The 72,089-nt window shown below is 41.5% G+C and overlaps 2 protein-coding genes across 2 annotated transcripts in view; one reads left to right on the top strand and one right to left on the bottom strand.

Annotated features, from left to right (window-relative positions):
- Positions 1 to 5,288, bottom strand: part of GINS1 (GINS complex subunit 1) — a 14,906-nt gene extending 9,618 nt beyond the window's left edge. The window contains exons 1-4 of the mRNA XM_042462210.1: positions 5,135 to 5,288; positions 2,715 to 2,779; positions 888 to 983; positions 84 to 174 (exon numbers count right to left, since the gene is read on the bottom strand). Coding sequence (XP_042318144.1) covers positions 84 to 174; positions 888 to 983; positions 2,715 to 2,779; positions 5,135 to 5,245 — 363 coding nt within the window. The 5' untranslated portion in view covers positions 5,246 to 5,288. The remainder of the gene's footprint in view (positions 1 to 83; positions 175 to 887; positions 984 to 2,714; positions 2,780 to 5,134) is intronic.
- A 7,005-nt stretch (positions 5,289 to 12,293) lies between these two features.
- ABHD12 (abhydrolase domain containing 12, lysophospholipase) lies at positions 12,294 to 66,585 on the top strand. Its single transcript, XM_042478690.1, has 13 exons — positions 12,294 to 12,600; positions 36,263 to 36,387; positions 38,467 to 38,572; positions 46,521 to 46,640; positions 49,017 to 49,047; positions 49,783 to 49,828; positions 51,804 to 51,933; positions 54,261 to 54,298; positions 55,136 to 55,215; positions 56,455 to 56,537; positions 59,682 to 59,760; positions 61,202 to 61,329; positions 65,024 to 66,585. Exons 1-13 carry the CDS (start codon positions 12,416 to 12,418, stop codon positions 65,061 to 65,063), a joined length of 1,191 nt encoding a protein of 396 aa, XP_042334624.1. The 5' UTR covers positions 12,294 to 12,415; the 3' UTR covers positions 65,064 to 66,585.
- The last annotated feature ends 5,504 nt before the right edge of the window (positions 66,586 to 72,089 follow it).

The following is a 72,089-nucleotide window of genomic DNA, read 5'->3' as shown; positions in this document are numbered from 1 at the left end:
ACCTGCCCCTTGCTTTTTGGCAGTGACAAAGAAGTTAGAGGTTAGCAAGTAAATAATTTACAGTTAATATCTGACTAGCTTACTTCATCAGCTGACATGTGAAATCTGACAGCATTTGGCAAGACACTCCCGTATTCCCATCTAAGTGCCCGGATGCGAAGTAAGCGGTCATATCTGATAGGGAAAAAAACAAACCCCACAACTTATCAAAAGCATTCATAATTGGAAACAGAGGTAATTTAAACTCCTAATGCATAATGAAATGTTCCTATCAGGATCTTAGGTAACTTTATCATTAATTCCTTAATTAATTCTGGAGAGAGGAAGGAACTGCAGGCTGAAAAAGGAGAAAGAACATAAATTGACAGATTTGTCCAACCCTAGACAGCTCAGCAGCCATTTTTTAATTTTTTAAAAGTACAGTCACAACTGTTTGAAATACTTGGAGCATCCCTGATTTAGGAAGATAGTGCTATAGGCTTGCAGCTCCTTGCCTAATGTTTTCAAATAGCTCCTTCAGGTCAAGAGTAAATGCACAGTAGGATGGTAAAGCAGTCTAATTCCAGATGTCAAACTGCTTATTGGATTGTGGATTAGACTATTACATACATAACTGAATTGTATGAGGTATGCAAAGACATCACTGATAGATTACTGTGATGTAGATAAGCCAATCAAACCCATTTGCTTCATTTGATGAAAATTGTATCAGTTTACAGGACATGATTTGCTAAACTGTGTGAATACGCACAAGCATCCACAACAACTGTGCAAATCTGGTTACCGTGGGGGAAAAAACGACTTTGAAACAGGTGAGTCCCAGAAGTGAAGGAATCAGATCCCAAAAGAATCAAGAATGACATCACAGACACTTATTAGAAACTTACAGATATGCAAGAATACATCGTCGATTTCTCAGCAAAGAGCAATGGCGAAATTTGATTGTTGGAATCAATTCACTATGTCCTGATTTAGCTTCATTTCTAATAACAGAAGCACAAGCTATATTACATACTCTCTGAAAGTGGAATACATTAGCATACTTTATGATGGGGAAAACATTTCAATTCGTTTTATTTTATAAACTTTAGCCAGCACAGAAATTCCCTCTTTTACCAATTTTCCTGTGAATTGTGCTGGACACAGGAGAACATCTTTCCTTCCAAGTTCTAATATCTTCCCAAGGTAGAGTTAGTTTTTTTTTCAAGCTCCTGTCTTCACTACAAAGTGCAACAAAGCTCTATGTCATTTGCCACATGCATAGATGAAGAGGAAACATTTATTTTTATTTCAAAAGAGTAGAGGAAGATGCAGCCAGGTTTAATTGTTTTCTCCTTTCCAATAGTTGGCATGCGTTGAAAACACACTGCAGAAATCATACAGTTTGAGACCACTTTAACTGCCCTGGCTCAGTGCTAGGGAATCCTGGGAATTGTATTTCATCGTGGCACGAGAGCTCTCCGACAAAGGCTAAATGTCTCACAAAACTACAGTTCCAAGAATTCCCTAACACTGAGCCAGGGCAGTTAAAGCGGTCTCAAACTGGATTATTTCTGCAGTGTGTTTTGGACCATAAAGAGGACTTTGAGAAGGATCTTGCCTCACCTTGAACTGGGGCTCAAGTAAGAAGCTGCCTGAAGCCACTCATAACTTCTGCCTCTCTTTAAAGCCCAGGGTAAAGTAAAAGTAGGAGGAAGATCTTACTTTATGATGAAGCAGCATCTAGGTCCCATTGCTCCACATCATGATTTAAGCTATAGCCAATCATTTGTAAATGAAAGACTAATGCTACCCTTCCCTCAGATTTCTGGCATATACCAGCAGATAAAGGGGAAGAGAACAGTTAATAATAGTGGAGGACAATAGCATCTAATTATCTATCAAACTAAGACTGTTTTTGTCTCATCTTGCTATAGCAATCCACTGGTTCTTGGCAGACACAATGTTATTATATACTGAACTTGTGAATTTCTTCCCCATTTAACTTTCACAGAATCAAAACCTCAGTCAGACAAGCTAGTGTTGCATTTGAAGTGTTTCTGATGGGTTGAGAATCCCATAATTTGTACCCAAAACAGAATGTCCTAATTTTTTTAAAAAAAAAGGAGGTACAAAAAGCAATGGAACGGCTGACAATTACTTGAACACTTGGGATTTATTTTATCAGAGCATTATTAAAATGTTCAACATTATATTATTTTAAAGTTCAGTATGTTTATTTTCTGTGTACTTTCTAGCTTAACAATCAAATTAATTCTGGCTTATTTTCCAGAATAAACCTTTATTCTTTAGAATTAGTTTTATCCTAAGCCATTCTTAAAGTTTTAACTACCCAGTGAGCTGTCAAGCCAAGATCCTATACACTTTTAGGGCATCATAAATACGCCCCATCATAGTCATACTGTGTCCCACAAATGTACAATTAATTTTACATTGGGCACCAAGACTCATCCATTGTACCATAGTTAATAGTTCCCCATTCATCCAACCAAAAGTGAGAGAGAAGACTGTGCTTGTGGAACAACTGACTGCACTAAGGAGTCCAAGTAAGCAAGAGAAACTGTTGGATTCCTTCTAGTGGTTAAGCCCAATAAAATTCCTTTTTCACAGTATAAAAAACATGCTTTTATTTCTCACCTTTGCTTTCTATTTTTAATTTTTTTATCCTTTATAAATAGGTTGTTAATTCTCTTACTGAAAGAGCCTTGACTTACACATCACTCTGGTTCTGTTCATATAATGCTTTCATCTCTTCAAGGACTTGTCTGATTCCATCCTCCTGAAAAGTAAAAAGGCACCAGTTTCATCAAGTATTTTCGACAGTATCTAATTTTTTAAAATGCTTCAATTAATTAAAATTCAAGTTTCATTTTCTTTCTTTTTTTTTTTTTATAAAAAGTATCCATTCCCCACATAAAAGGAAGCCACAGGCTAAGTCCACAACTGAATGTACATTGTTCTCTATGTGTGCTGTATGCTTTCAAGTTAGCTTAAGGTGAAGCTATCATTGTGTTTTCTTGGCAAGATTAGTTCAGAGGAGTTCTGCCATTGCCTTCTCCTGAGGCTGAGAGAGTGTGACTTGCCCAAGGTCACCCATTGGGTTTCATGGCCAAGCAGAGAATCAAGCCCTGTTCTCCTGAGCCATAATTCAATACTCAAACTACTACATCAAGCGGGCGCCTACTCCAGTCAAAATCACAACTCTTTCAAAAAAAAAAAAATTCCAACCATTCAGAATTGGTTTCCATCAAAATTGCAATGCTTTTGCCTCTATTTATTACTTTCCTTTTGTTTTCCTTGCCCACACTATAATTCAATTTGTTTGTAGAAGGGAAACAGATATCCAACAGAACTGGAAGGATCGTGGAAAATATTCTCTAACTGGGGCCAACCAGATGACAGACCTTTCTACAGACGCAGAGAAGAATAGCACAATTGCTCCTTCTGGGCTCATGAGCACAATAGTTTTGAATGCCGCTGGTGGAATATGCATCCAGTTCAAAGTACGCAAATGCTTCCTTTGGTCGTCCCTCCAATGGCCCATATAGGTTTCTCCTACAAAAAGAAACTTAGCGTGTGTAGACAAGCTCAAGACTAAATCCCACTTAATTTAACAGAAGGCCTAAATAGCCTAATGGTATTAGATACTATCTGATCTAGGAAGCTAAGGAGATTCACCCCTGGTTAGTACTTGGATGGGAGACGGCCAATTAATAGCAAGTGCACTGCTGAGTATTCATTGCCTAAGAAAACCTTATGAAATTATGAGATCACCATAAGTTGAAGTGAAGGCACATATAGAAGTCAACAGACCTTATATCAGATCTTAGAACAGATCCAATACAGGGAGAGGCGGGATACAAATAAATATGGGGTGGCCCCATATTTGTGCACTGTCTTGGCAACACTGCTTACAGCAGCTTTGGGACTCAGTCTCAAAGTGTTAGCCTCAAAGGTGCTACAAGATCTACTGAGTCTACAGACTAACACAGCTATATCTTTGATTCTCATGGTTTAGTTTGTGTGTGTTTTAATTATATATATATATATATATATATATGGTTTAGCCTGGTTTTTAATTTGTTTTTTCTGATTGCTTATCTGTCTTTTAACTTTTCTGCCTTGTGAATTTTGTAACAATTTTTTACTTTTAAATCGTTGTAAGCTGCTTTGAGTCCCAATCAGGGGAAAAGGCCAGATATAAATAAATAAATAAATAATAACAATAACGACAGCTGCCTGTCCAAGGTGCCTTTGGCAACATTGCCTCTGCCTGCCAGAGCAACCCAATGCCTGGGCCACTTGTCTGTAACATTGCCAGAATAACAATGGCAGGGTGCCTGTGTCTGTCACGGCTGTGGCGCTGTGTGCCTTGCGCTCATAGCCAGCTCAGGGCGACCCTTTCATGGGGCTTTCGCTGCAAGTTTGTCCAGAGAAGGTGCAGCTTAGCCTGCATTCACTCAACGGGTTTCCATGGCCTAGCATCGTTTTCCCAGTGATTCTTGTCTTCTCATGATGTGTCCAAAGTACGCCAGCCTCAGTTTTGTCATCTTGGCTTCCAGGGAGGTTTCTGGCTTGATCTGCTCCAGGACCCCATTCTCCAGCACTGCATCTCAAATTAGCCTCCAGAACCAGCGCGTTGGACTGGTTTTAGTACTGAGATATATACATACATATATATATATACACACACACATACATACATATATATATACACACACACACACACATACACACAGAGCTGCAAGAGCCAGACTGGCATTGTATTCTGAGTACTGGACTATGTCTCTGGGGACCAGGCTTTCAATCCCAGCTTGGCCATGGAACCCAATGGGTGACCCTGGGCAAGAAGTCACACTCTCTCAGCCTCAGGGGAAGGCAATGGCAAACCTTCTCTGCATCAGTCTTGCCAAGGAAGCCCCATCAAAGGGTGGCCATGAGTCAGAAAGCGACCTGAAGGCAACACAACAACAACAACAAAGGCCAGCCTGATCAGTGGAGTCTTCTCGGTTTCCAGGGAGAGAGAGCAGCTGAGGCCTGCTTTATTCCAGGATCCAACTATTTGTCGCCTTTGTTGTGGTGCCAACAACAACAAAAACTACAACTCCCATAATTCCAGAGCACTGGGCCTCACGTTGTAGGAAGGCAGCTGCCCGTCGCTGGCGCGGTGAAGTTCGCGGATGAGCTCGGCCGCCTTCTCGCAGAACATGGCGCCCCCGCCCTCGCCCTCCCTCCCTCTCTTCATGCGCCAACGAAGAAGGCGCGAAACCCGCGCCTCCGGGCCGCTCAGCCAATAGGAAGGCAGAGGGGAGGAGAAAAGGCAAGCCAGGGTCGCTCCCTGTTATCGCTTGTCTACGGAAGGAGAAAAGGGACAAAACTGAGTCGTGCTTTTTATTTTTTGTAACGCTAGGCGGCCGAATTGCTGGACATTTCCAAGCTATGGCGACCCAGAGAGGCCAAGATTTCTTGGCAAGATGGCTTTGCCGTCTGGTTGTTAGGAAGTTTGGCTGGATATGATGAGAAAGGGATGGGATGATGCTGACAAGGAAAGGCACCTGGCTTCCATATCACCATGGAATCATAGGGTTGGAAGGGACCCAAGGACCATCTAGTCCAGCTCCATTCTGCCATGCAGGAACTCTCAATCCAAGCATCCCCATTGACAGATGGCCATCCAGCCTCTGTTTGAAGACCTCCAGGGAAAGAGACTCCACTACACTCTGAGGGAGTGTGTTCCACTGTTGAACAGCCCTTACTGTCAAGAGGTTCCTCCTAAGGTGGAATCTCTTTTCCTGCAGCTTGCATCCATTGTTCTGGGTCCTGTTCTCTGGAGCAGCAGAAAACAAGCTTGCTCCCTCCTCAACGTGACATGCCTTCAAGTATTTAAACAGGGCTATCATATCACTTCATTAGCCTGGAGAAGAGAAGGTGAAGAGGTGCTATGTTCACCCTGTTTAAGTGTCTGAGAGGGTGTCACATGGAGGATGGAGCACACTTGTTTTGCTGCTGCAGAGGATCACCCTATCATTCTATGGCGATATGGAAGTCAGATGCCTATCCTTGTCATACCCAGTTCCCTAAGTCACTCCTTGTAGGGCATGATGGTAATTAACCCATTTGTACACACATATGCGAAGCATTTCCTTTGGGATATGTTGCCTTCCACTTGTTTTGCAGTGCTGTTTATTTTGTGTGCTTTTTTTGTGCTCCTTTTGCAAAATAGTGTGAAAAGGTAAAGGTATTCCCCATTGACAAGTTGTGTCTGACCATAGAAGGTGGTGCTCACCTCCGTTACTAAACTGAAGAGCCTGCGTTGTCAGAGACTATTCTGTGATCATGTAGCCAGCATGATTGCACAGAATGCTGTTTACCTTCCCACCGAAGTGGTACCTATTTATCTACTTGTATTTGCATGGTTTTGAACTGCTAGGTTGGCAGAAGCTGGGACTAATTATGAGAGCTCACCCCATCAAGTGGCACTTGGCCCTCAATCTGCCAATGTGCCGATCTTGCAATCAACAGAGTCAGCGTCTTAATTGCTTGAGCCACTGTAGAACCATAGAATTGGAAGAGACCTCAAGGGCCATGCAGGAATACACAACCAAACAGATATATAATAGTAAAGTATATAAAGAATACTGTTCCTCTCCACTTGTTTTTACCTTTGCTGTAGTTTGCCTTCAAGTCGTTTCTGATGTATGGTCGGTCCATAAGGCAACCCTATCATGGGGTTTTCTTGGAAAGATTTTTTAGAGGAGGTTTTGCCTTTGCCTTCCTCTGAGGCTGAGAGAATGTGACTTGCCCAAGGTCACCAATGGGTTTCTATGGGTCAGCAGGGATTTGAATCAAGGTTTCCTGGGTGATAGTCCAAGACTCAAACCGCTACACCAGGATGGCTCTCTGTCTTTACCTACCTAACAGAGGCATTCCTTTGAAAGGCAGTATCCAGACTAGAGACCAGCTGGGTGACATTCCATGTAACTGGTTACAGGTCTTTCAAATACAGTAGTTAATTTCACACCACACACACAGGTTAAAACCACAGCTCTGAAGGAATTCACCCTGCTTGAATCCTTATTTTTGTTGTGTGCCTTCAACTAATTTTTGACTTAAGATGACCTGTTGGCTTTCATGAAGTTTTCTTGGGAAGATTTCTTCATTGGGGGTTTGCTATTGCCTTCATCTGAAGCTCAGAGTCTGTCACTTGCCCCAGGGGCCAGACACACATATTTTGCACAGAGAGATTCGCATCTATGAATCAAAATCAATTCACCATTCCTACTATGTTTTAAGGCAGCGATTCTCTTTGTGGCATTTAAATCTGGTCTGAAGTTCCCATTTGTTACTGTTCTGGATCAACAATGGAGGCGCCTCCATTTCCTGAACTGTGGCTGCGCAATCTGAACCAATCTGATAGCTTACTCACACTATCAGAGATGTGGATCATTGTGGTTCTTAAAAAAAAGATGCACCAGTTTAAATGGGCTTTTCAGTTGCCCCCCTGCAAAGTGCACTGAGTACAATTGGAGCAAGTCTGAATGATAGGGAAATAACCCAGTTTCCAAACTGGATTATTTCATAGCGTGAATGAGGCCCAAGTTCACTCAGTGACTTTACATGGCTGAGTGGAGATTCAAACCCTGGTCTCCCAGAGACCTAGGCCCCCTTTCTGCCCCACATTGTTGCCACGGTGACAATATGACGGTGGCAGCGATGTGCTCCAAAAAGGATCTGTGAAATGCGGCTCTTTTCTGCACCACTGCCAAGGCACCATTAGCGTCCTGGAGCAGCACGGCGCACAAGGCATGTAATCGGTGAGCACATCATCTGAACGTGCATGCTATCTGAACGCGCATGCACCCAAAATAGTTCCAGGAGAGCGAGGAGCATGCGAATGCTCCATGCTCTGGAGCCCTAATTTTAGCCCCAGGTTGCCACAAAGCGGCAGTCTGTATGAGGCCCTAGTCCAACATACAAACGACTAGACCACACTGGCTCTTTTTGAGTATTTAATAGCAAACCCCATGGGGTAAAATGTCTGATCTTCAAATTATGACAACTTAATTGAATCTGTCTTTCATTGTTTTGAGGAAGTCACATCTTTAATGGAGAAAAAAATGGGAACCAGCTATTGATGAACAGAAGAGTATGTATATAAATCAATCCATAGGTCATACTACACACCGATACTGGAAGCATTTCTTCCTTTCTTTTTTTTTGGAGATGCTACTCGTGGGAATATATGTCCATATGTGGTAGTACTGTACTGCACAACTACATATCAGTCCTGGAATATAGCCTTTGGAGAAATTATAATGGGACCGATCAGTATCCCTCTACTCTAGGTCTACTCCATATTTTTATTGAAGAAAATAAAGAACTATCTCATAAAACAAATTGGATTTCTTTGCTTATCACTGAGACTGGAAATAGCTAAGGCCTGGAAAGAAACAAAAGCTTGCATTCGATTGGATTGGCTAAAGATCTTATGGAAAATACTCCCTATGGAAAAGCTAATAGCTCATATTAAAGTTCAAAGAATATTCAGACAATAGATACATTTTGTTAAATACAGTATGGTGGCTTTTTTATTACATAGTAAAACAATAACAAGAATGTATATGTTTCTTTAACAACACATAGTAATCTATGGAACAATATACTGATGTATTTTTAAATATTTCAAACACGTTAAACTTTTGCATCTATTATTTGTTGTTGTTTAACTTTTTAAAATACTTGATGAGTTTTTAATAAGATTTTATACTATACTCACTGTCTCTCTTTCTATAGGTAATATAAAGGTTAATTTTACATACACACAATGTGTGATTTGTGTCTTCCCGCATGGCAGAAGGTTGGACTGGATGTCCTTTGTGGTTTCTTCCAACTCTATGATTTTAAGCAGACAGACATATACATACTGTTTATTAAAGTTTTTCTTACAAAAACTCTTCCCATAATACATTTGTGGTTACCACTTTTACAAGGGAGTGCTTTTACAAATGAAGAGAATGTAGTGGAAACATGTGGACGGATTATGTGACTCATGCAATAGGAATTCTTTTGTTGTATTCTTTTTGTCTTTTAATCTATTTATAAACATAAAAGTTGAGCAGTGCACAAACACAAAGGCAGTGCCTACATCTACCTGCAGTTTAGGTGGAGATTTGTAAACAAAGCTTGGAAAGTTAGTTTTAAGAAGAATGAATACAATGACACTCTGAAGTTGTCAATACAGTACTATTGTTCAGCCACCCATACCTTCACAAGTCATATGTATTAATTATTTTTTCCAGATTTGGCTGCTCAATATGTAAACGTCGAGGCCTGATTTATGTTATATTAGTACTTAGGAATGTGCCTGTAGCTCTTTAACCTTAGCGTGAAGTAGTATTGATTTCACTTCAGTTAGGATTGAAGTTTCATTTTTTAAGCTATGTTTAATCAGTTACAGGCCTCCTTTTGTGGAATATGTACATGTGTGTGTCTTTAAGCCGCCTGTTGATTTATGACTACCCCATGAATTTCATAGGGTTTGCATAGTAAAGGGATATTCAGAGGTATGGTGCCATTGCCTCCTTCTACAGGTGTGTGTTGTTACAGTTGAAACTACATATGTAGATTATAGTTGCTCACTCACACTGAGAATTCCTGCAGATAACTAGTGAGGACTAATATGATAAATTGTAAAAGCACCTGATGATTTTGTTTGTCTAGGCATGTAGTCATCTACAAGGTTCAGGCTCCATTTTGGATAAACACACTCTAGAAATAGCTGTTTTTCATAAAAGGTAAAGGTTGCATAATTTGACCTCTGAGAACAGCTCCGTTCATGCATCTGAGGATGTAGCCTGAAGTCTACGGAAGCTCATGCTACTAGCTTCTTTCTTTCATTTAGTCGCAAAGGTGCTACAAGAAGTCTTTGTATATTATCCCATGGAGACTGCTAGTAAGATACTACAGGTTCTCCTGCCATTAATGCCCCTTTACCACATGCTTCTCCTTAATGTTACATTTAAGGTCAGGTTACTTTGGGGGGAGAGAAGCAGGCTAGCTCCAACTGCCTGCCTGAAAGAAGAAAAAGCCCTCCTTCCAACCACCATCTTGAGGGGGAGAGAGGCCTGTTATGTTTTATTTTGACTTTGTATTGTACTTCTTGTTGTACACCGCTTTGATACCCAAGTCCTTTTTTGCAATCCACAATCTCCTGACCTAGAGCATCCCTGACAACTCCATTTTATTTTTTGGATTTCCAGACCTTGTAAAATCTGGAGAAGCAGCATTATTAGATCAGGACAAACAGCATGCCTTTTCAGGCCGGAGGATTAGAGAGAGTTAAATTCTGTCAACCAGGCTTTCAAAAGGAGTGACATCAGAGATCCCGCTAAATCTCTTGCTAACTAACTGGATCTGTGTCTTTCTGTGTGCACTAAACCAACCAAATACACTTAGTATTTGGAGGAGGGAACAAGCACACAGAGATACCCACGACTGCAGACTTGACGGCTTTAAAAAATCTCTGTGTAAGCTGTGCTCAGAGCCTTTTCTGCTGAAAAGTGTGGTTAGAATCAAGAAGCAACCCTTGAGGATAACATCTGAAATCAGATGTCAGGTGAAAGGGCATTTAATGACAGAGAACACCTTGAGAACTTTCCTTTCAATCTCTTTGAGATAACTTGCTGCTGTCAGAGGTTATATTAGGTGACCTTTGCCTCTCATTCAAGTTTTATGAGGAGCAGCTGCCTGCAGTGTTCTCAAAGAATGGCCCAAATCCCATGACTAAATGGGAATATTGGGGATCTGCAGTCCAGGTGAAGCTGGGAAAGACATTGCAAATTAACAGCAGAGATTTCCACTGTATACTTTTAAGGTGTCTAAGGGCCAAAACACACTGCCAAAATAATCCAGTTTGAGACCGCTTTAACTGCCCTGGCTGAATGATAGGGAATTCTACTAACTGTAGTTTTGTGAGGCATTTAGCCTTCCCTGTCAGAGAGCTCTGGAGCCACAATACACTACAATTCCCAGGATTCCCTAGCACTGAGCCAGGGCAAAGTGGTCCCAGACTGGATTATTTCTCTACTGTGGTTTGGCCCTTAATCGTGTAACTCTGGAGATGTGGCATCATAAGATCGGCATGAATGTGAGTTGCTGCTGGCAAGAAAGGAAATAAAATATTGTATGTCCATGCTCAATGCCCAGGGTGACTGAGGTCCTCCTTTTCCAAAACATGTCCTACTTTTCAGCCTGTCCTCCATTTTGAGGATGGCTAAAGAGATTTAGTGGGATCTCTGATGTCACTCCTTTTGAAAGCCTGGTTGATAGAATTCAACTCTCTGCATCTGCATTGCAGAAGTAATCCAGTATCACACTACAGTAACTGCCATGGCTGAAGGCTATGGAATTCTGGGAAATGCAGTTTTTTGTGGCACCAGAGTTCTCTGACAAAGAAAGTTAAACGTCTCACAAAACCAGACTTCCCAGAATTCCATAGCACTAAGACATGGTAGTTAAAGTGGTGTCAAACTGGATCATTTCTGCAATGCAGATGCTGCCCAGGAAGCATCAATTCATATTTATAATAGTGTTTTCAGCTTTTTTTATTTACGTCCTGCATTTTTATTAAATGTCCAACATTTTGTGGTGCACGGTCCTCTTTTGCGGTTATGAGATCTGGGCTGCATCCGCACTGCAGAAATAAACTGGCTTGACATCGCTTTATGGCGCAATGCTATGGAATTTTGGGAAAGTACAGTTTGTTGCAGCCCTAGAATAAATAATCCGGTTTGACGCCACTTTATGGCTCGATGCTATGGAATTCTGGGAAAGTGTAGTTCGTTGTGTCACCAGGACATTGAGCCGTGGCAGTTAAAGAGGTGTCAAATCGGATTATTTCTGCCCAAGGATGCTGCCTAGATCACGCTGTCAAACTACACTTTCCAGAGTTCCATAGCTTTGAGCCAGGGCAGCCAAAGCGGTGTCAAACCGGATTATTTATGCCCTGCGGATGCTGCTGCTTAGGTGACCCAAAAGGAAAAAGAAAAAAAATACGCTTCAGGTACAGGAGAGTTTTTGTGGGATTATGAAGAGTTTTGCTTTGTTTTTTGAGGGGGGGAGAAAAAAGATTAAAAAGGGGGGCTTGTTTTGTTTATTTTTTCCCCTCAGCGAAGGCGCGGCGGCCATTTTGGTTGTGGGCACGCGGGGCGGAGCCAACGGGTTTTTTCTTCTCGTTCTCCACCTCCGACAAAGAGGAGTCACGTCACGTGACTTTGGGCCGCCCCTTGATTGGCGGGGCCGCTCCTCTTTGGGTGGCAGGGCTGGGGCTTGGGAAGATGTAGCGGCGTTTTGGGCACGGAGGCGTCGTCGTCTTCATCATCATCTTCCCTGGAGCGCGTTGGGAGCCGCCGCCGGCATGAGAAAGCGGAACGAGTCTGTCACGTTGGAGCATGAGCGCTTGGCCTCTTCCTCCTCCGCAGCTGCCTCGGCGCCTCCGCAGCTGGAGAAGGGCTTCAGCTTGAGGACCAACCTGCGTCTGCCTGGCAACAGCGGCGGCGGCGGCGGCGGCGGCGACTCTGGAATGAATCGAACGTTCGGCAGGTGAGGCGCTCCTTCCGCCGCGCGCAGCCCCCCGTCGCCATGGCAACCAACGGCCGTTCTAACCCGGGGCCCCTTTTCACCGTTTCTATAGCAACGCGCGGCCTAGTCGCTTTTTAGACCCGTTTTCTTCCAATCCAGTTTGGAGACCGCTTTGACTGCCCTGTGCTGCTAGGGAATTCTGGGAACTGTAGTTTTGTGAAGCAGTTAGTTTTTCTCTTGTCGAAGAGCTTTGGCCCAGAGCTCTTCGACAAGAGAAAAACTAACTGCCTCACAAAACTACAGTTCCCAGGATTCCCTAGCAGCACTGAGCCAGGCCTGTCAGAACGGTCTCAAGAGGCTGCGTCCTCACTGGAGAAATAACCCAGTTTGACACCGCTTTCACCCCTGTGGTTCCATGCTATGGAATTCTGGGGTTTGTAGTTTGCTTGTAATAATACTAATAATAGAAACTTGAGCGTTGGACTATAATGACTCTGGAGACCTGGGTTCGAATCCTGGCAAAGCCTTGGAAACCCCATTGAGTGACCTTGGGCAAGAAGTCGCTCTTTCTCAGCCTCGGGATGGCAATGGCAAACCTCCTCTGAAGACATCTTGCCAAGAAAACCCCATGACAGGCTCGCTTTAGGGTTGCTGTAAATCGGAAATGATTCGATGGCACACGACAACAACTGCTGTCTATAACGCCCTCAATAAGTTGCATCAGGTTTATCGCCTACTTCCATTTTGGAGCAATACAAAAGCAAGCCACAGGCAAATTCCCTTGATTTTTGACTAATCCTGTGAGATTTTTATCTAACAGTGGGTGACTCTCTGTAAATCTCACTCTTTCAGTCTCAGGGAAGGTCATGGCAACCCCCCTCTGAAGAAACTGGCCAAGAAAACCCAATGGTAGGTTCACCTTAGGGGAGCCATACTTGAAGATGCACAAGAACAACAGCAGCATCCCACCAGCCGATCGCTATGGCAACCCGTCTCTCTGGAGATCCGCAGCATCGCCTCAGTGAAATGCCCTTGGTGCTCAGCTCCTCGCTCTAAGCCATCTTTCCCGCCTCCCTTTTGATCGATCTGGGACCAGCCTGGCTGGATTGGGTTTAAGAGGGAGAGGCCATGTAACCCTGCCAGAAAGGGCTGCTAGTTCCTTAGGAGATTGGTCAATGGCCTCCCTCTCCTCCTCTTGCTGCATTGCCTTCGCGGACTGTGGCTCCCGGCTGAAAAAGGGGTGTGCGAGGTGTAGAAAGGGGTATGTAAAAATCCCACAGAGAGTAATGCCAGGGAAGGTGGAGGGATGTAGAAAGAGAGGTCCAAAGCACACTTCAGAAACAATCCAGTTTGAGATTGCTTTAACCCCCCCAGGCTCAGTGCTAGGGAACCCTGGGAATGGTAGATTATTGTGGTACCAGAGCTTTCTGACAGAGCTCCCAAACACACTGCAGAAATCATCCAGTTTGAGACCACTTTGGCTGCCCTGGATCAGTGCTAGAAAGTTCTGGGAAGTGTAGTGTTTGTGAGACATTTAGCCTTCTCTGGTCCAAAACACACTGAAGAAATAACCTGTGCTACCTCTACCAGTGCCACTCTGTCACCTTGCTTTTCACCTGATTGGAATGACTGATATGCTTGCCTCATATTGATAACCATGGATTTACCATTTTGAAAAGAGGATTTGTTTTCATCTTTCCGCTCCATGCAAGTTACAGTATAATCCTTGCAAGGTGACTTATGTTTGTTACCGGTGCCACTGCTGCCGGTGCCATCCGGTTACCTTGCTCTTCATCTGATTGGAATTACAGTGCTGTTTGCTTTATATTGACTGCCATGGATTTACCATTTTGAGAAGATGATCCCCCCCCATTTTATTACTCCGTACTATTTACAATAATATCCTTGCAAGGATATCTGTTTTGGGCTCATAAATAACACTTATTGTTCTCCACTATTATGATGAACAGATATTTTATTGCCCATTGATAATTGTTTAATTATACGTGTATTTGTAAGAGTCTAACTAAATTTTGTGCAGTATCTTACTGTTTCTTGGTATCTGTACTTAGTGATTTATAGTGCACCCACACTTTGTTTTTTCTTCTCTTCTTGGTTTGGACGAACTTAGCCTTTTCTGTCAGAGTTCTGGTACCGCAAAAACTATAGTTCCCAGGATTCTCTTTCGCTGAGACAGGGCTGTCAAAGCAGTCCCAAACTGGATTGCTTCTGCAGTGTGTTTGGACCAGAGAAGGCTAAATGTTTCACAAAACTACAGTTCCCGGGGTTCCCTAGCATTGAGCCAGGGCAGTCAAAACGGTCTCAAACTGGATTATTTCTGCAATGTGTTTTGGACCAAATGCTAGAAAGATAGACTCTATTAAGGAACTCACAGGCATGAATTTACAGGACCTAAGAGAAGCAGTGGAAGACTTGGAGATGTCTTATCTGTTGGGTCGCCATGGGTCTATCGACTCGATAGCACTTAACAACAACAACAAATCCAAGTCATTTCAGTTTTGCAAGATTGTTAAAGAGTGGGCCCTTGGTATCTACTGCAGTTTGGTTAGAGGACTCCCCACCAAGGATACCAAAATCCATGGATGTTCAAATCCCGTTATATACAATGGCAGAGTAAAACAGTGTCCCTTGCATAAAATAGCAAAATCAAAGTTTGCTTAGAATCAGAGAGTTGGAAGAGACCGCAAGGGCCATCCAATCCAACCCCCTGCCATGCAGGAAATCTCAATCAAAGCATCCCTGACAGATGGCCATCCAGCCTCTGCTTAAAGACCTCCAAGGAAGGAGACTCCACTACACTCCAAGGGAGTGTATTCCACTGTCAAACAGCCCTTACTGTCAAGAGGTTCCTCCTAATGTTGAGGTGGAATCTCTTTTCTTGGAGCTTGCATCCATTGTTCCAGGCCCTGTTCTCTGGAGCAGCAGAAAACAAGCTTGCTCCATCCTCAGTATGACATCTCTTCAAGTATTTAAACAGGGCTATCATATCCCCTCTTAACCTTTCTTCTGCAGGCTAAACATCCCCAGGTCCCTCTCTTTCCTCATAGGGCATGGCTTCCAGACCTTTCACCATTTTAGTCGCCCTCCTTCGGACATGCTCCAGTTTCTCCACATCCTTTTTGAATTGTGGTGCCCAGAACCGGACACAATATTCCGGGTGGGGCTTGACCAAAGCAGAATACATTGGCACTATTACTTCTCTTGATCTAGACACTATACTTCTGTCGATTCTGCCTAAATTCGCATTGGCCTTTTTAGCTGTCGCATCGCACTGTTGACTCATGTTCAACTTGTGGTCTACTTGGACTCACTTTTGGAATATTTTCAAGCCGTGGATGGTGGAATCTATAGATGAAGAATCAGTACACATGGAGGGCTGACTGTACAGTATATGCCAGATCTCTTCTGGCAGGCTTGTCCAAATAATTTTAAATTGTGAATTAAGATGTTGAATTTTAAATGTGGACTGGTTTAAAATGTGTGCATCTTATTTGTCCTTTTAAACTGTTGCATATTTTAATTAATGTGCTTTAGCTGATGTTGTTAATTTTTTGATTTGTTGTTGTTCTCTGCCTCAATAATAATAATAATAATAAATTTATTTGTTTGCTGCCTCTCCCTATTATAGGTTCGATAGGGAGAGGCAGGTAAGAAATAAATGGTGCTGTACAGACCAGCGCTTTGCGCCGGCCTGCACACGTACTAGGGTTGCCTCGGGGTGTCCTTTCCAGATGCCCCGCAACCCTAGTATGTTGTAATGGCAGTGCCCTTTCTACATGGATGCCGCCATTATGTCACGGCCACGCTGCCTCCAAATGTAAAGGCTGCGCCAGCGACACAAACAAAGGAAGGAGCTCCGTTTCAGAGCTCCTTCCAGTGCCACTGAAAGGGCGCCACAGGTCTTGGCGCTATTGAAGGGTGCCTGTGGCGCCCTTTCAGCAGCGCTGGAAGGAGCTCCTTCCTTTGTTTGTGTCGCTGGCGCAGCCTTTACACAGCTGTGCCAGCAACACAAAGGAGAAAGGGGCCAAGCGGCCTCTTTCTCTTTCCCCCCGCTGCTGTCGGGGTGTCCTTGGGGCATGAAGCCCCAAGGACACCCCTTTCCAGGCCGCGGGGAATTGACCTTTTGCCGCTTCCCCATGGCCTGGAAAAGTGGCGGATCGGGCCTCAGGGATGCCCCTGTGGCAGCTGAGGCCCCGATCCGTCGGGAAAAGGGGTGGGTTCAGGCTGCCCCAAAGGGGCAGTCTGTACACCGACAAATATTATTGTTGTTAAAGGCTCCAAAAGTTCAGCTATATTTCAGAGGAAGGAAGTGGCGAAACCACCTTTGAGTAATTTCTTGCCTAAAAAAATCCTATGAAATAAATGGGGCTGCTGTAGGCGAGTTGAAGGCTCATACACACACACATACATATATTTGAGACAGGAGGGTGGTGGACAGTGACCTGGAGTTAAGGTCATGTGTGTCACTAAAACATGGCTTTATGGTGTTTTAGATAAAAATCTTAATGGGATTAGTTGAAATGGAAGGGAATTTGCCTTTAGCTTGCTTTTACATTGCTACAAAATGGGAGTAGATTATAAACCTGAAGCAATTTATTGGGTTTTTGTACATTTTATTGTTGTTGTGTTCCTCCAATTTGTGGCAACCCTAAGGTGAGCCTATTGCAGGGTTTTCCTGGCAAGATTTGTTCAGAAGAAGTTTACCATTTTCTTTCCCTGCAGCTGAGAGCATGTGACTTGTCCAAGGTCAGGATCTCCTGACTCAGCTGGGAATTGAACCCTCATCGCCAGAATCACAGTCCAGCACTCAAACCACTGCGCCACACTGACTCCCATATGTTTCTCAAATTTTGAGGGTCCTCCTGCCACAACGAACAAATTTTTTATGATGGAAGCGAAGTTGAACTGCAATTCCCTTAATCCCTAGCCAACATGCTCCATTTTATGAAATGTTAGGAGTCATCATCCAGCAAAATTTGGAGACTTGCACTTTACCTACCTCTTTTTAATCTAAAACTAGAGTGTGTGCAAGGTATGAATGAAATTGCATAGGTGATACAAGATGCCCCCTTGAATTTTATCCTACTTTAATCACAATTCTAAGAGTAGTTTTAGTGGCACTTTATTTTGAGAAATGTGTTTCTGAAACCAAAATTATCAGTAATGTCAAGTCTTTCTGTATATCAAATCCTTTCATAGCACCATATCAGCAAGATCTTTTCTCATGGCATTAACTCCTCTGCTGGTAGCTAACTGATATTATTTATAAGCTTTTGGTAACTTTCTCTCCTGGTCTATGGTCCTGGCTTGTTTACCTATTAAAATATTGCAGCATAACAATGCTTTACAAGTGCTGTTAACACTTAAATTAACTTGATAGAGGGTGTATCTGCACTACCCTGGTATATCTGTACCAGCTGAATTGCCATTGTTCCATCCTATGGCATCCTGACATTTGCAGTTGGGCGAGGCACTTAGAAGATACCAAAGTATCCTGAGACAAGAGAGATTGGGGTTTAATCAGTTTAATTTTATTTTGATACTTTGGGAATTGTAGCTCAGGAGGGTAGACTAGAACTCTGTAACTGAAAATTTTAAGTATCTCACCAAAAAACAGATCCCAGGATTCCATACTATTCAACCATGATATTTAAAGAAGTAGCAAACTGTCTAATAAAGGGGTTTGTGACCTCACAAAGGACTGAGACATCTTGGATTATAGGACACACCTTTTTGTTTTGTTAATAGAGTTTAAAATGCTTTGTCTCCCATTACCACAAGGCCAGAAAGAAGAGTGGCCTGCCTACATAGATATCCCTTCATACTCAGGCCCAGGGTACTTGGAGGACCGCCTCTCCCCATATAATCTGCCCCGCACACTCAGATCGGGTGAGAGACATCTATTAAGAGTTCCAGATGCTCGTTATGTTTCAACTCGGAGAGCTTTTTCGATCTCAGCCCCACAGCTCTGGAACTCCCTCCCCAATGAGCTCCGTATTAAAAGAACTGGCAAATGTAATATCAGAGCCATTGGCAATAATCTTTGAAAACTCCTGGAGAACAGAAGTCTCAGCAGACTGGAGGAGGGCAAACGTTGTCCCCATCTTCAAAAAGGGGAAGAAAGAGGATCCCAACAATTATCGTCCAGTTAGTCTGACATCAGTATTAGGAAAGATTCTAGAGCAGCTCATTAAACAGAGAGTCTGTGAACATCTAGAAGGCAATGCCATAATCACAAAAAGTCAACATGGGTTTCAGAGAAACAAGTCATGCCAGACAAATCTAATCTCTTTCTTTGATAAAAATTACCAGCTTGGTAGATGAAGGGAATGCTATGGATATAGTATATCTTGATTTCAGTAAGGCCTTTGACAAAGTTCCCCATGACATTCTTGCAAACAAGCTTGTAAAATGTGGGCTAGACAAGACAACTGTTACATGGATTTGTAATTGGTTGACTGGACGAACCCAAAGGGTGCTCAACAACGGCACCTTTTCCTCCTGGAGAGAAGTGACCAGTGGGGTCCCACAGGGCGCTGTCCTCGGCCCAGTACTGTTCAGCATCTTTATCAATGACTTGGAGGAAAAAATTGGGGGAATATTTATCAAATTTGCAGATGACACCAAATTAGGAGGAATAGCTAATACTCCAGAGGACAGGATCAAAATTCAAAATGACCTGAAGAGACTAGAAAGCTGGGCCTCAGCTAACAAAATTAACTTCAACAGGGAGAAATGTAAGGTACTGCACTTAGGGCGGAAAAATGAAATGCACAGATATAGGATGGGGGACACCTGGCTTAAGGAGACAACATGTGAAAGGGATCTAGGAGTCCAAGTAGACCACAAGTTGAACATGAGTCAACAGTGCGATGCGGCAGCTAACAAGGCCAATGCGATTTTAGGCTGCATCAATAGAAGTATCGTATCTAGATCCAGGGAAGTAATAGTGCCACTATATTCTGCTCTGGTCAGGCCCCACCTGGAATATTGTGTCCAGTTCTGGGCACCACAATTCAAAAAGGACATTGAGAAACTGGAGCGTGTCCAAAGGAGGGTGACTAAAATGGTGAAGGGTCTGGAAACCAAGCCCTATGAGGAACGACTCAGGGAGCTGGGTATGTTTAGCCTGGAGAAAAGAAGGTTAAGCGGTGATATGATGGCCCTATTTAAATACTTGAAGGGATGTCATATTGAGGAGGGAGTAAGCTTGTTTTCTGCTGCTCCAGAGACTAGGACCTGGAGCAATGGATGCAAGCTGCAGGAAAAGAGATTCCACCTCAACATTAGGAGGAATTTCCTGACAGTAAGGGCTGTTCGTCAGTGGAACACACTCCCTCGGAGTCCTTGGAGGTCTTCAAACGGAGGCTAGATGGCCATCTGTCGGGGATGCATTGATCTGGAGTTCCTGCATGGCAGGGGGTTGGACTGGATGGCCCTTGCGGTCTCTTCCAACTCTATGATTCTATGTACTTCCTCCTCCCTTGATATGTACTTTTAAGAAGGATTTAAAGACCTTCTTATTCCGCCAGGCTTTCCCCCTCGTGAGCCTTGTCTGGAAAGGCATGGTTCCCATCCCTGCTGTGGATTCTGGAAGTTGCACTTCACATAAGTCATTCTTAAGTCCAAGAGATGAGGAGAGTATGCTCCTTCATGCAGACACCGTCCAACACACAGAGGGTAGCAAAATGGGGACAGAGTGGGCCCATCCTTACTGTCTAATCACATGGGGAGCTGGAATTCCCAAACAGAGCTTGGGTACCCAATTTAGTTTTCTGCTATGGTTGTTTAAAAGTTGTTGTTTTTTTGTTGCTAGTAGCTTTTTTAATTTTAATTTTTTAAAATAAATAAATAAATACTTTACTTTAAAATTAATCTAACCAGTTTTAATAGTGTCCTTCTGACTATATTTTGCTGCAAAGCATTCAGAACTTTTCCTGATACAAAAGGGTATACAGTGGTCACTCCACATTCGCTAGGGTTAAGGACACCCGTGAATGTGGAAAAACCACAAATTAAAAAACAAACACTATTCTTTTTACCAGAGAGAATACCTCTCTAGGAATTTCCAGGTCCTCCAGTGCAACTCTATGGTCAACATCTGCCAGAAGTTGATCATAGAGAAGTGTTTTCTCTAGGAACTTCTAGGTTCTCCAGCATAACTCTATGGTCAACGTTTTGCAAAGTTGTGCTGGACATTCCTAGATGGAATATATTAATCAAAACCACAAATAATCAAAAATGCAAATGTGAAGGGCTAGCAGTGTTATGTTGTATTCCATTCTACACAGCCATTTGTATGGGGAGCTGTTTGGTTGTCTATTGTTGTTATTTGCTAGGGGTACTGGGGTTTGTGATGTTTTTAACTGTCTTTTATCTCTTGTTGTGCACCGCTGTGATCCTTGGAATAGTGGTATATAAATATTATTATTATTATTATTATTATTATTATTATTATTATTATTATTATCACCACCACCTACCTCTTGACTTTGAAAGCTTGCGACATATATTTTATGCGTTTTGGTTGCCCAATAAAGGCATCACTGCTTTGTGGATTTTGGATATTATAGTACATAGAACTGTGTAATTTATATACACACAGTGATGGGCTGGTTCAACTTCTAATGGATCAATTTCCAGTCCTAATAGACATTTAAATTGTTTTGCTTTCAAAGACTGGCAATAATTCAAGCTTGGATGTTTGCATATCCAAATGTGCCTCTGTTTGTAATGTTAGGCATATGGTAACAGGGGAACACATGTAAAAGGAATAATCTCTGTCAGAAAGTTAACCTTTGCCTTGAGTTCCAATTTTGGGGGAAAGGGGTATAGATGATGAGCCTAGTTGCATAGGGCAGCAGTTATAACATGTTTTAAAATTGATTATTAATAATTGTTCACCAATACTTACCTTGCAGTTCATACATTTTTCTGTTTCTGGTGTTAGTGAAAATAATGTTGTTGTTGTAAGAGGATTATTTCTGTCCTGTTATCTAGATATTGCTGGATAACTGAATATTGCACCTGGAGTCTTCAGCAGGTAGATCAAGTCCATTACCATTGTGCTTTGGCCATTAGATGAACTATGGGAGACATTTCAAATGGATGTTTAAATTGAAATAAGATCACTTTATCTCCATTGAGGTTCTGTATCTTTATTATTCAGTCAGTCCAGTGCTAGCCTGTTTTATTTATTTGTCTCATTATTTCACTGTTTAAAGGTCCTGCTCTCATTATAAATAATGAGCTGCTTTTATATGTAACCATATACTGTAGTTTAGGAATACAAGAGTCAGATTTAGCAAGCCTTGGGCTTACATAGACAGTATTCTCCCCCTTTATTCTGATACAGCCATGAAATGTCTGCCTGTCTTTTTGTTCAACTGCACCTTGCTGTGTCATCCAAACCTAGATAATTATAATTAACCTTGACTGTGGTTAATTGAGAGAGCCAGCATTGTGTAGTGGTTCGTGTTTGGGACTATACTCTGAGAGACCAGGGTTTGAAGTCACAAACACTGAGCCTCGGAGAAAGGCAGTGGCAAACCTCTGAATAATTCTTGCCAAGAAAGCCCTGTGATAGGTTTGTCTTAAGGTATTCTTAAGGTTGAAAATTACTAGGAAAGCACCCAACAGCAATGGTTGGTTGGAACAAACCAGCTTCAAATAAGCTGTTTCAGCTAGACATAATATTAACTACAGTGTAGGGGTTGAACTAAATGCTAATGCAAGGTTAATCAAAAACAGAAACAGGCTCTTTTGATCTCTAAGCTGTGCCTGAAGAAATGGAAACAGTAGTTCATGAGCCTAAGGCTAATGGACTGAAGATGAGTCTGACAGCACGCTTGATTTGATGTTATGTCTAAATGCAGCCTTTGAATACAAGTTGATTTAAGTTTGCCTTATTTTCCTGTTTGGCTTAGCCTTCAATAGAATACTCTGCTTACTTCAGTGTCTGACTGTAAAGTCAGAGGAGATCACATACACGCATAATTTCTTGCCCTTTTGGCAAGTGCTCTATGATGACAACACCTTTTAAAACAGCTTCTTCTTTTATTAGAGCCAGTTCTTTTATTTTTAAATAAACAACAACTATTATTTCAAAAACTAAACATTTTAATTATTTTAGAGAGCCAGCATGGTATAGTGGATTGAATGTTGGACTAGGACTCTGGGAGACCAGCGTTTGAATTACCACTCAGCCACAGAAATCTACTGGATGATTGTGGGCTAGGTACACTCTCTCAACCTCAGAGGAAGGCAGTGGAAGCCTCCTTTGAACAAATCTTTCCATGAAAACCCTATGATAGGTTCACTTTAGGGCTGCCATAAGTTAGAAATGACTTGAAAGACACACCACCACTGAATTATTATTTTAACCAGTTTTGTTGCTAGAAAAACAAATGCATCATGTGTTTGCCTAGGGCAGAATTGTTGTTATTTGTTTATACATGACCAACTATGTGTATTGTGTTTTAAAGAAAACAGGTATGGCAGGTCCGGATAAGCTTGCAAGCTAAAGCAGATAAAGGAAAACAGAGGGTGCTGAAAGTAGAGGCATAGATAAATAGAAGAATTATGTGATTATGTTGGTTTCACATCCTTTGGCATATCTGTGATAAGGAAATGATTCTCAGCTTTGGCCCTCCATATGTTTTGAACTTCAACTCCCAAATCTTTAACCACTGGCCATGCTCACTGGGATGTCTTGGAGCTGAAATCCAAAATATCTGAAAGACAGAACATTGATAAACACTCTTGAAAGTTATTGGAACTAGTACAGTATAACGATCCAGGTGCTTTCTGGGATAGGTGAATATTGAAGAAAACTTGAAGGATATAAGGGAAGTGGTCACACATTCTGAAAGGTAATTCCAGTTGTAATGATATGTTCAGTCTTGGACATAGCTTGAGACAATTAAGCATCAAGGCAAGATTATGAGAGGTAGTCAAAGTTTACAGGATTGAACAGAGAGTGAAAAACTGAGGTAGACATAAACAGGTGAATGTTGACGGACAGTATGTATGTACTGAAAACTGAAAGGAGCCCTGGTAGGACAGTGGTTAAATGTTGGTACTGCAGCCACAACATTGTAATTCAATACTGGAAGGCTCCTTGACACAACCTTTTGTAGGTTGGAAAAATGAGTACCCAGATTGTTTGGGGCACTCAGGGAGTGCTAGTTCACGGATAAGCAGTATAGAAAGGTACTTGCTATTGATATTGCTATAATCATGGAAAGTGGAGAAGCTTCTTACAGACAGAGTATACAAAGAAAAAGTAAACATAGGGCCAGGTACAGAGTACTGATGGACCCCAGAAGAATGAAGAAAAACTGAGGAAGTGGGTCTCTCCGTAGAAACCTGAAGGGTTGGAAAGAGGGTTGGAGCAGACAGGCAGGAAAAAGTGGCTTGAACCTGCTTTCCCAAAAGCAGGTTTAAACCAAGCTGTCTGCACAGCCCGCTCCCAAGGCGGGCCGAATATTCAAGGCCCGATGTCAAGCTGTGCCACTGGATAATATTTTTTTTGTTCATCTCCCCCACCATGCATGCGCACCTTTGCAGAAACACACTACCCGTGACCTCCAATTACCCCCCATAGATGCCCAGATGCCATTCTATTGTATGGCTGCCCCTTTGAACCGCCACACAGTCACATGTGCGATGCCTCACCGGTACAGGGCATTTGTGCATTGGTGTGCTGATACATTGGCAAAGCACAATCATGGAGGCCTCCTTATATGCCCCCTTCACCCCATGCTCCCCTGTTGGACTGCCTGGTTTAACCATGTTTTAATTACATCCATTGGAATTGTTGCACTTTGATTTTTCTGCTTTGCCACAGCCCTGCTGTGACGTTTACCACAGCTGGGACGTTTACCTGTCCTGAATGGGGTCACGCTCCCCTTGAAGGACTCTGTTCGCAGTCTGGGGGTGCTTCTAGACTTGTCGCTTCACCTTACATCTCAGGTGGATGCGACGGTCAGGAGCACCTGTTATCAGCTTCGGCTGATACGCCAGCTGCGACCCTACCTGGGCTGGGGGGACCTTGAAACGGTGGTACATGCTCTGGTAACCTCTCGGTTAGATTTCTGTAATGCGCTCTACATGGGGCAACCCTTGTACCAAACTCGGAAGCTACAATTGGTTCAGAACATGGCAGCAAGGCTGGTCACTGGATGCTCCAGGACCAGCCATATAACACCTATACTGCAAGATCTTCACTGGCTGCCTATTCGCTTCCAGGCACAATACAAGGTGTTGGTAATGACCTATAAAGCCCTAAATGGCTTGGGCCCAGGGTACTTGGAGGACCTCCTCTCCCCATACAGTCCGCCCCGCACTCTCAGATCGGGCGGAAAACATCTATTAAGAGTTCCCATGGCAAGGTTTGTGTCTTCTTCACAAAGGGCATTTTCCATTGTGGCCCCGCAGACCTGGAACTCTTTGCCCGACGAGCTCCGCTCAGCAACCTCCCTAGATCTTTTTAGGAAGAATTTGAAGACCTTCTTCTTCTGTCAAGCCTTCCCTTTGTGCCTTGATGTTATCCCTTTCTCTCTATGCACTTTGATTGATCCAGCTAATTTGTTTATGTGTTTTTATGGGTTTTAATTGGTTTTTTATATTGAATGATTGTATAGAATGTTTTTTAGAATTGTTGTATTGTTTTTATGTGGTTTTTTTTAAGTGGTATGGGTGGGTTTTCTATTGTCGGGTTATGGGCTTTCACTTTGTATTGTCTTTTGATGTTAAATTTTGTAAACCGCTATGATCTCTAAAGAATAGCGGTCTAGAAATAAACATTCATTCATTCATACCTGCAGGTGTGAAGATGTGCATTTTTTGCCTTGAGTTGGAGTATTCCAGCTTCTTTTTGTTCCAGTTTTTCGCTCCGGAGTTTCCAGCCGCTTTTAATGTGTGTGTTGTCTAAATGCCCTGCCTTCAAAGCAGCTGGAAACCACTTAGTCTTTTCCATCTGTTTCACCCCTAGGGCCGGAAGAGAACCAGTTGGTAACAGAAATCTTTATCGTTAAGCAGGTGTAGGAAACCTTTGACCTGACACTCTCTTGTCTGGTCTGCTGAGGTCGTGTCCCACCTGCCCAGGGAGAGGATAGCTATTTTGAAACAGGAGTTCCCAAGAGAAAATGATTCACTAGCAATCCAGTGCTTCACGAAAGATCTGGAAGTGTCTATTGTCTTGTCCTTGCCTTTTGTTTTTGTCCTTGCCTTTCCTACTGGTCAGGGCAAGGGCCCAGGAAAGCTAGCCCCACTGAGGACACTGCACTTCTGGGTGTTGAGAGCTTCTTGAGGTAGTAGTTCCCAAAGGTGAGCAGCATACTAGGAGATAGATGTTAATCTCCCTCCCCTGCCTCATGCTGCCTAACATAGGTACAGTATAGGGAATACAGTATTCTACTGTATATTCCTGATGAATTGCAGCTCCCAATGGCATGCTCCTAGAGCAGGGATGGGAATTCTGCCACTCTCCAGAAGTTGTTGTAATGCAGTTCCCTGCAGCCCTGGTCATCGCAGTCAGTGGCGAGGAAGTTGTAATCCAGTGATGATGCTAATGTAAAACATAAAGATAAGAGTTATTGGGCAAAAGTTGAAGAGTGAGTTTGAATTAAGAAATGAGGAAGTATTTTATTCAACTCACATTGGATACATACTTAACTAATCTGCATTTCACAAATTAGTATGCAAATCACAGTAAGTTATATCTTTTCCAGATTTTGCAAGACAATTTTCAAAGTAAAGCATACACAATATGTATAGTAGTGAAAAGCATCATACAAGAGAAAGCAACCTGCAAAGTTGTGAATTTTAGGCAATAGTCCTCTCCCCCATGCACATTAATTTACATAGGAAACATTTAGACCTGTATGGAGGTGAAATGGAACAAACTGCAAGCTAGAAAAATAAGAAATTGAACTTTACAGATCTTCCCATTCTTAGTCAAAGGGTGATTTGTTTATTTGTTCAAAAGTATGAAGACACTTGTGTGTTTAAATTCTTTAAAAAAAAAGCATCAGAAACTTTTCCAGAATTTAGGAACACATGATGATAAGGGAAATACATAACATCAGAATAGCACATATTTTGCTTATTTTAATTTTATCTCTCACCTCTTTTGTATTATTGTCACAAACTTGATGGATGACAAACTACAAGAGGCAGAAATTATGTATTTGACAATATTGGTTAGAAATTATTTTATGAGGGTGGAAAAATGAGCTTTTCACTGGCCTTCTTGTCCTCTGGTAGGGTTTTTTTCTTTCACTTTTTTCTCTTTGTGAATGCTGGAAAGGACTTTCTCTGATATTAATTTCTTATAACATCCCTTGAATCAAGGAAGTTCCTCAAATACTGTATAACCTGTGTATATACCTCATTGTCAAAAAGGCTAGTAATGACAACCTTAGATCAGGGGTGGAGAACTTTGGAATTCTATGGCCGTTACAGAAGGGCATAAAAGTACGGACTGGGTCCGTACTAGGGTTAGAAAGGGGCGTCACTTCTTGATGCCCCTAACCCTAATACAGACCCAGTCCATACAAAATGGCGGCACCACCTCATTTGGAGGCGGCGCGGTGGTGACGTCGTTGCACCGCATGAGGGCACCTAGAGTGCCCTTTCCGCGGCACGAGAAGGAGCTCCAAAACGGAGCTCCTTCCAGCTTTGCGTCGCTGGGCACAGCCTTTACATGGCTGCACCAGCGACGCAGAGGAGAAAGGGGCCGAGTGGCCCCTTTCTCCTCCTCCTCGCTGCCATCGGGTGTCCTCAGGTCTTGAAGCCCCGAGGACACCCCTTTCCAGGCTGCGGGGAAGCGACCTTTTGCAGCTTCCCTGCAGCCTGGAAAGCAGAGGATCGGGGCCTCGGAGGCTGCCGTTGTGGCAGCCGAGGCCCTGATCCAGTAGGGAAAGGGCCAGTTACAGGCCTCCCCAAATGGGTGGTCTGTCATGCGCCCTATATGTTTAAGATTACAGCTACCATCACTGCTACTCATCCAGTGGTAAGGAATTGTGGGGGTTTTAGCTTTAAAATTCTTGAGGACCAAAGAGTCCCTATCCTTGCTTTAAAGACCTGTGGTTTACATTAAATAGCAGTGCTTCATAGTTAGCTTTATAATATAGCGGGAAGTGCGGGAAATGATTTTGTATTATGCTTATAATGAGGTTACATTAGGATCCATTTATTGTATTACTGTAGATAGAGTAATGTTCCAGCATTTCCACTGAGAAATACACAAACATCCTTTCTGTGTATTGTCTGTGTGTGGTTTTTTCTGGCATCTTTTTGTGACCAATAGTTTGATTTAATGTGCTGTTTGAGTCCACCCACCCTCTTACCTACTGTTCAAAGAAGTTATTTTTCTTCGTAGAAAATTGCCCACTCATTTACAAGAAATAAGTGACAAAAAAGTAAGCCTATGAAACTAATACATTTCTGCTGATAAGATGCAGATTACAGCTCAGGGAACTTCATGAGTAGGTGTTACAGGCATGCCATTTTAACATCATCAGCTATACAAAGTTACTGATTTTTTAAAGAACGAGACACTCGGTATCTTCTAAATCATTCCTCAAAATTTATTTTTACTATCATAGCTTTACCATGTCGACCTAGTCCTTCTCTGCATCCGGAATGAAGCCTAGCTAAATCTGAATTTCTTTTACATCTCTCTCTCTCTCTCTCTTCTGTGTTTATACCACTGTCAACATCTAAATTGTAGTTCCTTGGAGTTGCCCTTGCCGTTTGTCTACATAATTCTATAAAGGTATGAACAACACTGATATTTTTATAATACTGAAATAGGACAGAATTCAACATCATATCTGTGATGGTAAAGTCAGAACATTTGTTCAAATACTGTATTTAAAATCGTTGAGGTTTTTGTTCAATGTTGTTGTTTTGTATTTTTGTTGACAACCATGTTTTCCATGGCTTTACTTTGTTTTGAAATTTCTTCAAGGCTTGTAGGTGATTCTGATGATCTAGATGCCTTTAGTCCTGTTTTGGCTTACAAGACCAGAACACTGTTTCAGCTTTCCGTTCCTGCCTAGCTTTCAGATAGTTATGTAATATACAGTTAAGATTTTAGAGTTGAACAAGATGAGCCAAAGAAAGATTAAACCTAAAGCCAATTCCTGTGGCAGTGTTTTTTTTTCATCCCCAAAATGTAATAGTTGCAACCACTTACCGGGAGCAATTGTTGGTATCCACATTTCTCCTGAATAGAGACCAAAGTTCACTTGTAGGGCACATGCTTTCAATGAAGGGCTTATCTTATCAGATTCAGTCCTTAATAACTTTAGATAAGGAATTTCTGGAACCAGGTCTGGACAAGACACTTGCCTGAGTTCTGGAGAGCTTTTCCAACCCATGATTGGAGCTACTAAGGGACACTGTACAGTATTATTTGATGCACAAACTCCAAAGGGCACCCGATTCTTTCTTCTCTTGTGATGTTCTGTCAGCAAAACCTGCAGACCTACTTAGCTGCCAAAATTATCTTTTAAAGTGGATAATTGAGTTCTGGAGGCACAGGCCTGGTTGAGGCAGCAAAGCAATTATGAGAGTGCTGATCAGCATTTGGTTTGCCCTCTTTTCCCAAACCTTGTGGGGTTGGAGACCCTGCTTTATAGTAAAACTTTTCCTTTTATGGATATGGGAATGAACTTCAAGCATACGCATCACAGGTTGTGTGTGTTCTGGAACCCACTTTTCTCTTAGCCTAAGCGGCAATGGTCAGCATCTAGGTATGGTTATCTGTTGGGTATATTTTTTGACAGCAAGACAAAAGTGTGCATGCACAACTTGAATTTGTTGTGATTTGCAGGGTTCAGAGATAGGTTGTTATTTTTCTGTTATCTCTAGAGAATCTCTTCTTTCCTCCCCCAGATTTTCCTTTGTATGCATACTCTGTCTTTGGAAATACATAATCTGAATTTTTGCTCATGGTGGGAAGAACTGCGATGCGAAAATACAGAATGATGGTGCTGACTTCCATATCTCACGTTTTGTTTTGTTCATCCGTTGGCTGATCTAATGAGGTGCAGTGGTTTGAGGACTAGAATTCCTGAGAACCATATTTGCTCAGGTCTGGAAATTATATGAGTGATCATGGGCAAATCACTTTGTCTCAGCCTTAATGGAAGGCTGTGGCAAACCTCATAATAAATCTTGCCAAGAAAACCTGCAGATAGTATCACCATAAATTGATGTTGACTTAAAAGCACATAACAACAATCTATCTGGCACAAGGCCAAAGGTGTGTGCAGAATTAGTCACAGTTCTGTATGTACTGTAATACCTTTCATTGGAGAATACTGTAAGCAGCAGAAGAAAGGAGCTGTAATGAATCAGGGTTAGTAAACAGAAACCAGTAATCAGGAAATTGGGATCAGAGGTCATAGTCTCCTGTTTTACAGAGAATGTAGCTCATCTTGGAGCAGGAGTCCAAACACAAATAGAGATAATTGTGACTGTACAGTGAGGCCTTTTGACATACCTGCTTATAGAGCTCTGTCTATTTCTTGTCACTCTTTTCAATACCTTCATGGAGCCAGTGGAAGATTATGAAATAGCAAAGTAAAAGAGATGGCTGGCTGAGGTGAGGGCAATTCACATCTAATAGGCAAAATAATCTTTGCATTTCATTGTCGAGGTCATAAGTGGACTTAATGTGGCTCATGGAACTGCATACAGCCTCCAGCTATGTTTGCAAACTGCACTGCTAAAATTTCAGGGTGCATTTTCAGAAAAAGGCTGAATCTAACTTTGAAGTAAAGTGTCTTTAAAATAAAATTCTAAATCATCTTACAGGGCATGGTTTTCTCTTGTGTTGTGCTTCAAATGCCAATCTGCCATTTGCGGCCACCATAAAAAGTGAGAATCTGTTTTTGAAACAAAGCACTTGGGGAATGTGCATTATTATTATTATTATTATTATTATTAAGCTTTATTTATAAAGCGCTGTAAATTTACACAGTGCTGTACATACAATCTTTTTAATTGGACGGTTCCCTGCCCTCGGGATTACAATCTAAAAGACACGACACAGAAGGAGAAGGGAAAGATGGAGGGGGCCTCTCTACTAGGATAATACATAGCAATACAGGAAGTGATTCAATAAAACAGACAACAAAAGAACATCAAATAGCCAGTAACAATTATGCAATGCTTGGGAACGCTTCTCTGAACAGGATGGTCTTCAACTCCGTTTTGAAGCTGGTTAAAGAAGAGATGGCTCTTGTTTGCGGGGGAAGAAGGTTCCAGGAGTGAGGGGCAGCGAGTGAAAAGGGGCGAATCCGGGATGGGGCAGAGGAAATCCTGGGCTGGGACAGCAGACCTTGACTACCAGAACGGAGGGCCCTAGTGGGAAGGTGAGGAGGAATAAGGTCTGATAAGTAAGGAGGGGCCAGTCCATGGAGGGCTTTAAATGTCAACAGCAGGAGCTTATACTGAATGCGGAAAGGGAGGGGGAGCCAGTGAAGGGATGCCAACACAGGAAAGATGTGGTCAGAGCGGTGGGCGGACATGATAATGCATGCAGCTGAATGCTGGACAGAAATTAAAGGACGGAGGTGAGAAAGAGGAAGCCCAGCTAGGAGGACGTTACAGTAATCAAGTCGTGAGATCACTAGGGCATGGACCAGGATCATGGCAGTAGAGGCGGAGAGATATGGTCGGATTTTGGCAATATTGTACAAAAAGAATCTACAAGCCTTGGCTGTGGTCTGGATCTGAGGGATACACGACAGAGAAGAGTCAAAGATAAAACCAAGACTGCGGGCTTGCTGGACTGGTTGAATAGAAATGTTGTCCACAGAGACAGAAAAGGAGTGTTGAAAGGTGGGCTTAGGAGGAAAGACAAGAAGCTCTGTCTTGGACATGTTGAGCTTCAAATGCTGATGGCGCATCCACTGCGAGATGGCTGTGAGGCAAGACGAGACTTGCTGTTCAAGCCTTGGAGAAAGGTCAGGGGTGGAAAGATACAACGGTGTCATCGGTATACAGATGGTAGGAAAAACCAAAAGAGCTAAAGAGTTTACCTAAGGACAGTGTGTAGAGAGAAAACAGAAGGGGACCCAGAACAGAGCCCTGGGGAACTCCAACAGATAAGAGAACAGAGGATGAAGCTTGACCACCAGTGACCACTGCAAAAGATCGGCCAGACAAATAAGATCTAAACCAGTCGAGAACAGAGTCTGAGAACCCAAGGTCAGAGAGTATGTCAACTAGGAGACAGTGATCAACGGTGTCAAAGGCTGCAGACAAATCAAGAAGGATGAGAACAGAGTAAAGGCCATTAGCTTTGGCCTGTAAAAGATCATTCGAGATCTTAGTGAGAGCTGTCTCTGTAGAATGCCTTGGGTGGAAACCAGACTGAAAGGGATCGAGGATGGAGTTGGCTTCAAGAAACTCGAGACAGCGAGTTTACAGAATAACCAACATTTTGGGGAACACAAATCATGTAAACAAGGTGTGCTATCTTTTACTTCTTGCTTCAAACGTCTGGGAATAAGATACTGCCACTCCCATTGATTGTTTGCTGAGTGATGTTGTTGACCTTCTGGTCAGTTTTTAACTTGCATGTTTTTTGTTTGTTTGTTTGTTTTTAAATTTTGCATTGGATTTAATACTTTTTTAAGGGGGGAGGGCACCAGGGATTTTATATGTGCTGTATTTTTAACTTTGTTAGCCGCCCCGATTGTTCTCAGAGGGGCGGGATACAAATAAAATTATTACTATTATTATTATTATTATTATTATTATTATTATTATTATTAAGGCAAATTGTGGCTTTCATTTTTCACCATCAGCATTTTGCAGCACGATAGTGGTGACAAGTCTGGCCCATAGGAGTTTGGTCCTCCATCCATCCAAATAGTCCACCTCCAATTTAGGTTGTCACAGCAGGATTTCAGGATCTGCAAAGCAAACAAGTTATAGAAACCACGTGTGAAGAATGAACTTAAGACACTTTTGAAAACTCTGTTGTAAATTAGCTGCTTAATATTTGTGCACCTAGATAAAGTTGTTGTGCAAATGTATACCTGTATTTTAGTGTTCCAGGAGATTTTGTGGAGGTGATAAAGCCTCTGGCATTGACAAACCAAGGCGGGTCACAGACCGCCCGTTTGGGGCGGCCTGCACCCGCCCCTTTCCCCGCTGTATCGGGGCCTCAGCTGCCAGACCGGCAGCCTCCGAGACCCCGATCCGCCGCTTTGCAGGCCGCGGGGAAGCGGCAAAAGGACACTTCCACGCGCCCTGGAAAGGGGTGTCCTTGGGGCTTCAAGCCCCAAGGACACCCGGCGATGGCAGGGAGGAGGAGAAAGGGGCTGCTTGGCCCTTTTCTCCTCTGCGTCGCTGGGCGCAGCCATGTAAAGACTGCGCCCAGCAACGCAAACTCCAGAAGGAGTTCCGTTTCGGAGCTCCTTCTTGCACCGTGGAAAGGGTGCTCTAGACGCCCTCGCGCGGCGCAAAAACGTCACGTCCGCGCCGCCTCGTTTGGAAGCGGCACGGTCGTGATGTCGTAATGGCGGTGGCTGTGTGGAACCCCATGTGACGCCCCTTTCTAACCCTAATACGGACCGAGTCCGTATTTTCAGGCCCGTCTGTAACAGGCCCAAGGTACCCTGATGTGTTCTTCATCCAGCCCATTACCTCTTCCATGCATTCATTCAGAGGAGGCACACTATCCTTAGCTGAGACTGTTTTTCAATGCATGGAGAAGTATATTTGGGTGTTACCAGCGTACTAATAAAATCCCAGCTCATGTTGCATAAAGCAGTGCAGGAGGGACATGCTCTTACAGCAGACAAGACAGAGGTTTCTAGATGAAGAAAGAGAGGGGTAGATGAAGCAAGATTAAAGGAGGGGTCAAAGAAAAGATGGTAGGCAGAAGAAATACTCCAGAAGGATGAAAAGATGCAAAGGCCAGAGTCTGGGGAAGGAAATTTTGAGGTGGGGGAGTATGAATTGCTAGAAAATGTGAGGTACATACATACATGTGTGTGTCTCTCTGTGTGTGTATATATACTGTACATTTTGAATTTTGGTCGTCTCCCTGGGGTATTAGCTACCACTCCTAATTTGCAAATTTCATAGGCATGCCCTCTATTCCATCACCCAAGTCACTGATAAAGGATGCACACACACACAGAGAGAGAGAGAGCCAGGAGCTGCAAGAGTGAGTAAGACTGAAGGTCAAATACATTTGCATTGAAAAAAACTAAACACACCCAGAAATTTATTTGGCTCCAGGCCTCTAGCCTTTACCATGTGTGTGTTGTATACAGAATGGTCTATGTTATTGATTTGCAAATTGCATAGCAAGTCAAAGGAGAACATAATATGACGTGTTTTTTAAGACATAGATGCTAAAGGTTATGAAGTTGTAAAGCGTTGTCACAGAATATCCCCAAGATCTGCTGTGTCATATTGCAAAAATATTGCAAAAGTTCAAATTGTAAAGGAGAAGTTTGTCTGACTCTTAGAGATCCACTTATCTATATTTCAGTATGTTGAATTAAATCAAAACTTGTGTTATCTGTAGCTCTCTCTAGCAGAAAACACCTCATATACAAAATCAACTCTAAATTGGGTTTGCTGCTCTTGTATGGCAAAAAGCAGGTATGTCTATTAATACTTAAAAGAAGCACAAATCCTTATCTGTAAACTACTTCAGCAACAAAGTTGACCTCATAGTCATATGACTGTGAATCAAGCCTCTTCCGGATTTGTGTTTTCTTTTCCGCCCTCCTTTTTGAATTATTCCAAAAGCTATCAAAAAGGTTTCTAGTGGTGTTCTGGATTTTGCTCACTTCTCAGTATTTCAAGCTGTCTAGCTCCTGTGCTCTACTGATATTACAGTTAGGAGGGGAAGCCTATTATAATTGAGCCTGATTGTGCGATTGTTCTAAAATATGTGTATGTATATATGTATTAAACAGCTAGAAAAACAATTGTTCTGATGCAGTTCCTTTTGCCATAGGGAGAACAGAGTAAAAACCTAATAGCCCAAATTTAAGTAAAATATATGGTGAAAGTGATTGTGAATTCTGCTGGAGAGATTTAAGTCATATCTTGATCATACCTGATTTAAGAAACATCTGGCACATTCTTTTTGGTAATTGATGGACCATAGATACTGAGTATCTACCCTAGTGCATTTTAAATGAACGCTACCCTATTAATGTAGCATAAATGTCATGTTTCTGCTTTCAGTTGGGAGCTGAAACAGCCCAATAATTTTGTTCTAACCTATCTTTCCAAAAAGGAGAAGCTAAAGATAATTCCGTTATTACGATAGCTGTAATATTTTTCATTGTTGTGGTTATCAGTATTTCATTTATATCCTACTTTCCCCGACCCAACCCAAGCCTTAAATCCATAGAAAAGAAAGAAGTAAAAACAGCACAGTATACTATTAGAAAACAATTTCTTGTAAACAGTCAGTTCCAAAAATCCTGTTGGAAAAGGAAAAGGTCTTCTGTTGATGTAAGGACAGCAGTGTGGGAGTTAGTATAACCTCTTAGAGTCATACAGTTGGAAAAGACCTGAAGGGCTATCAGATTCAAACCCCTTGCCATGTGGGGATACACAATCAACAGCCTCCGTTTAAAAATCTCCAAAGAAGGAGACTCCACCACACTTGGAGGAAGTGTGTTCCACTGTTGAAAGGCTCTTACTGTCAGGAAGTTCTTCCTAATGTTGAGATGGGATATCTGTGCATTTCATTTTTTCTTCCTAAGTGTAGTACCTTACATTTCTCCCTGTTGAAGTTCATTTTATTAGTTTTGGCTCAGCTTTCTAATCTATTCAGGTCATTTTGAATTTTGATCATCTCCCTGGGGTATTAGCTACTACTCCTAATTTGGTGTCATCTGCAAATTTCATAGGCATGCCCTCTATTCCATCACCCAAGTCACTGATAAAAGAATATTGTAACTATGTGAAGCAACTGTAATTTTCTAAGATTGTTATACTGATAAATCTGGGTGTTGTAAACAAGTATAGTAAAAATAGCCTGAAGCAGGACTACTCAAAAGTGCCCAGGTATAATTAGATCTGTTTTTATTTATGGGAATCCCTGTTTCTAGAAACTTGGCAAACAAGAAATTTCTCTTTCCCTTCTCTCCTGCCCTAGTATTTGAACTAGGGCAGGCTTCAGTGTTGGCAAATGAGGTGGTATACCACCCTCACTCTTTTAATGAGGGACACCTGTATTCATCTCTTATTCCCCTTGTCTTTTCACCCTTTCTCTGTCAGAATGTAACTTTTAAGCTTCCCAGGTCCAAGGCAATTTTTTCCTGTATTAATCTGTGAAAGATGAATATTACAGAAAGTAATGATAGTATATAAACTTGCCTTCATGAACCTGAAACCCTCAAGGTATATTATACTATAATTTACCATGCTGGCATGGCAGAGTGAGAGTTATGACTCGAAATACCAAGAGGGCACCAGGTTGGGAAAGTTGGTGAACACTAGCAGTACATTTCAGATAAAGTAGTTTATAAAATAGTACCTTATGGAAACAGGAAGCTTATGGTATAGGAAACTAACTGATGTAACAATTCATCAAAAATCTTTTAAAAGAATCTTTAAAAAATGTAGCAGAGCTTATATTTCCTTCCCTCCTCTTTTACAGGAGACATGGAATGTGGTTTCGGTTTCGGAAAGTAGTAATCTGGTTGTTGGGAGTATACATAGCCATTCCATTTCTAGTAAAACTCTGTCCTGCTATTCAGGCAAAGCTCGTCTTCCTAAATTTTGGTAAGAAATGTTCATCTCTGTTTTGCTGTATCTTGAAACCATGTGGACATTTTAACATACAATTTATTAACCTTTAATACAAAGAACATATGCCTGTTAAGCCCTTGTACATTAAATTCTGGCCATGGAGTGGGCAATTGCAGTAAGTCTATGGGTCAGTTTTTTCTCCCTGGGACACTGTCAGTGTAAATGGACAGCAAAAATGCCTTTCCTCCAAACCTGGAAGTGATTAGATGTCATTTTCTGTTTTTGAAAAACATGCATTTTAAATGTTAAATAATGTGGGAACCAAGCAATTTATTTTAAAAAAATTCTATTCCTGAAGCCTTCTAAAAGACAGAACATTTTTGGTTGGTTTTTTTTTTATGGATGGGGGAGTTCCAGGAAATCTGGAGTTGTCAAGGGTGGCAAAAACATCCTTGGAGTCTGTACTTTGGTCCCAGGGCCTTATTTGGGTCAACCTAGTTTAGCATTTGAGGTGCATGCACCTTGAATGCCTCAAGAAGCTGTTCACTTATTTAGGAGACAGTGTGAAAATATGACACAGGAAGACTACAGTATTGCCTTTAAGACATCAGGGTCATAGTTATTAGTTATACGTAGATTCGTTCCCCCCTTTTTGTGGGGGATCCATTCCGGACCCCCACCAGCACCACAAAAATGGAAATTTGCAGATATTCAAGCCCCATTGGCTTGAATGGTTGCATGCCCCTGTGGGCACGTGCACCATTTTAACCCTCCTTGCTTGTTGGTCTGTGAAGGACCGAGACTGCGGACTCGAAGTCTGCAAAAATGGAGGGATGAGTTATACATATGAAGATATCAGATTAGAATCTGTGGCCCAAAACACATGGGTAAATATGATGGGCAATATCTGTTGTATCCTGCCTACAGATGCAGCCTGTTCCTACCCCCAGCATTTAACCTGGTTTGGTGCGGCAATAGGCAGGTGTTAATAGAGCTGCCATTGCTGCTCTCTGTGCAGGTTCCTCCTGTGACCTGTAAGGGTGGAAATTGGGTACCTGGCTTCACCCACATGGCCAGGCAGCCCCCATCTGACATAAGAGGCCATGGTAGGCCTTCATGGAGAACAGCGATGGCAGGTAAGGGGTGTATGGCCATCTGGTCTATTGGCTGTTGCAGTGGGGTTTCTGGGAAATTGTCGCAAATAACCTGCTACTTTAAACTGGGCTAAGGACTGACTGGGCTTGGGTCAGGCTGGATCTGCTGAAATGGCATCTGGTCTACCCTTTCCTTGCTTGAGGCTGTTGGCCTCCGTCATCTGACCAGCATGATGCCAGGCTGATGGGGGGTGAAACAGGCCCTATGGTGGTTCTGCAAAATTCATTTGCAGCTTTCCTTTTCTTCTCTTAGATTGTAAAACTGAGTGTGTTAGTAATCCAGTGTGCATTTAAAAGCACACAGCATTAACTTCTGTTTTATAAATTCCTCATGAAATGCTGATTGAGGAAAAACTTGATGTGGTCTAGAATTTGTGTGGCTGCTGACATCTGCAGAGAATATTCTAACTGTCTGCCTTCTCTAGTATTATCTATGCTGTCTTTGGTATAACCATATTCTGATCATTATGGTTAGCTGATATGTAGATAGTTGGTTTTTTCACATATTTTCTATGTACTACACAAGAAAACAATATAAAACAATAATGGCATTATCTTCTGAAACTTTCAACATTAAGTCTAAAACTATACAATTATGTATTCTGTCTTTAGTGTTGGAAAGAGGATAATTTATTAGTCTGTTTTGGCAACAAGAGTTAAAATTTCATAAGAACCTTTTTGAAGATAGCTACACAGTGAGGAGAAGTAACTAATAACTGGGAAGAGTTGATTTCTCATTTGTCCCCTTTAGTCCCGTTTGTAACCTTAAATAATTCCCCCTCTTGATGCTTGAAAATGTTCAGTAGTTTGTAGCCAGTTTACTTCTGAGTGATGATTGTAATTTTATTACATTAGCCATTGTGAAATTATATATTGATAGTATTTGTAAAAGCTGGTGCTTATACTTTGATCAGCAGGTAAGCAGAATGTTAAAGAAATGTTTGTTCTTCTGTTGCAGTGAGAGTACCCTATTTCATTGACTTGAAAAGGCCCCAGGACCAAGGTTTAAACCACACATGTAACTATTACTTGCAGCCGGAGGAAGATGTAACTATTGGAGTCTGGTAAGAAAGGCCTTGTTCTTCTCATTATCTATTAGAGTCAGAGGGTTTTTTTTTGGGGGGGGGTTTTGGTATGGTCAGACGTTATGGTTTTGATCAAACTGTTGAGAGAGCCTCCAACAACAACACCATGTATATTCCTGCGAATTTTGAATTTTTGTATGTGTGGGTGTGTTACCATTCATTTACTGTTAGGCATGCAACCCATCCTTCAGAAAACACCTCGTACTCTGGACTGCAGTTAAATATGTTGAGCAGCAAATAAAATATATCCAGCTTAAATTGCAAGGAAGGCAAGTGATCTTAAAACTAAAAACTGTTCCATAAAGCTGGACGTCAGAATACAGAAGACCTAAGAAATTAAATTTGCTTTTCTTTTTGATAAAAACACATGGGTTTGTTTCCGAAAAAATCTCTGAGAACCAATCAAAGCTTACATAAACAAGCCATCATGTGACAAAAGTTACTACTCACAAGTATTGTTAGAAATGGAATTGCCTTTCAAGAGAACGTCTTTGTAACTGATTTGTAGGGAAACAGTTTTTTGGGAATACCTACTCTTCTAGTAGTGGTGTAGTAGTTTGAGCATTGGACTACAACTCTAGAGAGCTGTGGAAACCTGCTGGGTGATTTTGGGCAAGTCACGCTTTCTGAGCCCCAGAAGATGGCAAAAGCAACCCCCCTCTGAACAAATCTTACCAAGAAGACCCTGCGAAGGTAAGATTTGTTCAGAGGGGGGTTGCATATATTTTATAGTGAGGTGTTATCTGTGAGCTTGTCATCCATGGATTTAAGCCTCTGTGGATGGCAAGCCCCATTGTTGCCAATGCTGGTGCATGCATGTGGATGCCTAGCAGATGTGTGCGTGTCGTGCCACCATTAGGGACAGTGGGATTTGCGGTCTCACGTTTTTTGGCATCCCAAGAAAATAAATGGGTCCAGAATGGATTCCTTACGGAGACCAGGGTTTGACTGTATTCTGTTTCGCCACAATCCCAGTTTTCAGTCCCTCAAACAGTCTTTATTCACATGCATCATATTCAGTTTCATTTGGCTGTTTTGGTCTTCCATCTAGGATTTATCGCTTAAAGATTATGTGTACTGGAAGCTTTGGGGCTTCCCAAACTTGTTGTTATCTCCTTCTTTTGTGTGAATGTTGCTGTTTTAGGCTCCACAAGAACCTAGACTCAGAGAATGAGTTCACTGTTAGTATTTAAGAAGGATATATTATGTATTGCTGTGTACAACTCAGTAACACCATCTCTGATGGTGAATTATGGTTCCTTTGCCTCACCCTCAAGAAAGGGCAGGGCGTTGGTTCTAGTGAGCACTTTAAGTGCATGGGAGAGATTATTTTCTATTCTTTGGGACTGTGGCAAATACTGATAGGGCCTAAACTTCATGAAAGCTTGTACAAAGATCTTGGAAATCAAGGAGTGTTACCACCTGATTGTATTTAGTCCTCTTTACTAAAATTCCCAAGAAAATAAATATTGATATGATTTCAGCTTATTTTAAAAGCTGCTTGCACAGCCCAGCCAGATAATTCAGTGAATTTGTGTTGAGCTAGAATATTCACATTAAATAATAGTTGATGCTTGAAATTGCTGGGTTTAGATTACTAAGATGCAGGAAATCATTGACCAAAATGTGTTTTTTATAACTGGATTGATTTAAATTTTCTCTTATTACATCATGGAGAAAAGTTCAAGTGGTATTCAGTGTTCATGTGATGTGAATGATCAGTCTGAGTGGGTGTATTTGTTTTGTGATGAATCAGCTTTTTAGATCAGTGACAGTAAGCAGTTTTAAATACCATCTGCTAGTTTGCTTCTGGTTGCATCTTGTTTGTTTGTTCTCTTTCGGTGGAAACTGTCATGAAAACCTGCCACAGTGTGATATAATTGTAGCTTTCCAGAACAATCAATCTGCTACCTAACATGAATCGACTTGAGTTGTGTCCAGCCACAGGAAAAACATAAGCTGATCCTTTCTTACTGAAAAACAGAAGTCATAGACTGAACTTGTACAACACTGACATTGTGTTGGCATGGCCCCATGTGATCTGCTCTGAATTGTATATGTGACTCAAACTCTCTTCAGATTTTTGTCTGAATGTATGAGAGCAGTAAGTGAACATGAATAGAGAATCACTTCAGACCTCTGTGCTTATTATGAAATGGTCCAGGACTGATGTTCAGACCCAGCATGTACAATTCCCTCCATCTCCTTTGAGCTGTCATACATTTGGGCAAAGGTCTGAACAGGGCTTCAAGTACTCCTGTATCCACCTAAGACTACTTATAAGAGCCCAGTGGTACACCGCTACTGGAAAATACTGGACTTGATTTTTACTAGTTTATAACAGAAAGCAAAATATTTCAGAGAGGAAATGGCATGCTTTCCTAGGTGAACTCCATCACTGAACAGATTCTTCTTCTTCTTCTTCTTCTTCTTCTTATTATTATTATTATTATTATTATTATTAACCTTTATTTATAAAGCACTGTAAATTTACACAGCGCTGTACATACAATCTTTTAATTAGATGGTTCCCTGCCCTCAGGCTTACAATCTAAAAAGACACGACACAAAAGGAGAAAGGAATGATGGTGGGGGATCAGGTCCAGGGGTTCTTCTCTACCTCCGAGGCCTGGACCAAGGGAGATGGACTGGAGGGAGGGCTTGGCTTCTTAATGGATGGGTAATCTTCTTCCAGGGAAGCCTGTTGGAGCTAGCCTTCCTCTCTAGTAGGATAATACATATAAAATACATAGCAATACAGGAAATGATTCAATAAACAGGCAACAAAAGAACATCAAAAAGCAAGTGACAATTATGCAATGCCTGGGAACACTTCTCTGAACAGGATGGTCTTCAACTCCGTTTTGAAGCTGGTTAAAGAAGTGATGGCCCTTGCTCGCGGGGGAAGAAGGTTCCAGGAGTGAGGGGCAGCAAGTGAAAAGGGGCGGATCCAAGATGGGGCAGAGAAAATCCTGGGCTGGGACAGCAGACCTTGACTACCAGAATGGAGGGCCCTAGTGGGAAGGTGAGGAGAAATAAGGTCTGATAAGTAAGGAGAGGCCAGCCCATGGAGGGCTTTAAACGTTGACAGCAGGAGCTTATACTGAATGCGGAAAGGGAGGGGGAGCCAGTGAAGGCATGCCAACACAGGAGAGATATGGTCAGAGCGGTGGGCGGACGTGATAATGCGTGCAGCTGAATACTGGACAGAGATTAAAGGATGGAAGTGAGAAAGAGGAAGCTCAGCCAGGAGGACGTTACAGTAATCAAGTCGTGAGATCACTAGGGCATGGACCAGGATCTTGGCAGTGGAGGCGGAGAGATATGGTCGGATTTTGGCAATATTGTACAAAAAGAATCTACAAGCCTTGGCTGTGGTCTGGATCTGAGGGATACATGACAGAGAAGAGTCAAAGATAAAACCAAGATTGCGGGCTTGCTGGACTGGTTGAATAGAAATGTTGTCCACAGGGACAGAAAAGGAGTGTTGAAGGGTGGACTTAGGAGGAAAGACAAGAAGCTCCGTCTTGGACATGTTGAGCTTCAAACGCCGATGGCGCATCCACTGCGAGACGGCTTTGAGGCAAGACGAAACTTGCTGTTCAAGCCTTGGAGAAAGGTCAGGGGTGGAAAGATAACACTGGGTGTCATCGGCATACAGATGGTAGGAAAAACCAAAAGAGCTAATGAGTCTACCTAAGGACAGTGTGTAGAGAGAAAACAGAAGGGGACCCAGAACAGAGCCCTGGGGAACTCCAATAGATAAGAGAACAGAGGATGAAGCTTGACCACCAGTGACCACTGCAAAAGATCGGCCAGACAAATAAGATCTAAACCAGTCGAGAACAGAGTCTGAGAACCCAAGGTCAGAGAGTATGTCAACTAGGAGACAGTGATCAACGGTGTCAAAGGCTGCAGACAAATCAAGGATGAGAACAGAGTAAAGGCCATTAGCTTTGGCCTGTAAAAGATCATTCGAGATCTTAGTGAGAGCTGTCTCTGTAGAATGCCTTGGGTGGAAACCAGACTGAAAGGGATCGAGGATTGAGTTGGCTTCAAGAAATTCAAGACAGCAAGAATAAACAGCCCGTTCCAAAACCTTAGAAAGAAAGGGAAGAAGAGAAATCGGATGATAGCTAGACAAAGAGGGGGGGGGGGGGCAAAGAGAAGGTTTTTTTCAGAATTGGGGAGATGAGAGCATGTTTGAAGTCTGACATTTCTGCAGTGTGTTTTGGGCCTGAGAAGAGTTGCAGAGTACCGCCATCATTTAAAAACACTCCAGCAATTTGGGCAGAGTTAGGATTGCCAGATTGGATCTGGGACAAGAGTCCTTTAACTTTAATGATAATTTAGAGAAGGATGAGGTACTATAAAGGAAATTATTGATTTGTTGTTGGAAAAAGTTATTTGTCCTTCCCCATATTTCAAACCTTCAGCCATAGCTATTCCATCTCAACATATCTATTTCCTTACTGAGGAAGGAGGCAGAGTAGAGCACCTGGATCTATTTCTGTCAACAGCAAGTGTCCAGCAACAGGAACAGAGCTCAGCACTCCTCTGTACCTGTCTTCTCTAATGAGGCCATAACCATATTTGGAGGGGAATAGCTGTGACTAAAAATTGGGGTTCAGAAGGTAAGGGAGGATAGGTGTCTTCATTCCATCTGACGGATCTACGTTTATGGTACCTCATCTTTCTCTAAGACCTGTTAAGGAATAAATTACAGGAGTCCCATCCCTCTTCTGAAGCTAGTAGTCTAGCAAGCCAATGCAGGAGACAACAAGGGGGCGGGTTGGAAGCTTTTAATCTAAAGGATCTGAGATTTTGAAAAGTGCCAGAGGGCCTACTGGCCATTCAAATAACAACAACACAGTAATACAACAACAACAGCAACAATTTTTATTTATTTTTATTTATTTATTACCCGCCTCTTCCCATGGACTGAGGTGAGGAACAACAAATCAATTAACAACATCAATTAAATACATTAATTCAAACATGCAACAGTTTAAAAGGACAAATAAAACATACACATTTTAAAACAGTCTGCATTTAAAATTCAACATCTTAATTCACAATTTAACATTATCTGGATAAGCTTGCTAGAAGAGACTGGTCTTCAATGCTGTTTTAAATTTTGAGCATGTATTCAGCGGTTGAATATTTTCCAGCAGCTCATTGTACAGTCTAGAGGTGGCTGAAGAAAACGTCCTCTGGCTGACAGTTGCCAACCTAGTCCTGGCTGACTGGAGTAAATGTCTGCCAGAGGACCTGAGCATATGGGGCGGATTAAATGGGAGGAGGCAATCCTGTAGGTAGCCTGGACCCAAACCGTGTAGGTCAGTGGTCCTCAAATGGTGCTCTTTAAGGGATTTTGGACGTCAGCTCCCAGAATCCCAGACTAACATGGCTGAGGCTTCTGTGAGCTGAAGTCCAAAATTTCTTAAAGAGCATAGTTTGGGGGCCACTGGTGTATGGCTTTAAAGGTAATAACCAACACTTTATACCTTGCCCGGAAACTAATTGGCAGCCAGTGGAGTGATTTTAAAATCAGTGTACTGTAATATGTTCACTCCTGGATGTCCCAGTAATCAATCTGGCTGCTGTGTTTTGAACTAACTGAAGTTTCCAGACTTGGTACAGAGGTAGCCCAATGTATTGCAAAAGTCCAGGCTTGAGATTACCAGTGGGTGCACTACTATTTTTACGTCCTCCAGCTCTAGGTAGCGGTGCAGCTGGTGCAACAGCCGAAGCTGATAGTAAGCACTCCTTGCCATCACATCTGTCTGAGCTGTCACTTGGATCAATGGACCCAGAAGCACCCACACCCAAAACAAATAATAATAATCAGAGGGAGCGATCAGGCAGACCCAGCAACATCGGGGACTGCCTGAAGGAAGAGGCCCCTCCCTCCTCAATGTCATCTTGGCCTCAGAGGGAGCGATCAGGAAGACCCAGCAACATCAGGGACTGCCTGAAGGAAGAGGCCCCTCCCTCCTTAACTGTCATCTTGGCCTCAGAGGGAGCGATCAGGAAGACCCAGCAACATCAGGGTCTGCCTGAAGGAAGAGGCCCCTCCCTTCTTAACTGTCATCTTGGCCTCAGAGGGATGCATGCGATCCGGAAGACCCAGCCAACATCGGGGACTGCCTGAAGGAAGAGGCCCCTCCTCCTCAATGTCATCTTGGCTCAGAGGGAGCGATCAGGAAGACCCAGCAACATCAGGGATGCCTGAAGGAGAGGCCCCTCCCTCCTTCAAGTTCCTTGGCTCAGAGGGGCGATCAGGAGACCCAGAACATCGGGCTGCCTGAAGAAGGGCCCTCCCTCCTTAACTGTCATCTTGGCCTCGAGGGAGCGATCAGGCAGACCAGCAACATCAGGGTGCCTGAAGGAAGATGCCCCTCCCCCTTTCTTGGCCTCAGAGGGAGCGATCAGGCAGACCCAGCAACATCAGGGACTGCCTGAAGGAAGAGGCCCCTCCCTCCTTAACTGTCATCTTGGCCTCAGAGAGAGCGATCAGGCAGACCCAGCAACATCAGGGACTGCCTGAAGGAAGAGGCCCCTCCCTCCTCAACTGTCATCTCGGCCTCAGAGGGAGCGATCAGGCAGACCCAGCAACATTGGGGACTGCCTGAAGGAAGAGGCCCCTCCCTCCTTAACTGTCCTCTTGGCCTCAGAGGGAGCGATCAGGCAGACCAGCAACATCAGGGACTGCCTGAAGGACAAGACTTCTCCCTCCTTTAACTGTCACCTTTTGTATTGTACAGTATTACAATTTTTACTGTACACCGCTATGATCATTGTGGAATAGCGATCATTGTGGAATAAATAAAACTTATTATTATTATTATTATTATTATTATTATTATTATTGCCCGAAGCTTACAATTTCTTTTTCTCTCCATTATTTTGCTTCTACAATCTGTGAGACAGCAGACAGACTGGAACAACTGAATGAGCACAAAGTTGTACGACACATTTTCTAAATCCTAATTTTCTTCATGTGTCTGAGGCTCTTCTGTTTTATCATATTTGAAAGAGAAGTTTTCCAACCTAATAAATACTAATGGTCTTTCTAAAATAATTCATTAAAACAGCATTAGACTGACAATCCACGGAGTTCAGAAACATGGGGGGGAACACGCTAACAAATTAACCTTTTCAATAAATTAACAATCTCACTCCGAAAAAGCTCTGCACATGCCTCTTTGGCACCAATGGCTTCCAAAGGGTTTTTTTTTCCCCCTTCAAGATTTAACAGGAAAGAAAATTCCTCCTCCACATCTGTTCTCATACAATTAATTAACCTGCCTTTGCCTAGCTGATATAATTTGCATTTTTAGAAGCTGAGACTTAAATGTAAATAGGCAAAGCTTGTCTTTTGTGTCTTCATTCTTTTGCTGCTTCAGAAATGAATGCAGGATTTTCTTACAATAATTGTGATATTGAGAACAATATCTGGACATATAATATAATGCCTGTGTGTTTGTTATATTCCATGTAATCTCAAAAAGTATTTTCCCCTCTCTCTTTCCCCACAAGTTTCTGTTGAGCAAGTACCTCCATTTGGCGTGTCTTCTCTGTGCTACTGTGTGATTAACTGTTTGATGTAAATACTGGCTAAGTTTCCTCTGAGTCATAACTCTGGTTTAATAAGCTTTAGCTGTTGAAATTAATTAGAAAGCATATAAAGCTCTGAAGGATAATAATTCATTAAAGGCTAAACAAGATGTTAGTGATATTCATTGGTTTTATGTATTGACTGGCTTCTTGGAGGTGTTGAAGAATGAAAAAAAATCCTGATATGTATCTACAGTGCATAATTTCTGCCAGATTTTATTGGTTATTTTTTCTTCTTGGCATCTATAGAGTAGGAGTAGAAAGTACAGGGAAACAATAAAATCCCTAACTTGCTATTTGCTTTTAGGCACACAGTTCCTGCAGCACTATGGAAGGATGCTCGAGGCAAGGATCACCTATGGTATGAAGATGTTTTGGGTTCTAACCACCCAGTGATCCTTTACTTACATGGAAATGCAGGGACCAGGTAAGACATAAGAAAAACATTTGGACTGCAGAGATAATAACATCTTGGTTCTTATTGGTTTTGATCATGTTTGGCTCATACTGATTATTTCTTGTTTTTATTTATGGCATTTCAATTTTATACTGCCCTTCACTGAATAACATTTCAGACAAACATGTAGATTGGGCCCTGAATCTTATTGTTTGTCCCAAATAGAAGTTTTTATTTTCCTTTCAATATTAGATATCAATTTAGGGCCTCAGGAAGAGCTCTTAAGACATGAGCATACTGGAAGGGGAAGAAGTGCTCTTTCAGTTATCTCTCTTCCAGGCTCTGCTTTCATTAGTCTGCACAGGTGCACAAAACTATTACCTAATTCCAGTTATTAACCCTTATAGAGAGACCCATTGAAGCAAAGGTATTACGTTCCCAATTACTCAGGTCCAAAACACACTGCAGAAATACTCCAGTTTGAGACCACTTTGTTTGCCTTGGCTCAGTGCTAGGGAATCCTGGGAATTGTAGTTTATTGTGGCACCAGAGCATTCTGACAGAGAAGGCTACAAAATGACAGTTCCTAGAATTCCCTAACATTGAGTCAGGACAGTTAAAGTGGTCTCAAACTGGATTATTTCTGCAGTGTGTTTTGGACCTTTAGGAGAAACAATTGAATTTAGGTCTCTATTTATAATAGTTGGATTTAGGCTTGTATTTGTAAAAATGAGGCATGTTCCCTTTTCCTTAAACATACAAACAAACTTTCTATCTTGAAAGATATGGGAAGTTCTAGACCAGGGGTAGGCAACCTTTTTGAGCCGGGGGCCGGGTTGCTGTCCCTCAGACAACTGGGGGGGGGGCCGAAGCCGGGGAGTGGAGCTTCCACCCTCTGGGGGCGGAGCCGCACACCAGGGGTGGAGCTTCCACCCTCTGGGGTGGAGCCGCACGCTGGAGTGGCGCTTCCACCCTCTGGGGGTGGAGCCGCATGCTGGGGCGGAGCTTCCTCCCTCCAGGGGGCGGAGCCGCATGCCGGGGGCGGAGCTTCCACCAACGCCCGCAAGGAGAAGTAGGCATGTGCCTGGCCTCTCCTCCTCGGTCCCTTCCTTCGGCCAAAGCCCAAAAATAAATAATTAAATAATTTTTTTTAAAAAAAAAAAAATTAAATAAATAATTCATACTTACACTGCAAACATTATATGAAGTAAAAAACAAAATGGGAACATATACAATATTCAAAATGAAGAACAAGAACAAGTAAAGTTAAATAAAAATTAGGAAATCCAGATCAAATGCATGCACAATGTCTCAACCCAAAAAGGAGCAAGCCAGCCCATGTGGAGGGATTTTGCAAAGAGAATACCAAGGGATGTAAGCATAAGAATAACAATATTTGTTAGCATGTGGAAGCTACCTGAAGGCCACAGAACAGGGGAAAATGCATGCACACTGTGTCCCAAACCACAAAGGCACAGGTAGTAGTGTAGCTTCCGATAACCCCCCCTCCCCCAATGAACCAACCTCTTCTCTTGTGCGGTAGTGGCTCTTTCTTTCTTTCTTTCTTTCTTTCTTTCTTTCTTTCTTTCTTTCTCTTTCCTTCTCTGCCTCCTCCTTCCCCCCTCCCCGCTCTTCCATGGGGGGAGGGCTGAGGGCAGAGCCAGGAGAGTGGAGCCAGAAGGTGAAGGGCAGGGCCAGGAGGGCGGACAGAGAAGGGAGGAGGGGAGAGCCAGGAGAGCGGAGCCTGAAGGGTGAAGGGCGGGGCCAGGAGGGTGGAGGGAGAAGGAGGAGGAGGGCGTCGCTCATTCAGAGGCCTGGCACAGCCCTGGAGCCCTTGAACAGGGCTTCAGGGAGCACACCAGGCCTCCTAGATGGGCGCCGCCATTTTGAAAAACAAAATGGTGGCCGGAGCGGCGGCAATCGGCGGCAAGAGCAATCGGGGGCCGGTCCTGGCGCCTCCGGGGGCCGGATGTGGCCCGCGGGCCGCAGGTTGCTGACCCATGTTCTAGACTAAAGGGCAAAATTAGCTCAATACTGTATGTAAAAATGAAGCCCTAATGCACACATTATCTGTGGTCACAATCTAGCCATGGCTATGCACTTCTAAATGTGATACATCTCAGTGGAAGAGGCTTGCTTTTCAGTAGACATGTGCTATTTTGTACAATGAGTTCTGTTAAGTTTGATGTGGCTTATTCTCAGATATACGGATGTAGAATTGCAGCATTAAGTATACGCTTGACAGCTCCATTGAAAGCAGTGGGATTTCAATGTGCTTTTTTCTGTTTTAAGAAGTTGTTCTGTTTTAAGAGGCAGTCTCTTTTTTGTATTGAGATGTTTGGGAAATAATGTATCCTCTTTGGACATGTTAAACTAATGTGTAACTTTCTCATTGTCTTTTAATAGAGGAGGTGATCATCGTGTGGAACTCTATAAGGTTAGAATTGCAAAATTGTTGTCCATATGGCTAATATACTAGTAAGATCTATAGATAACTTAGTTATCTGTGGTTACTTCAAGCAGATATTTGTATTTTAGTTTTGTATAGAAAAACTATGAAAAAGTGCTGGAGCTATCAGATTAGCAAGTTGAAAATTATGTACCTTTGGACAGTTCTTCACTCACCTTTACAGCCTTCAACAGAATCTTCAACAAACTTCAGCTGTTTTTGGACTTTACTAGTTCATATTGCAGGTAGAAGATTGTATGTTTAGCTTTAGTATTTTAAGCTTTAGTAATCCATTTGGGTAGTGATTCTCAAATGATGGGGTGGGAACCCTCTGCGGCGCACAAAATTTGCTCAAGGAAGGCAGGGAACTCGGAGGCCCTGATCCGTTTTTCTCCTCTTCCCAAATTTTTTATGTATAAAATTTATATATGTGTTGAGTTGAAAATTGAATTTACTTAAATAAAACTGTTCTAATTTGAATGATGTTGTTTCCTTATAAAATGTTAAAATATGAATATATCTGTATGTGCAAATGAAAATATGCATACTATATAAACAATTTTTTTCATATGTCACATAGATGTAAAATAAGATCCCAAGGGTAAAACATTTGAGTACCACTGTATTAGAGGACAGGATTGTGTTCACGAGCTTTTAGATGCTTTTCACATGTTCACATGCTTTCAAAAAAAAATCTTATTTGTGTCTGTTTTTTGTTCATAGGTTCTGAGTTCACTTGGTTACCATGTAGTCACATTTGATTATAGAGGTACGTTTCTTAGTTTTGAATGATACGGTGGACCCTTGTTATACGCTGGGGTTTGGTTCCAAGATCCCCCGTGTATAACAAAATCCGTGTATGCTCAAGTCCCTTTAAATATAATGATATAGCAAAATGGTGTCCCTTATAAAAAATGGAAAATCAAGGTTTGATATTTGAAATTTATACTTTTTAAAAATATTTTCAAACCGTGTATACTTGACTCAGTGTATAAAAAATCCGTATATAAGAAGGACCGACTGTACTTTAAATTGTATCTAATGTTTTTGTTGCAACTTCCCCACCATCCATCTCAGTTTTTTCAAATAAGAGCTTATATTCATTTAACAAGAAAGCTTTTGTTTAGCACGATGCACTAAGAGCTATGCCAGGAGGTTGTAGCTTTTAAGGGCTGCAGGTGTCCCCTCCCCAGTTTTTTATTAGAGAAATTTACAAACACATTAAAGGTTTCCAAACAGAAAGAGACAGTAAGTTGGGTTATGAGTATCAGATAGCAAACATAGTATCTCAGTACTTCAGAATGACCTTCCCAGAGGTGTATTAAGATAATACTGGATTTCTTTCAGGAGGGGTGAGGTTCAAAGGCATTCAAAATGCTTTTCCAGAAGGCTGCTTGTTGTAATGGTGGTTTGGGACAATGTGTCTTCCTGTTCTTATAGGAAAGCCATATCTGGATGAAGATGTCATAGCTGATGCGGCTTTTTGAAGCTTTTATATTGTGCATCACTTTTTCAGAAAGAAGAGTGGTTCAGATTCTTTATTATTATTATTATTAACCTTTATTTATAAATCGCTGTAAATTTACACAGCGCTGTACATACAATCTTTTAGTTAGACGGTTCTTTGCCACCAGTTATCTATTGTGAAATTAGCAGGGTGGTTTTTTGTTTGTTTTTTGCTATTTTGAGGTGAGCAGTGGGTGAGGAAGAAAGCAATCTAGAGTTGAACATCAGAAAGAGCTAAGCTACCATTTTTGGTTGGCATATGGCTAATTGATCTTGGGAATCTTGATTTTTTATGAATAAATTTGTCACTAATTCATTGCTATACAGTGAATATGGAATGGAAGAAGCTTAAAAGTATTGATTAGAGTTTGAGTCTTCCAAGATTCTGTTTTTGAGTGCATCCAACTGGTGGCTGCAAGCATATTGTTTAGATAATAAGTATTTGGTATTGTATTCTGTGCTTTGATTAGTTCCAGTATCTCCACTAACTTAAAACTGAATGGCTGTTAGTGGCAATGTGGTGGCTGCAAGTCCTAGATTTGTTTGTTCATCTGAAGCTGTCATTTCATGTTCCATGGACTTACAATTTTACCTTATAATTTTACTTTTCCTTTGTTAGTCTTGTAAGTGTAATAAAATATAACATCTAAACAGGTTATTTAAAAATAAATGTTGTTTTACAACTAGCCAGTACAGTACAAGAAATATACTGTATGTCAAAAAATACAACTCTCAGTTTAGTCAGCAACCTCATTGTTGACCACTTTCTTCTCACCTGACCTAGTTCTTCCCTTATGTCTGAGCAATTTAGTAGTCACAGAAAGAAACCAAATATGATATATTACTTTTCTCTTTTTAAGGTACCGTAGTACTTATTACTGCTATTCTCCACCTGTAGTCTGAACTGTTGCAGTTCAAACAGTGTTATTTTCAATTTATTTTGCTATGCAGTCACAGTTAATTTTAGGATGAGATTTGTTTAACAATGTTTCAGGTTGTAAAATCAACTGACTAAAATAATCTGGAACACTGGTTTTCATTTTGTGCCAGATTCATTTTATTTTGATGGATATTTTATATCTAAGCAGTTGAAAGGCAATTAAGAACTGATCTCTTGAGTTGTGGTGTTCTGAGCGGCTCTGTTCTTTGACTTTATAACTCAAGCATAGTAGTTAGTCAACTTATTTTAAGTAATAGCTGGGAACATGATTCATGGAATAAAATATTTTTTCTTTCAGGTTGGGGAGATTCAATAGGTACTCCCTCAGAGAGTGGAATGACCTATGATGCTCTTCATGTTTTTGACTGGATAAAAGCAAGAAGTGGAGACAATCCAGTTTATATATGGGGGCACTCTTTAGGCACTGGGTAAGTTGTCAAATTCTAGGTGGCTTTAAGCAGGATTTTACAATAACATAAGTGGCTAAACCCTTTCTATTTGAGATGTTAGTGTGATTGTGTGATGGGTAATTATAGTCTAAATTGATTTGTGTTGAATCAGCACTGACATAAATGGAATTGCTCTGGTAATTTCACATTAAAACAAAACTAGTTAGTAAATGATAGCATAGGCCATATTTGTAGATCCTGGAATTCAAGATGTACATGTTAAAAATATAACTTATATCAACATAGGATATATGGGACCTGTGGACAAATTGAGAAGCCTTTATCATCTGAATTTGATGTACAAATAATTTGCTCTTGTGCTAAATGTGAGCTGATCGTAAAGTCTGACAAGAATTATTCTCTTGTTTGGCTAATCCCAAAACATTCTGCCAAACTGGTACCTTAAATTTCCCCCAAAAGTAATCAAGAACCTGGGCAAATGCTGGAGGAATGAAGCAATTGCTTCTGGTGACCATTGCCTGGCAGGAGGTAGGTCATTAGGGCTTGTGGAAGAAACATCTCTGCAAAAAACAATGGCAGCCACACATTACCATATATATGCATCTATAAGTCTAAAATTTTATGCCCAAAAATTGACCCCAAAATCCCAGGTTGATTTATTTACGGGTCACTATTGTAATGTGATATCAGCTCTTTTAGATTTCCTCATACAGTGCAGAGAGGAGTTTATTTCTCTCTGGAGCCAAGCACTGGGTGATTTATTGATATTGCTGTTTGTTTACAAGTCTCACTCCTGTCCATGTGTCTGCCTGAAACAAAAGCTGAAATGATGAAGTCAAAAGCCTTAATGAGAGTCTCTCTTGCCATACACACGCATACACACGCTGAAGGAGCCTCCAAGTTTTACCCCCGACCTATCCATGGGTCATGGCAAAATCCATAATTTTGGCCCCAAAACCTGACCTGGACTTAATACATGAGGTCGATTTATAGTTGAGTATAGGTCAAAAGTCATCCAGCTTTCAAGGAAAGATACTGTTTTCATTTTTGCCAGTTACACATTGTATAAAGTGCTACCATTTCTTATGGGTACCAAAAAATAGTACCTTATAGGAAAAATGAATATTCAGATCTGTGGGTATTTTCCCCAATAATGTTACTTGATGAAAATATTTTTTAAAAATACATTGTATAGATGATCCTGTAAAATATTACCACTAGGTGTTACATTGAATTTAATGTATATGTTATCTCCTTGCAATCCCCACCATTCTCTGTGACTGATATCTAAACCTCTACTCCCTCAGGATTTTGATTCAGCTTAGAAGAATTGCTTTCTTACTTGAGGCTGAACATTACCAGAACCTTTATTAATGAGTTCAAAATTGTACACACTGTGACTGTTTGTTTCAAGGTTCATATTCTGTTGTATGTTGTTTGAACTCTGCTATCAATGGATTCAGCACAGATGCTGCCAAAGGCACTGATGTACTCAAGACAGTAGCACGTTTGTTTGGAGTCAAAGCAAGCCAGAGGGCCTGTAATGGTTAGCTGTTTTTCAGTCTTCGTAAGGAAGTATAATGTGGCAATGCAGTAAAAATGAAAAGAAAGACAGAGCCTGCTGTAATGGTTTGAATGAATGAATTAATCATACATGGTTTCAAACAAATATATAGCTGACCACCCACCCTTTCTTTCAAATTTTGCTTAGACATTCCTATGTCAAAATTCTTAGTCTTATTATTTGATAAAAATAGCAAGTGTGCTCCTTGACAGTGGTCTGGATACTAAGCTGTATTTTCAAAAATGGAAGCTCTCCTTCCATTCATGAAAAGGATTCCAGCAGAAGCTCCTGCTGGCAGAAAGACAAGATTATCTTGCTGATAATCTTGGCAACTCCCAATACCACTTCCCACATTCCATGGTCCTTCTCAATTTTCCTGAGCAGATTTTTGGAGATAAATAAGGCTGAACGGGAAATCTGGAAAAATCACTTCCTCTGTTTCAACTAACAACATATTTCCATCATAAGAACTAATGCAACTAGAGGGAAAATCATAACCTCTGAACCTTTCAAGAGCTCTTCTTCAGTTTGAAAAGAACATTACAAAGTGAAATTAAAACATCTTAGATCTATGTTTTCTGAGGGTTAGCTGCTTCTTAGAAACACTTGCTACTTTCCCCCTCAATCCTGTGTACACTCGGGGTAAATCCCATTAAGCAAAGTGGGCTTATTTTTAGTAAACATGGGTTAGATGGAGATGTAACAGAGTGTGTAATAAGAGGACTAGATGCTACAATTACCTGTAATCAGCATTTTAATTTTAGATGTGTTTCCCCTCTAGAGTTGCAACCAACCTAGTAAGACGTCTTTGTGAAAGAGGTAAGAGACCTTTCTTTGGGAGATCTTACAGAATTAAAGAATATGATACCAATTTCCTCTTGTCTTGTTTAGAAAAGGATATGTATGTGGGTCAATATTCAGTAGTTATGATTTCCAGAGCTTTCAAAATGTCATCTGGGTTCTAAAATTAAAGTTTTTGTTGGTCTGTACTTGATTTTTATTTTAAAAGAGAGGGCTTATATGACCAACACAATCGGTTTCTTATCTTTTAGGAGTAAGAGAGTCTAAAAACCTGATTAAACTTTCCATTTTAAGTTACCATTTCTATCTAGTCGCCATCAGAATTTATGCTTGTACAATGTTCTACTTCCAAATTCTTTGTTAGGCAAAAATCCATTTGATTTGAGACAGCTCCTGCCTGAATCATCTCTTCCTCTTGTAAAGAGAATGAGAATAGTGTCTTGTGTCTAGTCAGCTGACGTTGCCTTTGAGTGCATCTACACTGTAGAAATAATGTCATTTGAAACCACTTTAATTGCTATGGTTCCATCCTACAGAATTCAGGGATTTATAGTTTTGCAAAGCACCAGCACTGTTTGACTGAGAAGACTAAAGACCTTGTAAAACTATAAATGCCAGGATTCCATAGGCTGGAAGTACAACACTTAAAGTGGTATTAAACGACATTATTTCTACAGTGTGGCTGCACACCTTGTCACTGAACTGGTATATGAACTCAGGCTGTCTATCCACATTCTGCTGTGCCACTGAAGTGTACCATTGCTCTGCAGATTCTATTTATGTCGGGGCTACCATGGAGCATTTTGACTTAGTCTTAAGTGGATAGCACTGTAAGCTATTTCATTTCCTTTTCAGAAACTCCCCCTGATGCCCTCATCTTAGAATCACCTTTTACAAACATACGTGAAGAAGCGAAAAGCCATCCCTTTTCAATAGTAAGTACATATTTTCATGCTGGAGTTGTCATCTTTTACTGTGACATCTGACATATACTCATAATGCTGCTGTTGTGTTAAGTTTTGAATTTCCATCAATGTTTAAGTGTTAGCCAGTGAAGAAGCCTTTGTCAGGATTTTCCCACTGTTTACGTTTCAATACACATGTAGTGCTTTTCTGCCTCTACAAAGAGCTTTGGCTGCCCACAAAGGCTAAAAGAATTCCATGTAGAAGAGTGGGTATATTCTGCAAATGCATCTGATATTTCTAAGAATACGAAGAGAAATAATTGAAATCAACTTCCTTTGACTTCCAAGTTGTTAAGAGAAGAGTGTAGAAGTAAGCAAACATAGCACTCAGAAGAAGGGCATTGATATTTTTCATACGGCACAGCTCACAAATCTTGAGTGCTTATTAAAAGGAGTTTAAAGTGTATCTTGTATGCATACCACTGAAACTTATAAATGGACTTTATTTTCTAGCTTCCTTTGAAATGTCAGGTGATCAGTGTTGTTCTTAAGAAGCTGTAAGCAGCCCCCTCAAGGCCTTGTGTCTTGTAAAAAGAGCCCTTCTGAGCCTATGGAGACCCAGATATCAATGCCAGTTTATGCTGGGCATGGCTGATGGTTTCTATAAAATCCCTGTATAGAGTAGTTAATAGTGCTCCACTTGATGGCTGCTGGGGGGGGGGTGGTGTAAGTTCCTTGTTCAAGACCTTGTTTTCCTTTATGTGTTGTCACTTCCTACTGATGAGGAGTGTGTGTGAAAGGGAGAGTTCTTCAGTCCCTCACTGTGGGCATAAAGTAGCTTTCAAGCCTTAGGATTGGACTGAAAGTTGGAGGGAGGAGCTGCCTTCCTTCCCATCACACTTGTCCATGGCAAAATGATGCTGCCACTCTGTCCAATTAAAAAGTCCATCAGTACAGAATGTTCATTGGGGAAAGGAGCCAAGTAGGTTCCTTCTTCCTTTAGGAAGGGTTAAAGCCAATCTTCCCCTTTCCCAGTTACTATTTTACTGGAGCTACATGTGAGTCAGTACTGTATATATTGGATGCTTTACAAGCTGCTTTTGTAGAAATCCTTTTTTATTATTGCTATGCTACATTGTTATATTTGTTTGCTAGATTTTTTTCTGTTTGTGAATATTTAAATGAGTCTTATGCAGAAATGATGTAGAATTTGGTTCTCACTGGAAGAGTTTGCTTGTTGTTCACATGCTTGCAAACTTTTTCCTTCAGATATATAGATATTTCCCAGGATTTGACTGGTTTTTCCTTGACCCCATAACATCAAGTGGAATTAAGTTTGCAAATGATGAGAAGTAAGTATAGCTATATATATATATATATCTTGAGTCTTACTTCTTTTTCCCAAGAGGACGAAGATTCCAGTGGCAGATAACCTCTTTGATGTGTTCAGCTTCTATAGGTCTTCTGTCTCCTTCAAAATGAAAAAAACAAAAACCAACCCTTGTTTTTAGATATTTATGTTACATCTACATTCTACCTTTTCTTCACTGATCTCAATATGATATACACCAGGCCTGTAGCTAGGCCTTTGGGGCCCTCGGACAGAAAGTACATTTGGGGCCCCTATGTTTTTTAATGTCCCGAGTCCTACCGCACTGGTCCACGCACCACGGGTGCCATCTTGGCACACCACTGTTTACATGGGCCGTGTGTTGATGTGGCTCATGCGGTTCCTTTGGGGTAGGGTTGCCATAATTTTCTACCACCAACCCAGTGAAAAATGTAGGAAAAATATAATAATTATCATAATAATAATTATTTTTAGCCTGCCTCTCTCTTATGGATCGAGGCGGGTTCTATAAAATAATCCATAACAGTTACATCAAACGAAAGTCATAAAATCACAATCCCCAACCCAAAATTTGTAGGATGAAATTTAGACCAAAACGTAGGACAAATGTTGGTCAGAATTTACCCCAAAATGTGGTGCATTTGAGAAAAATGGAGGACATAACCAGCTAAAAGCTAAAAACGTTAATATTTTTGATTGATGTATTTTGTATGTATTTGTTTTTACTGTTGTAATCCAGCTTCGATCCAAAGGGAGAAGCGGGAGATATAAATAAATTTTATTATTGTTATTGTTATTGTTATTATTAAAAAACCATTAATATAAATCTTTATGTTATAGAGATCTTGTTGCACCTCTGAAACTAAATGCATATGAGGAAGTAGGCTTTAGGAAAGCTCATGCTACCAACTTCTTTCTTTCAGTTAATAATAATAATAGAATTCAAAGACATAGAGATTTTGGAGCACCTCTGAGGTTAAATGCATCTCAGGAAGTGCAGCAGGAGGCAGCGGTGGCGGAGGACCAGGGTTCGATCCCTTGATTGGGCATTAAAACATCACACTGGGCTAGTCACACTCTCTCAGCTTCAAGGGAAGGTGAAGGCAAACCCCCTCTGAACAAATCTTCCAAGAAAATCTTTGGAAAAGTCACACATTCTCAGCCTCAGAAGAAGGCAAAAGTAAACCCTCTCTGAACAAGGTTCCCAAGAAAACCCCTTGAAGGCACACAAACACACATACACTCACACACAACCAAGTCACAATATCTCAGCCTCAGAGGAAGGCAATTGCAACCCCCTTCTGAACAAAGCTTGCCACTAAAACCACCTGATGATGAGACGACTTGTAGCCCACAATACAGGAGGTGCCCGACCCTTGGGAAGAGCCTCCCCGGGGGTCTTGTTGGACGGAGCCACCTTGGGGCAAAGTGGGGGAGGGAGGAGAGCAGGGCCCCTTTCATCCCTGGGGGATGATGGAGAGATTTGGGGGAAACATGGGAGGGCTCTGGGCCTCCTCTAGCCAGGGCCCAATGGCACCCACCCAAGGCAAGCCCCAGAAAGCCCCCCACGCTTCAGCACATGCACTCACACACACACACACACACCAGGAGGGGAGGGAGGAGGGGAAGGGAGGAGAGGGAGAGCAGCAGGAGGAGGAAGGCAAAGGAGAAAGGAGGAGGAAAAGAAGGAGAAGAAGGAGAGGAGGACCAAGAAAACCCCAGGATAGGGTCGCCTGAGTCCAAAACGACTTGAAGGCACACAACAACAACAACACCAGGAGTTGCTGGAGCTTGGCTTCATCTCCCTCCTCCTCTTCCTTTCCTCCTCCTTCAAGGGTGCATCCTCCTTGGGCTGCAGTGAGGACAGAAGGGGGGCAGCGCTATGGGCCTCCGTCAGCGCCTGGCCATATTTCTCTCCCAGGCCAGCCACATGCAGCAGCCAGCAGCAGCTCCCCCCTCCTCCTGGTGGCTGCAATGGCACGCATGCATGCCGCCGGCCCTGCTGTTGCTCAGAATGAACCCCTTGTGGCCCGGGTGTCCTCTACTAAAATAGCAGGAAAGTAAGTTTGTAAAAAAATTTTTTTAGGCAACCCTAACTTGGGGCCCTGGGGCAGTGCCCCGCTTGCCCTCCCCTTGCTACGGGCCTGATATGCACAGCTCTTCTTCTTTCCATTTTATCTTCACACCAGTCCTGGCATGGGAAAGAATTCCAGTGATTTCAAGCTTCTAAGTGACTTTATGAATGTAAAGTCGAAGGCTTTCATGGCCGGCATCCATAGTTTTTTGTGGGTTTTTCAGGCTATGTGGCCAAGTTCTAGCAGAGTTTCTTTCCGACGTTTCGCCAGCATCTGTGTTTGGCATCTTCAGATGCCAGCCACAGATGCTGCCGAAACGTCAGAAAGAAACTCTGCTAGAACATGGCCACATAGCCTGAAAAACCCACAAAAAACTATGACTTTATGAAATTGCCTATTTTGCACTTCCCTATATTTGTGAGACAGATGCCTCTCAAATCCACACTTCTGTAAAGTTGCAACATGTTTTCTATGCACATAATTATTTATATGTTTTAATATGCACAGAATTTAAAAATATGTAGATAACCATTGTTCCAGGGATACTCCAGATGCTGTATAGCTCTCCAGATGCTGTTGAACTGTTAGCTTTCCACAAGAGTGGCTATGTTTGCTAGGCAGCTGAATTTGCAGTCCAACAACCTCTGGAGGGCCAGATTATTCCCACCCCTGCTTTAGTCAGTGAGGAAAACATGTACAAAGATGAATACATGAGGGGACATACTGTATATAAATAAATGCATACCTTATGGAAAGTGATATTGTGCAGGAACTCCTTTGAGGCAATTCATTTTAATTGGAAAGCAGCAGTTGTATTTTAATGAATCATCTTTTCCTGAGTTATGTAAATAGAGTTTATTGGAGCTAGAAAATTGTTGAAAGGCTATGCCTGAGGGTATCACTCTTTATATTTCCCCAACCCCCTGCCTTGACATCTTGTAGCAAACCATCCATATAGGAAATACTGTGATTGAGATAGAGAACATAAATTGGAAATCATAGGCATTCTATCTTACATAGGTACAATTTTAAAAAAATCATTAGTGTTTGGAATTTTATTTCTTTTACAGTGTAAAGCACATTTCATGTTCTCTGCTTATTCTTCATGCTGAAGATGATCCTGTAGTTCCATTTCATCTTGGAAAGAAGGTGTGTTTTTTCATCTGTTATCTCCAGTGTTTTCCCCCCAAAATTATAAATATCCTGAATGAATTAGAACAGCAAAGTGGCTTTACCTGAAGCAACTTTTGTTCTTCAGTGTTGTGCTCTGCATTGCAGACTTCTAATATTACTGGGAATGGAGGGGACGTTTCATTGAGTAGAGAGGAAGACAAAGGAGAGGTGTCAAAAGTAATATTACATTATTATATGCAATTAGTTTGTCCTCTGCGATTAGTATTAGTCTTTTGATCTGGAATAGTTGCCACTGTCTGCTTTTATGTTCAGTTGTTGTGAAATGGGTGGGGTAGGTTGGGAACTACAAGCCTTCTAGTACCTAGCGTTAGAAATTCTTAAATCCCTCTTGAGGTTCAGGCTTCAAATAAATTGTCTTACGTGTGTCTGACTGACAAGGAAATTGCTAGTACAGGTGCATTATTTTGAAAAACAAGGTATTTTATTAAGATGGACGCAGTGTCAGAGAAACAGAGGGATGCAAAATAAAGTTCCAAGCTGATTATATTTATATCCAGCTGGTGAGTTTTCACTCACTTTTAAAGTAATAAATTAGCCCTTTGCACCAGATCATGAAAAGGTGTTACTTCATGACTCACCTTTCTGTTTAGAAATATCACATGAGTTTCCTCCCCAGAAAACAGTACTTGGCAGAGAGAACCTTCTTGCATAGGGTTGTGTGGCTCAAGTGTCAAATGACAGAAGTGTGTACCATGCACATTATGATACAGCTTTAACTAAAATGTTTACATATTTGATTAATCATTCAGAGCTTTTTTTTCTGTAACACAGTTTCACAGAAAACTGATTTTCTTTTAGTTGTACTACTTTGTATTTAATTTAAATATGGTGAAGTATTAATCCAGATATCACAAACACAGGATTTGAGAGTCAGGCTTCAATACATAAGCATGCACTTGAAGGGTAGGTTGAACTTCTAGTCTTTCATTATTCTGTTAACTACCAACTTGTAGTGACAAGTATGTAAGGATGTTATAACTGTCTCACATAAAATAATTTTGAAAATCAGTGTGTACTATTTTGCTATACAGTGCACCCGCGCCATACGCGGCCTTCAGCATACGCGCTCAAGCCGCGGGGCACACGCGGGGCGGAAGGGGCAGCGCGTCCCATTCAATTGAATGGGCGCGCGCGCCTGTTGCGCCCCACGCCGCCGCGCCACCGCGCACAAGCCCCATTGTTTCCAATGGGGCTCGAGCATAGGCGGAATTTGCCTTACGTGGAGGGATCCGGAACGGATCCCCCGCGTAAGGCGAGGACAGACTGTATAATTAGCTAAATCAATGTTGATTTTAAAAGTACAGTACATATTTCTGCTCTAATATTTCTATATAACTGGGTCAGACATCTCTTTAATTCATCACTCTTTGTTTGCTTTCAAACTTTTTTTTTACAGCTCTATAACATTGCTGCCCCATCTCGGAGCTTTCGTGATTACAAAGTCCAGTTCATTCCATTTCACACAGATCTAGGCTACAGGCATAAATATATCTACAAGAGCCCAGACCTACCTCGAATATTAAGGTAATTAAAAGGTTCCCTCATAAAGTGCATTGTACTGTTAATATAGTTCCCACAGATTGAGCTAAAATTATGTTGTTTATCATAAAGAGCACATGAGTTTGTTTAGCTATCTATTCTGGAGTCATTTTTGTGTTCCCACATTACTGACTATAGAGCAGGGGTTCCCAACCTGTGCTTCAAGGAGTCCTTAGGGCTCCATGTGCACTTCCCAGGTGCTCCACAGCCACTCCAGGAAAATGAAAAAAAAATTGAATGAAATAGAAGAATAAGAATATACTCAGGGTAGGCCTCTAATGAGCTCAGCCATAGAAATAAGAGCGCCATGACTCAAAAAGGTTGGGAACTCCTGCTCTAGAATATTTCAAAGCAGTAGTTTCCAAACGTTCTGATGTGGGAGACTGGCAATTATTTTTTCCCAGTTTGCCAGTGACTGGTACCATGTTGTGCCTCTTGACTAAAATTGTTTCTTTCCTATAAATTCATTAGGGATCAGCAGCTCAGGAATAGTGGCCCAGGGCCACTATTCCATGGACTACCATTCTGAGTAGCCATCATTGTGGCGCATCCTTCCCTCACCTGGGTGCCATCGGCCCCAGTTGGTATGATGTGTGGCCAGGGATGGTTTGAGAGATGTATGTTGGGAAGGCTGCTCTTGTGGGTAATAGAATGTGCTCATTTTAAGATATTGCCAGTATTACATTGTTTTGCATTTTGTTTCTTGCTGCAATTAAAAGTTCTGGTTCTAAACTGTAACAGTCTAATGGTAATCCTGCACATTTCTATTCAGATGTAAGTTCCATTAAGTTCAGTGAGGCTTACTCCCTACTAGGGAGCAAGGAGTGTACTTGAAATCAAGATTTGAAGGACAGTATTCTCATGTATGAACTTGCCTGTTTCACAAGATGATTGTCTGAGGTTTTGCTCCAGGTGTCCCTGTCTCTAGAACAGGGCTGGGAAACTTGTAGGCAGGATGCAGTTTGCCAGGTCTCTCCTTCAAATCTGACCCATTTCCCTGCTTCTCAGCAACTTATGTGTTGAGGGAGGGAAACATGAGGCTTCAGTCTCCTCTGCCTGAATTTTCCTTTCCTTTGCTCTTTGGCTGAGAAGCCAGATGAATGGGGTTGATGTAGCATCCTAGGTGTAGAATTCCTTGCCTAGAAATATCTCCAAGGTGCCAAATCAATTGACTTTTATTAGCTTCAATGGCTTTGTGTAGGACAAGCTCATATCTTCAGACTTCAGGAATTGTATCACTGATTCACATTTTGACAAGTATAATCAAAGTTTCCCATTGCAGAATTGTACAATCCTTAGCTGTTTTCAAGGCATTGTTTATTCATCCTAATTTGTATAACTAACTTTCGGATCCCATATTCAGGTGCATGTTTGTTCCATAACTAGGGGAAAATCACTATTAGTATATCATTGTTTGTCTGTTAATTGTTGTTGTTCCCCACCTCGATCTGTAGGGAGAGACGGGTAGATGATGATGATGATGATGATGATGATGATGATGATGATGCCTTGGACTCATGTACTCTCCTTGTATGTCAAGTAAACTGAGTGCATGAGTCCAAGGCTCACACTAACATACTTCTATACTGAGAAACCTGTTTCTGATACCTCAGTACAGCCAGTGACTGATACAGCAAGTAGAACAGCTCTTAGAACCAGGCTTTCCCACTGCAGCCCCCTTCAATTCTAGAAAAACGTCTCTTGAAGGAGATAATTATTCAGAAGTGGGCACTTCCTCTTATATTTGAGTGGAAATGTCTTCCATTCACGAGGCTATCTTTTGGATCCAAACTAATGTCTAGAATCTTTACTTAAAAGGATCTAAGATAGTTTAAGTACCAAGTATGACAAAATTACCTTTCTTTTCTGTAATATAAACACAACAACATTTGAAGAAGATGGAATATTATGGTGCTGTATTATCGCTTCTTTGGAATTCTGTTCTTGAAAGCAATGTCATCCATATCTTCCATTCCATTTTAATCAAAATTTGGCTGAGATTAGCCCTTTTATGCTGCTGCTTGTGTATCGAATCTTATTTACATTGTATAAGAGGTTGTTCCACTCTGGGTGGTCAGCCAGAGTCCACTACATTTTCTAGACACAACACACAAACATTTAAAAGATTTTATAGACATGTAGTTTGGAAGCCAAGCCAAGTGTAGTTTCAAAATTGAGAGACAAAATATTACAATGCTGGACTGTAGTAATGTCAGTTAATCCTAATGCTCCAGAATACTAACACCAGTTTACCGTTACTCCTTCCTGAGTGTTCAGAAGGCCTTGAAGTTTGTGCAGTCCTTACAGCATAAAAAAGAGAGATGGTCAGTTTGTCAAGCTGTTTGTATCGTGGGTCCCAGACTGAAGACGAAACTAGACAAGATGGTGAAGCTGTGTGGATTCACATCTTCATTCATGCTGAAAGCAAGCATTAGTGGCTGTGCGTTTAGATTCTGTATTGAAATAGATGTTCATGGGTGAGAGAATTTGAACCTTCTGTCTCCCTCTCCTTCCTGCCCCCCAGTTGACCATATCACCTTGTGATTACTCAGTCCATTTTCTTCTCCCCCACCCTGGTTCACTTGCACTGTCTTATATCTAAGCCTATGTGAAGTCAGATACAGGAGGGTTCCATGTCTTGAATACCCCTTTTGATAGACTCACACCTTTTCCCTTGCCCAGAATCCTGGTTTATATGTGAATGGTGCACATACACGAGTAAAGCAACATGTTTACATACCACCAGGTCTAGTTTGGCTCAGCTAAACAGATGAGATACAGATGGGTAGGGTGATCATCTTCTTTCAGGGACACATAAGGACATTCGTAATATGCCGTAAAAAGGAGGAAGGGAAGGGGAGATGCAGTACAGAGTGATATTAAAGCCTCAAGTTGTACTTCATCTGAAGAAGTGGGTTTATATCCATGAAAGCGCATGCTAAAATAAAAAGACTTAGGCGGGTTACATACCGCCATTTGGGACGTCCCCAGGACGTCCCAGTTTAAAAAAAGGGCGTCTCTTCTAGACGCCCCTACTCCGTGACAAATGGCGGTGGCTGTTCCACACGGCCGCCGCCATCTTGACATAGCGGACGCTGTGCGTCTGCACGTTGCGCGGCGCTTATGACATTGCGAGGGCACCATTGGCGTCTCGTGGCGTCATAACTGCGATGCAAGAAGAAGCTCCATTTTAGAGCTTCTTTTTTGCTTCACGCAGGAGCTGTGCGGTTTGGCTGCTGCAGCTCCCTCGCAGAGCAAACAGCAGCGGTGGTCTGTAATGGACCTTAGTCTTAAAGATGCTGCTACATTCTTTTTCCTTCCTCTATTTTATGTGGTTACTTCCTTTAAAACTATTAGCTTGTCATAGTATCTTTCCCAAGCAAACTGTTTTGCAGATCCAAACTTTGTTCTTACTAGAAGGTTCACTATTACAAACACAGGGCATCAACCTGATAAGACAGTGAGATAATGTCTTCTCTTAAGCACTGTATTCTCTTTAATGTATGAGTAGCCCATCTTGGAAAGAGAGCTTTTGCTTTACATGTAAAGGGCGACTGTGTGGAAGGACTCAGGTTGATTGTAATATTCTGACACCTGGCTGCAAAAGGTGGGAAGAAAATGGAGGAAGTATTAAAACATTTGGCTCTATAAAAATTGCTTATATTTTTTTCCTTCCTAGGGAATTCCTGGGAAAATCTGAACATAAGCATCATCACTGAAGGCTGCTTGCATGGGAGACTTGAAATTGTGTCCTTTTAGGAAGAAAAAGAAAAAAAAAAACACCTGCCATGTTTTAAAATCTAGGCACTGGATGAGTCTTCGATTCCTGCTTCACTCCTTATGCATCCCTTTGGAATCCCAGGCTTTGGGGAAGTAGGTATGAAGAGCAAATATAGTTGGCTTCTGACCCTCCACCCCATCTTTATTTTTCTTCTAAAGAAGGGAAACAGACTAATTAGAAAAATTAAGTTCAAGCACAAGAAAGACTTGGTTAAAATATTATGAAAGTTATAGACATTCCTACAGTTGTGTGATGGATCGCAACAACTCTCTACAGGACAAGAAACTTGCACTCTGAAATGCAAATAGACTACAATTATCTGCAAAAATGTAACTGCTATAATCCTTCAGTGCTGCACTTAGATTGCGGGTTGCTCTCTTGTAGAAATTAGTTCAGTGACAATTAATCCCCCCCCCCCCCCCGGTAAGTTATCTAATTGGGAATTGGTAAAAATAATGGATTGTTTTGGTTTTTTAAATTCCTTTACAAAAACAAGAGGTCAGGATGTTTGCAAGAAGACATTTCAGAATGAAATGAAGGATGTTTCTCCTTTGAAATAAATTAACTATTTAGTAGTGATAATTTAATAGTGAATAAGTTTCCCTTTCTCTGTTGCCTTGCTTTTACATTTCATAGCTATCTCGCATACATAAATATATAAAAATGTTTTCTATACCTCATATACTGGCACATCTTGTTGAAGATTCTTTTCCAGATCATTTTCTTTATATGTCTGTGTTCCTTAAGTGATGTAAAATTACACATAGAGAGATTTATTTGGAGGACTCCCTTATTAAAGGGAGGATACCTTTAAGCTGAGTCCTGCAATAGATGGAATATTTGTTTTTACATTCTGGTGAAGATGTCTTCCAATCTTCTCTAATAGAGAGACATATATGCACTTTGGAAGTAAGAAAAACAATACCCATTTTTAGTAATCATGATTACACACCCAGCCCTGTCATTTTCTTTAAAAAAATACTCAGGTACATTAGAGCTAGCTGGTCAGAAGTTTTCTCCCACTTTCCCTTTAAAAAAAATACAAGAGATTCTACATAATTGAATATTTTAACTTACTCTCTGTGAATAGCATTTCCAATCTTACTCCAACAACAGTGAAAATCTTAACATATATATGTGAAAATATAATTTTAATATAGACTAGTCAAAGGTGCTGGATATTAAACAAGTGCTATATTTTTTAGTCCTTGCCTATTAAAACAGTTGGTTTTTCCCCCTCATAAAATTAAAGATTGTTTTTAGCTTGGTATTTCTGTTACTATTATTCAAATCTTGAGCTATGTGAAAACTTACTGACCAACCTCAAATGTTCCCTTTAGTTGGCGTATGCCAGACATAGAACCTAGTTTCTCCTCTTTACTGTAGCAAAATAATTACTGCTGTATTGAAATTTAGCAGACAGCATGCTGGTAACTCATGGTAATAAATGTTGAAGCTCATTTTCATGTTTACCTCTTTTATTGACATTTGCCAACATTGCCATTGTGTACCTCATGAAATCAGTCATAAGTTGACTGTATTCAGCTCTTCAAAATCATGGCTTCATAAATCAAAATCAGGTACAAAGCTCCTTCACCTACATGAAGATGCTGTGCTTCCTGTCTTTGTGTGAGCGGTGGAACTAGCCATGAAGCCACAGTTAACCATATTTTGCATCCACACCAAGCCCGGCTATCAGACTAGTTTAGTTTGCGTCTGTATTATGGCTTGTCTGGAAGCCATGAACCATAGTTTCTGGTTGGGCTGTAAAAGGAATTCACAGATAATTTTGGCTTTCCTGACTGGTTTACTTGCTCACATGAAGGGAGGAGAAAAAAGACTGTGTCCAAGGGCCTGAAGGGTGTGAATATCGTGGTTACTCTGAAGTTGTATAAGTTGAAAACTGTTGTGTCTAGTTTTGCAAAATTTACAGCCTTTTGTTTGGCAAGAAGGATACCAGACAGTGGACAGATGAGACTATTTGCTGAGGCAATATCTATACTGTATTTCATTATGTTGTTTGCACAAGAAACACTGTGTCAGTTTTTTAATATCCCATCTGTATCAATTACATTGGAGCCCGTGTGGTGTAATGATTTGAGCATTGGACAAGGACTTTGGAGAGAAAGATTTGAATCCCCACTTGGCCATGGAAAGACACAGTGTCAAATTCCCATGATAGGGTCACCTTAGGCTTGCCATAAGTGAGAAAGAACTTCATCACACGCAACAGCAACAATAATCTACATGGGGATAATTGAAGATCATTCAATACCTATGAAAGTATTTGGAGTAGAAAGAGCACAGATGGTTTCTGTGCACTTAACTCAAACCTACTATTCCTTCCCCATCTTGCCACTACTGTGCAACTAGACATGACTTCAAGATGTGCTTCACCGGCCACCTTTAAGATCTGATTCACCATTCATGCAGTCCTGGTAAAGAAGACAATTTATGCATTGTAATTATGAACCAGAGCATTAAAGGCGGTGTGGCAGTTGAGCAGATGGCTTTATAGTAGTCCTGAGTTTCATGGAGAGGGCCCTGATGTGTGTCATTCAATAAACATGCAATATTGAGTGTAGTAATCTTAGATACTAGTGTTCATAAGTGAATTTTTCATCCTGAAGTACATAGAAGGCACAGAAAAGTAATATTGTCTGTACAGTATATGAAAAACCTGGATTTTGCAAGCATCAGACATACATCTTACAGATTCATCATACTAGCAAGCGGATGGTACCTTGTTATTTGCATAAGAGACTTTTCTACTGTAGTGAGGTCTATCAAGATTACAATTCACAATTATCGCTGAATTAGACTCTGCCCTGTGAAATTCTGTCTCTCCTTTCCACACAGTGCTTTAGGTTACTGCACTAATGCGATATTGGCTGTTTTGTAGTAACAAAAGAAACATTCCAGTTCATGCTGCTGCTGCTTACACAACACACTGTAGTGTTGATAAAAGTAACAACCAATGTGGGAATGTCAACTCCTCCCATACAATAAGGATCCAAAGCATGCACTAGTGCTGCTTCTTCTGATACATATGTTCCAGTTATTAGGGCATTAATGTGCATTGAAATGGAAATGTTTATCCAAGAGGTGTGTAGTTTTAATAAATCAAATAACTTCTGACTTTCTTTTGGTGGTAGCTTTCTTTTGTTTGGGCAAAAGGGACCCTGAATCCTGCCAGCTGTATTTTGTCTTGGGGGCCTGGGTCTATGCAGAAATGAGTATTTTTTTGTCAGCCCATCACTTAGCCCAAAAAAGGTGCTGAACAACCACTAACATGAAACACATTATCATCTGAAGTCTGACTATATTCTGTGAAAGAATTTGCACATCCAGTGGGCTTTAATATATATGTGTATGTTTGTGTGTGTGTGTTAAGAGTAATACCTTGTGCTATGTTTCCACTTAATTTCTGAAACTTTGATTATGAAAAGCAGTAAGCAATTTTCAATATGAATATGTAGAGTATATAGTTTCTGTTGTTCTGCATAAGCTTTATGCATAGGGATCTCTTTTGGATGCAGATTATGTGTTCTATCAGTTCATTATTGTCACTGTAGCATTTTCTACAATCATGATTTTATTAGTATCCAGGTTCAACCAGTTCTATTGCAGCTTGTCATGTGTGCTGTTACAACAGCTTGATCATAAGACTTTATCTAAACTGCAGCCATGTGGGTCGTTTATGCAGATCTTTATTATGACCTTTCCTAAACAATTCTGAGCATTATTTGGAGACATTTAAATCACATTCCGTCTCATGAACACATGCCTTAAGCAGAAATACTTATTTATTTCTTTAAAATACTTTTATCTTGTATCACTTGAGACAGACTGTGTGAAAGAAGTTGTAGCAGAATTCTATGATTCTAAGAGTTAAATGCCGGTACTGCAGCCACTCACTCAGTCACATGGTTGTGAGTCCGATACCAGCCAAGGGCTCCAAGGTCGTCTCAGCCTGGCATCCTTCTGAGGTTGCTAAAATGAGTACCCAACTTGTTGGAAGCAGTTAGCTCACACATCGTAAGCCACTTGGGGAGTGCTTAAGCATATTGATAAGCAGTATAGAAAAATACAGTTGCCCCTCTGTATAGAAATATACAGTCACATTTTTGCAGGGATCTGTTCTGGACCCCCCCCCACCCCCAATGAAAAAGGAAAATTGCTGATGTTCAAGTCCCATTGCCTTGAACAGTGGCACATGCTCCATTTTGTCCTCCTCAATTTGCCGCCCACAAGCAGGCAAGGGATGCAGATTCAAAGTCCGTGGAAACGGAGGGGCAACTGTATTTGCTATTGTTACACCCTTTTGCATGCTTGCTATTTTGTGTATGGTGAAAAAAGACTTTAAACAACCAGAGGTATAAAAAGTGTTAACTTGCACAGATTAGTTTACAGTTCTTTGATTGTCCTTGAGTTCCTGTCCAGAATTTAGCAGTGTTTATTGCAAGCCTTCTGCCCTCTACTGGGTACACAGTGTTTTAAACCAAGGGCTGCAAGAAAACATATTGTATTTGCTAGGGGTTTGCAATTGCTGAAAGCAAGCTTGATATTGTCCACATCAGATAGTAAAGAATATACAGATAGCAATGACACAGTCATCTTTTAGCCTTTTTTGAGTGGAGGCTATGACAGTTTTAAAAAAACAATACATAACACATAGTTTTTTGTGGGTTTTTCAGGCTATGTGGCCATGTTCTAGAAGAGTTTCTTCCTGATGTTTCGCCAGCACCTGTGGCTAGCATCTTCAGGAATGCCAGCCACAGATGCTGGCGAAACATCAGGAAGAAACTCTTCTAGAACATGGCCACATAACCCGAAAACCCACAAAAAACTATGTATGCCGGCCATGAAAGCCTTCGACTTCACAATACACAATACATTATTGAGGTTTCACTGTGATAGACTATGCAATCCAATAGCCCCTCAGTTTACTATAAATATTCACATACAGTACTCTGCTATCCACGGGGGATCCATCCCTGATACCCTCTGTTAGCAAAAAATGCGGGTCCTTAAGTCCATGCTCTTCAATGGGCATGCACAGCCATGTGCATGCACATCCATTTAAAAATCTGGGCCTTGCCATCCGCTGAAGTTGACGGACACACCTACAGAGATATGCTACATCCGCACTGTGTATCACTGTGTGGAATAACAACATGGCACAATACATGTCTGGCTGGGTGCCACTGTGCAGTGCACAATGTGCAGTGTACACCTGCAACATTGCTTTATGTTCAGCTCCACTTCCACCACTGTCAGCAACACACATGTTGCATTATGGCAAGTAATTTGCCTGACACATACATCATTAACAAAGTGCCAGCTACAGTCTGTTGCAGCAATGAGTGAGCTCTTAAATTAATTTTTATATATTGCTCTGGTGCACAGGCCATTTTGCCAGATACACTAAGCATGCTGACAGATTATGATTGGAATCCTCTTGTAGGCAAAAGCGGGCCGAGGTGGGGGTTACAGCAGTACTTCTATGCATGTTGACACAAAGCGACATCAAGTGCCTTTTTTCTCCAGCATTTTGGGCCTAATTCAGACTATGAAAATAATCCAGGATGAATCTGAGTTGAATCTCCATTGTTTGTATGCATTTCGAATGCACATGATTAAGTTTGGGGGGGATGTGCCAAAAAACCTACTTAACTTTTAAAGATTTGCATCATCAGCAGTATAAATAACCGATGCAAATAGACCCAGGATAAAACTTTGCATTCCTTGAAAGTGTTCCAAATGCATTCACACCATCAACACCATCTTTATTTGAGTTCTGGCATGTGTGAGCAGCAGACTGTCCAGGGATGTGCAGATGTGGTTCCATAGTGTGAACAACAAACCCAGAATGTGAGAGTGAAATTTTTTGCATAGTTACACTAAAAAAAAGAACATTTGACTGACCATTTGATTGGTGGCCAATCGAGAAGACCTTGCTCTCCAGATCTCCAACATGATTATGTTGGTGATGCTTTATGCTCCAGCAACCTCAAATCGGGTTTTTGTCTATGCTTGCACCCAATAGAGAAGGCGAATTAAAAAAAAAAAATGGAACCTGATTTCTTACTTTCTCTCCCCAAATATAAATTGTGGATAAGGCGTCTTGGGCAACAATTTTGCTCTAGAGTCGGTTTTTAGATTGTTTAAAAAAATTCTGAAAGTAATATTTTTATCTGTGTAATATTTTGTTTTTATTTGTATGTTGCCTAGGGAGTCCTTGTGGACTGAGAGATGGACAGGTTGCATACCTGTAACGATATTTCTTCGAGTGGTCATCTGCGAATACATACAAATGGGTTTTACTGCACCTGCGCAGTACTGTCGGAAACTTCTGGAATCACTGGGCAAAGTACACTTTGCAACAAAATGCAACTTTTTGGTGGTAACTCCGCCCACCCGTTAAAAGGCCCCTGCCTTCCCGCTCTTTCCCCAGTTCCAAACTTTATGCCGCATAAGCGACTTGAAATGAGCCAATCAAGAGCAGGACACTGAGGGGAGGATAGGCGGGATTTGTATGTATTCGCAGATGACCACTCGAAGAAATACCGTTACAGGTATGCAACCTGTCCTTCTTCTTCGTGGTCTCTGCGAATCATACAAATGGGTTAGACTGACAAGCTTGAACAAGCGGCGGAGGGAGTGTCCTGAAACCAGGAATGTCTCAAAGAAAGTGATTTATTGATTACAATAAAGTATTGAATCAATGAGCCTGTGGTCATTATTTCAGTAATAATTTAAGACCCAAACACTAGGTCACATAGTATGCATGAATAGCTAATGCATAACTGCAGAAACTGTAGAATACTTGGCATCAATAAGATTGCAAATAATTCAGACATTTCATAAATACAGAAAACAACACAGTCAGTCAGACCCTACGTGATGGAAGGGTTATATAGTGAACTTCCTTAGATCGAACCAAGGTGAAATTTAAACTCTT

The sequence above is a fragment of the Sceloporus undulatus genome, chromosome 1 (genome assembly GCF_019175285.1).
Source record: "Sceloporus undulatus isolate JIND9_A2432 ecotype Alabama chromosome 1, SceUnd_v1.1, whole genome shotgun sequence".
Lineage (NCBI taxonomy): Eukaryota > Metazoa > Chordata > Lepidosauria > Squamata > Phrynosomatidae > Sceloporus > Sceloporus undulatus.
The sequence above is the reverse complement of the archived record's forward strand: the minus strand, read 5'-3'. Positions and strand labels throughout refer to the sequence as shown.

What these genes read in the sequence shown, in the direction of transcription:
- ABHD12 (XM_042478690.1), top strand. Translation starts at nt 12,416, where the DNA reads ATGAGAAAGCGGAACGAGTCTGTCACGTTGGAGCATGAGCGCTTGGCC. An exon ending in GCTCGTCTTCCTAAATTTTG is followed by an intron (nt 36,388 to 38,466) that starts GTAAGAAATGTT and finishes CTTCTGTTGCAG; the next exon opens with TGAGAGTACCCTATTTCATT. An exon ending in AGTCACATTTGATTATAGAG is followed by an intron (nt 49,829 to 51,803) that starts GTACGTTTCTTA and finishes TTTTTCTTTCAG; the next exon opens with GTTGGGGAGATTCAATAGGT.